Source organism: Manis javanica, chromosome 14 (assembly GCF_040802235.1).
Source record: "Manis javanica isolate MJ-LG chromosome 14, MJ_LKY, whole genome shotgun sequence".
Taxonomy (NCBI): domain Eukaryota; kingdom Metazoa; phylum Chordata; class Mammalia; order Pholidota; family Manidae; genus Manis; species Manis javanica.
In genome coordinates, this window is record NC_133169.1 from 12,117,494 (window position 1) to 12,186,873 (window position 69,380).

Consider the following 69,380-nt stretch of genomic DNA (forward strand, 5'->3'; position numbering starts at 1 on the left):
CCCCCACCTCACACTCTCACTGTGCTAGCTCCGACCCCCTCTCCAGCTGCACAGAGTCCCAGGACCATCCCTCCCTCACTTGCTCATCTGCAATGCTCACTGAGTTCCATGCTGGCACCTGGGGACCTGGGATTAAGTCAGCCATGGTTCCTGCCTCAGGGCCACCATCAGACTTGCTAAGGGGTCACAGTTCCCTACTGGCAGTGCAATGGCAGAAGTATCAGAGAGTTCTGTGGACCTAGAGCAGGAAGCCCCCATGTGCTTGAGGAAGGTGGGCAGTCAGGGACGTCTTCACAGAGGTGGTACCACAGGTTCTGGGCCTTCACAGGTCCTGAGGGCCTTACTAAGGTGCAGGTAAAGCATTCCTGGTGCAAAGGGTCGGAGGCCATAGAAAGCTTGGATGTCATTTAGGGAAAATGTTTTGAAGAAGTGGATGGGTGGCTGCAGGCTGGCAGGGGTCAGATTCATTCTGTGTCCCAGAGGGGTTCAGGCAGAGCTGAGCCAGGCACATGGCAAGGATTTTGGAAAGACCTGCTCGAGCCTAGGAGTGGGCTAAATGAACACTTTCCAAACATTTCCAAGGCACAAATCTCTTTCCTCAAATGGAAGCTTCTAGTATGTCACAGCTAAAGAAAGGCTGGTTTGACCGAACCAAGCAGGGAGGGGGTTTCAGGTTCCCACCGCCTTGCTGCCCCCTACCTGCCAGTCTGAGACTCCAGATGATACCCAGAAGCCTTCCATCGCTCCCACCCAATCCCTCTTCTCTCCACATCATCCCCTGGGAAAAGAGCATGGGCATGTGGGAGATTTTGGAACATCCGTACAGTCAGTATTTGTTGAGAATCTGCTATGTATCAGTCACTACTCTAGGCACCAGGACTAGAGCAGACAATAAGGCCGTGGACTTTGCTCTCACAGAGTTCCCAGTCTTTGGGGAGGCCGTCACAAAGATACTTAGGGCACATTGTGGTCAGCAGTGGTAATCAGATGGGTGGGACGATCCTACTTTCCCCGAAGCATCTAACCCTGGCAAGGCCTCTGATAGAACCCAGGCCTCTCCACTCTCAGGCTGGTGCTCTTTCGCCTATCAAGCTGCATCCAGAAGCGGTGGCCTTTCTCTGGACAAGAGGGTGGGGAAGAAGGGCTGCTAGGAGGTGAGTTTGCTCCGTTCTTGGGTCCTCAACTCAGATGGGGAAGGGACTGGGGGCTTCTAAACTCTGTCTCCCAAGCTCATGGCTTAGAGCTGTTCCTGGAAACACCCTCCTGCCCTCAAGTGGGATATAAGTTCCCTTAACTCCCTGAAACCACAGCAGAGGCCCCTGGGCCCTTAGAGCCGGGCCTGCGCCATTCTCTGCAGGCAGCCTGGGAGCCTGGCTGCAGGCCGCAGTGAGGGGAGAGCCGGACCCTGAGCGCCACTCCTTGCTCAGCACTGAGGAAGGAGCTGGGAGATCCAGTCTGTGGGGAAGATGGGATTCAAGGCCCTTTCCTCTCTGCAGTTTTTGGACCAACTCTACCACCGTATGACCTTGGACTAGTCCCTTCTCCCCTCTACGCCTCACTGTCTTCATTAGTAACTTGGAGTCCGATGACTCACTCTCTGCCCAGCTACCCCGAATCCTAATTCTGTTACAGTCTTACTCTGCTGGAAGGACAGGGCTGAGCAGACACCCCTAATTTGTGCTCTGGGTTCTTGAAGACCTCGTGATCCCCTGGGAAAGAGACTTTATGGTGATGCTCTCAGGCCAGAGGGCAGGAGGACGCGGCAGAGGAGTCACGGGGATGTCTCTGAAACGAGTGGTTGGGTCTGTGGGCTGCCTGAGGTGGGGAGAGTCGCAGGAGCCACACGGAAGCTGGGAGCCAGGCCCTGTGTGGGCTCTGCAGAGAGGGGCTAGTGCCTCCGCTGGCTTGAGCTCTCAGCTATTGGCAGGGATGCAGGGGCCTTGGGCTGAAAGGCACTCTGGCTCCAGAGTCCAACCTCCCCACGGAGGTGGTGGAGGCTCTCAGCTGCAGAGGCTGACCTGGAGCTCATTCTTCTGATGGGCAGGCCCCTGTCCTGTGGGGCCGGGTGAGCATGACGCCAGGCTGCCTGACTTTCTCCCCTGTGCCCACCTGCCCCAGTGTCCCTGGTGTGGAGGACAGGTCTATTGAGAGTCACCCCCTGCTCCTCTGGCTTCAGAGCTCCGTGTGCAGGTTAACACACCCAATCTGACCTGGTTTCCACTACCCAAACTCTAGGGTTCCTCCTCAGACACTGTCAAGGTGCACGTCTGCAAGACTTCTGGGGCAATAAGGTTCTGTCGGGAGAGAGACAGGTGTGTGGACAGCACTAGGGGAAGGGGCCTTGGGGCTGGTGTGGGGCATTGGGGGCGCTGGGGCTGGCACCCTGAGAGGCAAGGACACCCCCCTTTTGCTCCTGTGGTGGCAGGGCCAACTGAACTGCTGGGCAAGGAAGTCCTCGTTCGGGGCGGGGGACTGGGACCTCAGCAGTGGGGCCTGAGGTCAGAGGTGAGGACACAGTCAGGGAGGTGGGCTCAGGACAGACCCATGCCGTCAGAGCTCACCTCGTTGTTCTCAAATGAAGGGAGCTGTCTGAGTCCCAGTTCAGGGGCAGAGCTGTCTGATGCCAGCCAGACCCCAGGAGGCACAGGGTGGGACGCAGGTGCTGGAGGAAGCACACGGAGAACTGGCTAGCAGGAAGACTTTATTTTGCCCACACCCCCCAGCCCACAGCTAAAGCAGCATGGCACTATAGCCCTGTGGCCCTAGATGGGCAGGGGCGGCCTGGCCTCCTGATTAGTGGCTGTGGCCATGACCACTATGGCTGTGGCCATGACCTTGACCACTCTCGGGGGGACAGCCACCATCCCCGAAGCCTGGCCCGTGGTGGTGGCCGGGCTTGTCTGGATCAGGTGCCGTTTCATGCATCTTGTCATGGGAGGCTACTGTAAGCTTCGCCACCAGCATGGAGAACTCCTCGAAGCTCAGCTGCTTGTCTTGATTTGTGTCCAGATCCTCCATGATATGGTTTATGGCTCTGTCATTCTTCCTCTGCTTCTGTGGATGGGGGAGATGGGGTGCTCAGGGCGGGCTGTGGCCAGCGAGCACAGCAAACAACCCCATGGCCAAGGCACAGAGAAACCTGGCTCCTGCGCCTCAATTCAAAAATGAAAAATGACCATCATCCGAGTGCCTGCAGAATAGCCAGTGCTGAGCATGTGCTAGATTCTTGCCCATTTATTCTGCACTCATCCAAACACTGTGATACTCTCCATTTCACAGCAGAGGAACTGAAGTCAGAAGATTTCCCCGAGGTCACACAATTAGCTAGTATAGAAATGTCACCCCATTTGTCTCTTGTAGCAAGTTTAACAGGTTGACTTGATATCTTCCTGGAGGAAGACTTGAGGAAACTGTCTAAGAAAGGTAATTAGTTTTTGCAGAGCGGTGAAAGGCAGGCTCCTGTTGGACTCAGAGCCCAGGCCCGTCTGCTCCCCTTCCCCGTCTCTCCCTTCCGTCTTGTTACTAATTAGTGGCAGGCATTTCAGCCTGCATGGTGGCGAAGCAGCACAGGAGAACACAACGGGTCAGATCGGGGGTGGGGGCGAGCAGTGTGGGTGCTCCGCTGACCCCCCAGGTGTCCCACCCTTCTTAGTCTAGGCCTCTGCTTCCCCAAAGCCTCCAAGTTTGTAAAGAAAACAGAAAGACTTGGTGGGACAGATCCTTTGTTTTCCTGCAATTGCCTCATCACTTTCAGACCGGGGAAATGAATTCACGATGCCAAGTGCTTGGTAGGGCCACTTTGGGCTCCATGCTTCCCAGCGTGCCTTTCGTTGGTTCCCTACCTTAGACCCTTCGGATTAGAGAAGTCCTTCAGGTCTCATACAAGGCTTGGGATCTCCTAGGCTTCTGCCAAGTGTCGTCCTCAGTTGCTTCCCTTCCTAACCTTTCCGTGTCAGCCCAAGTGTCCCTCCTCAGAGGGGCCCTCTCATCCACCCAGCAGTCCCTCTACCCAGCCCTGCCCAGCCCACATCAGCCCCGTGCCCTCTCTTGTTGCCCCTGGATTTGTCTGTGCTCTTTACTGTGCTTCTTTACAGTGTGGCTCTCCTGCCCGGACAGTGGGTCCCCATTTGCCACTACTCCCCCATGCCCATGACAGGGACACACACTGCACACATTCCATTAGTCCAGCTCGGGGCACCTCGAGTGGCGGGGCACCCACTGCCTTTGGAGGCTGGGTTCAAGAAGCTAGAATTTTCTCCTTAACCACTGCAGACTGCACTCCACCCTCCGTCCTTAGCACCCATGGTTGCCAGGCTGGGTCAGGCCTGCTGGGAGCCCAGCCCTACCTTGAGAAAGTCGGGCAGCTCTTTTTTCACCAGCTGTTTGAATTCCTTCTGGCTCAGGGAGTCTCGGGGTTCCAGCCGCGCAGAATACTGGTGGAAGATGTTGATTACTGTCTCTAGGTCTCTTTCCATCTGCGACAACTGTTTCTCCATGGTCCTACTGCACTCTCTCTGCACGGTGGAGAAGCGAGGCCTGGGGGCTTAGAAGAAAAGGCTGTCACAACCTGACACCTCTTAACGGCTGCTGCAGGAATGAGGGGGTGACAGCATAAAAGGAAAGCCTGTCTGCAACTGAACTGAGAGAAGGCACCATCCCAGACATGGGAGAAGTGGATTTTAGAATATCCGGAGAATGCCAAAAAGCAAAGCATTTGGCATTATGCAAAACAGCAGAGGACAGGAGGCTGGAGCAGAACAGGATCTAAGACAGTGGAAAGGAGCTTTAAAGTGGGCGGGTCAATCAAAGAGGGCTTCCAGGAGGCGGGTTTGAAAAGAAGATGGGTTAGGGGGAGTAAAGACAGAGTGGTAGGCTGACTCCTGCCCAGGGAAGCTGGCAGCTGGCTTACCCAAAGCGAGAAGTCACACAGATGAGTTTGACAGCACAGTGCTGGCCCAGCATTTATAGGCGGCCCCTGAGCTGGGTACTGAGCTCTCTCGCGGGAAGATTGCTTCACAGGTGAGCAGTGTGGTAATGCGAGCTGGGCTTGTCACTGCCAGGAAGGGGGCTGGGGCGGGGCAAGCAGGAAGTGTTCACACAGCTCCTTTGCCTTTTTGTGAAATTCCCAGCCCTGGGCCTGGAGCTGCTTTGGAGGAAGCTGGTTGGCTAGTTCACTTCCCTTCCACCTCGACCCCCTGCCTTTCCTGAGCAGGGCAGAAAGCAGCCTCTCCTCTGGCACCCCTCACTCTCCCCGGGCCCCGTCAGCTGGGACAGCCGTGGCTGGGTGGTGGGCCGAGGGCCCCTGGGATGCCCGACTTGTTCTGCCGCTCCAGCTGAGCAGCCCAAGGACGTCTGGGTCTTCCAGCACCTGCCTGGCTTTGTGCTCAGTGCCCTTAGGAGGGTGGGAGGGGGGATGTCATGGGGTTCATAGGCTCAAAGGGGCGAGATAGGAATAGAAGGGCCACTGGAGGGGGTCAGCGCCCCTTGTATTGCAGGTGAAGAAGCTGACACCCAGAGAGGGACCTGAGCAAGGCCACAAAGCTGGTTGGTGACACAGCAGGAACTGGGCCCAGACACCCTGGTTCCTGGTTAAGGGCGGTTCTGATTACTGGAGTCCCTCTTGCAGTCTGAGTGAGAGAGCCTCAGGGTGAACTTGTTTCTAAAATACTCAGCCTTATTTTTCTCAACATTGCTCCCAATGTGGGAGCCATGCCCTCAAGGAACTTAGATGCTAGAAGACTATTACTATTTTGTGTAGCTTCCTGTGGGCAAGCTCCGTGCCTGCCGCACACATCCCCTGACTCCCTGTTGCCCCGGAGAAAGTTGCGCTGTTCAGCACAGCACGCCGGGCCCTCGGGAGCTGCCGGCACTGCCTGGCCAGCCTCCCCTCTGTCTCCGCCAGCACCCCCACCCCGGGGGGCACACAGGGCTCACCTGTCACGTGCACCTCCAGGCCTTTGGCCTTGGGCTGCCACCCAGGAGTGCCCTTCCCCCACTACTGGGTGCATTCCTATCCACCAGTCAGGCCTCAGTTCAAACACTGCCTCCTGGGAAGCCTGCTCTCTTCTCCCCAACTGGAAACAATTTCTTCTTCCTGGACAATTACTCCTACAACATTTCTGGCCCTAACAGCTCCTCCTGGAGTGAAATTATTGATATGTCTTGCTTTTGTCTGACGATTGTTTGTAGATCCTCAAGGAGAGTTCTTATTCATGTTCACGCCCTCCCAAGCACACTGCCCGGTGCTTGGCACGCGGGAGACCTCACACTGGCTGAAGGATCCTGTCCCTACTGGCAGCCCTGCCCCTCGACCCAGAATGAGTGCATGAAGGACCTACTGTGGGCGCCTTCCCCTGGCCTCTGGTTTCCCCCAGCCTCCCCCTTCCATCAGGGAAGCTGTTCTCTTCTATCTCTACCCGATCATCTGTGCAGGAACACTTCCCTCTCTGCCCGGCCCTCTGACTATTCTGCCCTCTGATGCAGTGGGCAGCCCCTGTGTGTTACCCGCAAGGCCTGCCATGCACAGCTGAGACAGCACACAGAACAGTGGTTAAGAGTTCAGATTGGCTGTGTTACCTTAGGCAATCTACTTAACCTCTCTGTGCCTTACTTTCTTTATCAGTAAAATAGGATAATAACAGAGAATTGAGACAGTACATGTAAAGCTGTAAGAGCTCAGTAGAGAAGACCTTTTCATTTATTCATGCAAGTATTGATTGAGCACCTACTATGTGCCAGACACAATGCTAGATGCTGGGGGACCTGGGTGAGTCCCAATACATAGGGGAGTCATAATCTTATATACTGAATTCCTAACTATGTTTTAAACTCTCGGGAGCTAAGGACAGGGTCTGGCACAGGTGCCAAGCATGCAGCATGTATTTAATAAATGCTTGCTGATGCATGCTTGAATGAGTAAGTCATCTGGGACTGAATGAACAGTGCAGATACAGCTCAGAATGCAGAAAAGGGGACTTCAGGTGCCTGTCCTGAAAAGGTCTGCCCTCTATTGTTTGAGCTAAAGGAGGGAGCACAGACAACAGCAGGCAGCCACTCTGGGCCTGGGGGCCCTGCGGGGGGAAATCTGTTGCTCGTCATCTCAGCAGGTGCTTCTCCTGTGCGCTCCCACAGCGCCCTCTGCTGCCTTAATGCACATTTCACTGTGGACCAAGGATTCCAGACACAAACTCGTACAAACAAGGCATGTGGAGTAAACTGGTGAAGCTGGTGGGGCCTGAGAACAATAGCACTGCCAGTAGGTTGACTTGTGGCAGCTGGCGTGGGGTCCTAGGGCTGGGGACACCAGGGACTGGTGGAGACAGGGGTGAATGGGAGTGTTCCTAACTTGAAGGGACAGCAGTACTCAGCCTCAGGTGAGGCGGCCAGGTGGGAAGGTGGACCAGGTGTTGCTGGACCTCCCAAAGGTCCAGGAAATCTGAATTCTTTTTTTTTTTATGAGAGGGCATCTCTCATATTTATTGATCAAATGGTTGTTAACAACAATAAAATTCTATATAGGGGACTCAATGCACAATCATTAATCAACCCCGAGCCTAATTCTCAACAGTCTTCAATCTTCTGAAGCATAACGAACAAGTTCTTACATGGTGAACAAGTTCTTACATAGTGAATAAGTTCTTACTTGGTGAACAGTGCAAGGGCAGTCATATCGCAGAGACTTTCGGTTTTGATCATGCATCATGAACTTTAAACAAACAAGTCAGATATGATTATTCATTTGATTTTTATACTTGATTTATATGTGAATCCCACATTTCTCCCTTATTTTTTTTAAATAAAATGCTGAAGTGGTAGGTAGATGCAAGATAAAGGTAGAAAACATAATTTAGTGCTGTAAGAGGGCAAATGTAGATGATCAGGTCTGTGCCTATAGACTAAGTATTAATCCAAGCTAGACAAGGGCAACAAAACATCCACGGATGCAGAAGATTTCTCTCAAAACAGGGGGGGTGAGGTTCTAAGCCTCACCTCTGTTGATCCCCAATTTCTCACCTGATGACCCCCCTGTGACTGTGCCTGTCTTAGGTTGTTCCTCCCTTGAGGAATCTTACCCATCTCTGGCTAACCAGCCGTCTCAGGAAATCTGAATTCTTATATGCAAAAGTCTGCTTATAAAATCTGTTAACTAATTTTAAGGAAAAACAAAGCTATTAACAACAAAGCATGGTGCATGTTGAGCAGAGCACGACTGCAGGCAGACGGCGCACTCTTGATGTTTGGGTCTGTCTCCTCTGCCCCACTGTGACTCCTCAAGGCAGGGCCGCTGCCCCACTCACCTCTGTGGTCCCAGGAGCAAGGGCCTGGCCTGGTAGGCATTGGGGGAACATTTGTTGAAGGAATAAATGCTGGGGTGCACGAATAAATGAAGAGATAAGTGAGTATGAAAGGAACACCAGTCTGTCGCCCTGTGACTTTCTGCAGAGCCATTGACTGTGATCCTATAGCGTCAATTAAGGATGAAGGGAAAAGGGAGCAGGGAGAAAAGGATTAGCAGTTGGTGGCTGGTGAGGCTTCAAGACATACAGGGGCCTAAACTTGGGGGAAGTTGGCGATGGGCTCCCTCGTGGTCAGAAGGCCCAAGCAGGCCCATGGTAGTAGGCCAGCCTGGACTCGGGTGAGGATGGGGCTGAGATGTAGAGGTCCTGACCTTGGCAATCAAGATCAGTCAGTGAGGAGGCCCTGCTCCCCCAGCTTCCTCACTGCTGCCCAAGCCCGAGGTTGCAATGAGAGCTGGTGGGATGTGGGGTGTTCTTCTAGGGGCAACACAGGACCTCCTGCCAGGGCACACATTGGGGCAATGTTCCTCGTTCTAGACAGTGACTCCTTTGGGAGAAAAAGGAATGGTTTCCTCAGCTGTGCTCAAAGCAAGGAAGCAGACAAGGAAACAGACAGGGCACCTGCCATTGTGATCCCATCACTGTGCCCCTTCCCCCGTGCCTGGGACTAAGAGCGGGCCTGGGTCTTTCCCCTTCCCCACAGCCAGCCTACTGTTATGCTGGCCTTTTGCTCCTTCCTAGCTGTTGATATTATACCAGGCATCATAATGGGGGTGTAACACTAGGCACCAGCCAGTGGGATGTCCCCCAGGCTCTGTGTCCTTTGGCCTTTGGGACCTGGTCAAAGCTGACAGAGGGCCTAGGGGCTGGGAACTGGGTTCTTGTCTTAGCTTTGACAGACATGCTGGGTGGGCTTTGGAAGTCATTTCCATGCCCAAGTCTCCATGTTCTTACCCACTAAGGGAGGATGTTGGATCAGGCGGCCTTTAGGTCATTTCTGGAGGCAATTCCAGGTAGGGATGGAATCTCGATGGGCTGTATGTATACTTTGAGCCCTGTGGCTCCAGAGCTCTGTCTGATTCCCCTATTTAACTGCTGTTACCCTGGCAGATGAAATCAGGTTCCCCCTGGGCACAAGGCAGCTGGAGCCTGGAGCCCAGCCCCTTCGAGGCCACATACAACAGGCTGCCTCTTCCTCTCACCCTCCCTTCCTCCTTGCTGCCTTCCTTGCCTCTGGGCCAGCCCACAACTCCCAGATGCCCTTCCATGGAGATTTCTGGTACTGGACTCCTGACCCTAGGCCTCCTGACACTCCTTGTCCCTCCACTGCTCATTCTATGTCTCTGGTGCATTAGGGTATCTGTGGGCAACATCAGATCACTGTCCTGCGCCTTTGGGCTCGGTCCACCCCGAGCCTTAGCCGCCCTCCTGCATCCCTGCAGCCTTCACTGATGGGCTGTCCTGAGGTCTCGGAGCAGCCCTGCCCCCTGCCCCTGCTGTGCTGCTCTGACATCTGCAGGGAGGCCCCTCCAGGAACCTGACCTCTTAGACTCTTTACCTGCACGTTCCCAAGGCTGAACACCTCCCCCAGCCCCACTTCGGCTGTCTTTGCTCACAGCCCTTGTGATTTCTGGGAAACTTCACCTTCTAAATTGAAAAATCTGGTGTGCTCTTTTCTGTTCCCTAGCTTCTGTTTTTCTGATCTTCCTCCTTTTCTGTCTCTTGCAGATCCTGGTTTTTGTGCTCATTGTGTCCCAAGGCTCCAGATCCTTCCCGAGATTCCTGGCGAATATGTCAGTATCTCACTTGGCTTCCTCTGCCTCTCTGGAATTCCTTTGAAGTATACAGCCCGGGACAGAGAGTAAAGGGCCCTCACATACATTACCATGTTGGTATTCCAATTGCTGGCCTTTGGGCCATCTCCTTCTCTAGATTATTAACTCCTTGAGAGAGGGAGTTCTCGTATTTACTCATGCCTGGATGATAAACTTGGCATTTGAGAGATAGGTGATACACGTTTGCAGAATAATATGAAACTTGGTTTTGATGGAACCTATGATTAGAAGATGACTTCCTGTAATTAAAGAGTTGTGCAGCACAGGAGAATGCAGAGAAAACAAAAAAAGAAGTGGGCCGTGTGATGGAAATAGGGAGGTGGGGGAAGAGTCCCGTGGGCGAAAGGCAGCTCTGGGATTATCCGAGGGCCTGCTGCCCCCTTGCGGCCTACCTGCATCAGGACAGCTTGTGACGGTTGCGCCCTGATTCTCCACCTTAATGTCCTCAAGACTCGGTTACATTGAAGTTACTGGGTATCTCAAAGAGATTTTGTATATATCTATTAATACTACAATACGTCTATTAATGGATCATGTTTATTAGTATTTAAATATTAGAAATTAAAAAATTTTAACTACTTTTTAATTCATTTAAAGTAGCATTAGCAAACCCATTATATAATAACACATTTTTAAAATGAAATTTATATTTTCCAGAAAGACTCCACCAAAAACTAGTGAGAAAAGTATCTTTCTTCCTTTCTTTCTTTCTTTCTTTCTTTCTTTCTTTCTTTCTTTCTTTCTTTCTTTCTTTCTTTCTTTCTTTCTTTCTTTCTTTCTTTCTTTCTTTCTTTTTTTTTCTCTCTCTCTCTCTCTCTCTCTCTCTCTCTCTCTCTCTCTCTCTCTCTCTCTCTCTCTCTTTCTCTCTTTCTCTCTTTCTCTCTTTCTTTCTCCGTTTTTATACCCCTCTTTAATGTAAGGCTGAAAAGAATACCATTGGATTCTCCTATCTACTTCTGCATTCATTGTGCCATAATACGTTGTTTTGATTGAAAATACGAGGAATATACAGCCTCACACAGATAAGTGGTTGGAAAGGGGAAGAATACATTAGGAGCCTTTAAAGTCACTGTGGATATTCTTTGATTATCAAAACTTAACAAGTGGAGGTTTCTTAAACGCTAATTACCATGTAGAATCTAAAACCACAGCGATGAGTCCTTTGTATGGTGACAGTAGACTCCATTGGTCTGGCATGAAATCTGAATGAATCTTTTGTCCAAGCGTGATTTTGTAACTTCATGTACTGGTCGTTTGGAAAATATTGATTCAATGAGCTAGGCGTGTCTACCAAATGCTGACACATTTCATAATATAATGTGGTACACTATAATAATCACATTTGTTAGTATCACCACTCATCTCATCAGAAAAATCTTGGAAGTATTGGGAAACTGTCAAACTCATAGTGGAAGACACAAGTATTTCCGAAATTGTCATTTTTGCTTGAAAGCTCCCATTTTATTGCTGCTAAAGTTGAACTGAAAGTTTCACTCCATTCATTTTTTGAGACAATGTCTACCATATATACCCTGGCACGAATATCCGTAGGTTGGCGGTTATTTGTTCTTTCAAGGAAAAATGGTGTTCCGTGAAAAAAGCGGTTAGTTCGTCACCACTCAGTCACATAAGTGCTTTTCCTTGAGGCAACCGTGGCGGAGATTTTAATAAAGTGAGTGATTTTCACCATTTCATAAAGAACATTTTCAAATGAAACTTCATTTTGAAAGGATGCATTGTGAGGATTGTAGTGACCGCTCACCGCCTTCTACTTGCTGTGGGATTCGTGTCATCAGTGTAAATAGCACGGGGAGGAACAGGAGCGTCCTGGGAACTCTTGTGGGAGGCGTCCTGGGTGGGTAACAGTTTGATGCTGAGGAAGGGGGGCGGGCGAAGGGCCAGCTGTGCGGACACGTGGTGCCTTGTCCCCTGGACTGTACCGTTCTGTTCCGCGCCCCCATCCTGCCCCTGCTGGTGACCCCGGTGGGTGGGTGACCTCCATCCACAGCCTCCACACTCCTAGAGCAGATTCGTCCCCACGGGCAGGGCAGAAGGTCCCCGGAGGTCGGCACCGGGTTGGCAGGGCTCCCGAGGGCTGGGTACAGGACAGGAGCTGGGGGAGCCTTGGGCAATCGCGCCCTTTCCCAGGGAGGCGGTCCCCGCGCTTATTCACAGGGCGGGGCCGCGCTCCTGGGCCCGAGTCTGGAGTCCCGGAGCTCCGCTGGGCGTGCGGACGGCCTGCCGGGAGCCTCGCAGCTCGGTGCTCCGGGTCCCCTGCACCTTGGGTGAGGGATCGCGGGCTGTCTCCTCTCCTCCGCCCCAAGCCAGGGCCCGCGCGCTGCGTCCCCGGGGAGGGCGCGCCCTCTAGCGCGGGCCGCCTGAAGGCCGAGGAGGAGCCGCGGGAGGAGGACGCAGGGGCCGGGGGCCAGGTCGGCGAGGGAGGCTGGCAGCCTGCGCTCGGGGCCTGGGCAGGCGCGGGACCCACCGGTATTCCGAGGGTGGGTGAGAGTGTTTCTTCTTGAGCAGCCATCGCCCACGGAAGGGACTGGACTCTCAGAGGGAGTGTTACCATCAGCAAATTTTCTCCGCCATGGAACTGACCTCTTGTACCATCTCCCTGCCCTAACAGGGAAGGAATCCTCTGCTCTAGACCCATCCATGTGGTTCGGATTTCTTGGGTGTACTATTCCTGGATCTTAGAGCTCTCTTCTAGAAGAATGGGGGTTAATAATCTTAACATTGCAGGGTTAGTGTGCAGATTAAATAAAATTACATGTGTGAATGTCTACTGAGGCCTTGCACTAAAATCAAGTTGCCCAGGGAAACAGGACAAGCACCTGATGTGTGTTGGGCATCCTGAGAGGCCGGGAGGCACTGGCCCTAAGGAGGCCCACAGCTTGGCGGGGAGGCGGAAGGGGGCACATACCCTGGGGTGGGTATTGCGTCTGTAGCGTGAGCTCGGTCAGGCTAACGGTTGGTGTCTCTCGCAGGGCCGAGGTCCACACCCTCCTGTCTGTGTCCTGGGACACACGCGGATGCTGCTGTGGCTGCTTGTCTTCCCCGCTCTGGGTCTTGGGGCCTGCGGTGAGTTTTTCTTTGCTGGATCAGAGTCACTGAGAAGACCATCCTAAAGTCTTCTAACAAGCATTCTTTACATGTTTGCTCTCCCACAGTGATGCATTTAGAGCACGGAACTTAAGAGTCTGTAGACCTGGTTTCAAACCCTTGCCAGGCCTCCAGTAATGACTTTAAACAAGGTTTTCAGCTCCTTTAAGCTTATTTTTCCCACCGAAAACTGAGATAAGGTTGTGATCTCCTAAACTCACTGTGAGGATCAAATGACCTAATGCACACAAAGGATTTTGCGCTTGAGCAACGGGCACAATGATTCTATTTGTGTTTTAATTACACCAGTTGGACGCAACCTGTGACTGGGTTCATGCTTCTCAAGAAGAGAAAGTTCCCCTGTGGGACTGACTTGATTAGTGCAGGTAATCGGAATGGGTTCGCCACATACTGGTCCTACTGCTTCCACTAGGTACAATTCACACAGGAGGGAACTTTGCGGTTTTGAAGTGCTTGGATACATTCCCAGGTGTTTCCCCCCCCACCTAATTGTGTGTGCAGATGCAGCTCATGAGAGCAGGATATTATTTCCAATTCCCTGCCCGTGGCTCCTTAACTATCCTCCTGGGGATCACCTGGAGTTGGTGTTGGAGAAAACCCCTCTGTGTGCTGTTTGGTCCTCTGGTCAGCCCACAGGGGTTTGCCGGAGCTTCTCAGGGATCTGGCCCAAGCCTGTGGCGCTGAGATGGGAGCCAGGCGCTCTGGGGTTCATGCAAAATGGAATATTCCTTTGCAGGTGATTCCACCTGGGATGAAACACAAGCCACACGCATGTCCGATGGGCTTCAGGACTTGCTTAGCAACAGCTCACGGCTCACTGAAACAGACACGCTGGGTCTCGATGGTGAGGCTTGAGGCTGGCTGGATTTCTCATGTGGGCAGAAGTGCTTCTGGATGTACACAGCCTCTTGTGACTGGATGGTTGTGGGGACACATCCGCAGGGGTGGCCACGGGCCTCGGGTGTGGGGCAGGGCCAGGAGGGGACAGAGCCAGGAAGGGGAGAGGCAGCTTCTGCACTCAGCGGCCCCCTAGCCTGAGGATGGAGAGAATGGGTGCAGAGGTGGGAAGTGGAGGGCCTCCTCCAGGGCTCTCCCGCTACCAGGAGGCAGATACTGCTGGGAATGGCACCGGTGGCCTGGGACTAATAGACAAGATGCACCCAGTGACATGCTCCCCACCCCGGGGCTCCCCATAGATGTCTTCACCATCGTCTCTCGCAAGGAGTGGGGAGCAGCAGCTGTTGGCTGCAGCGCCCAGCTGACCCTGCCAGTGGATTTCCTCATCATCCACCATGTCCCTGGGCTGGAGTGTCACAGCCAAACCACATGCAGTCAGAGGCTGCAGGAGCTGCAGGCCCACCACGTGCACAACAACAGCTGGTGCGATGTGGCCTACAAGTAAGGGTCTGGGCACGAGGCAGGCGGGCAAAGCTGCTCTCAGGGCATTTCTCCTGTGCCTTCTCATTTCCGTTTTCCTCTTTTTCTGGGTCAAGGGTGTATTTAGGTTTATCATGACTTAAATATTTTTTAAAGATCCTATAAAATTCCAAGTCCTTTGGACTTTTCTATGAGGTCCTCAATTCTGAGGTCTCTTAAAAGAAGCAAGGAAGGTTAAATAACAACTCTGCTTGCTATTGACCTCCAAAGCTGGTTCACATGGCAGTGCAGGTTATGATTGACTTCTGCGTCCACCAGCATGTTTGCTCCCTGGCAACGTGGGAGGCAGGTTGGGCGGGCATTTCATCTCCCTGCTGTGGGCCAGGGGACTAAGGCAGGGAGGTTGTATGATTTCCTCAGAGTTGTGGAACCCAAATGGGCTTAAAACTGTCCTTTTGCCCCTTGCATGTCCCATTACGCTGCACGCAGGGGGCGCTCACCTTGGTGGGACAATCATCCATTGCTTACCCTGATGGTCACTGCAGGAAACCCTGTCGGTGCCCAGGACCACATGCTCCCAGCCCACCTCTGACTCCAGCTGGCTGTGGACAGTCCCTTTGCAAGGTGCTGGCTTCCCTCTTTTCTGCTTCTCTGCTTCAGGCTTTCATCCAGGTGTCTGATGGTGAAGAGAAGTTAATGTCCTCCTCCTGTCGCTCAGGGCAGGAGTTGTGGATAACTTCCTCGGACCCCAATCCTTGTGAGGGACAATTCTAAGGTGCCTGTACCTGGTGCACATCATGTGTTGGGGTGGGGATTAGCTGAGCCCCAAGGGGCCACTGTGAAGCTTGCGTCCATGCCCTTGTCCAAGGTGCTACTTCCTGGGAAGCCTGCGTAGGATGTTAGCCCAGCAGGGAGAAGTCACACAAACCTGCTTGGAGGTTACACAGGCGGCGTGCATTTGGGGGAAGGAGGAGAGTCATGTTTGAGGAAATGCAGAGGCTGGGCAGAATCTTAACATGGTGTGGTTGGATCTGTGTTATTTACTGTGGTGCCTTCAGGACCTCTTCTCCTGAGTGTGCAGGATGGTTTATATAAAACCCAGGTGCCAGAACAAAGAAGGGAGGTCAGGAGCATGGGGTGGGTCCTTCTGAGTTCTGAGAACAGGTGTATGTGACTCAGTCTCTCCATCCTTTGGGACGAGTCCATGCAGTTCCTGTTAGTGAACATGGCTTGAGCTCTTCTCCCTTTGGAACCTCTTGGTAAGTGGTTCCTCTCTCAGGGATGTGCCCAGTGCCAGCCTCTAAGCCTGTGTTTCCCTGCCTTACAGCTTCCTGGTCGGGGATGATGGCGGGGTGTATGAAGGTGTCGGCTGGCACGTCCGGGGCACGCACACCCAGGGCTATAGCAACGTCTCCCTGGGCTTTGCCTTCTTTGGCACTGAGGAAGGTAATGGTCATCCCAGCTTCTCTTGTCCAAAGGGTCGTCTGCTTCTTTGTCTGGTCACTGTCTCCCGCCCTTCTCCTACTGTCCTGGTGACCCTCTTTCCTGGAATTCTCCTCTCCCTTCTTTTCCATGACTGGCGTTGATGGCCCTCCTCCTGCTTCTCTGGCTTCCTTCTCAGCCTGCGTAGCAGGTTCCTCTCCCTCTGCCATCTCAGGCGTGCTACCCAGCTTCCTCTCTGTAGCCTTGTTCCCCTCCCGCCCTCGCCTTGGAAGGATCTGGGCCTCCACTCTCACCTGTGTGTCGGTGACTGTGACATCTTCCTCTGTAGCTCTGACACTCGTGTAGCGCCAGCCTGTACTTCCGCATCTGCCAGGAGCTTCCTCCTTCCATCTCTCTTACACTGAGATTTTCGATACAATATTTAAAAAGCCCTTTGAGGCCTCCAATCCCAGCACCCCTTCCACTTTCTTTTAGTCTTATCCCTCTTGCATTCTAACATACACACTGGACATTCCACGGAATTTGCGCCCCCCTTACTGTGAACAAAGCTCTTACACCACACCTGCTTTCTCATGGTCCCTTCCCTGCACCCTTTGAGAAAGGCTAGATCCTTTTCATGATCACACTATACAAGGTGCAGCCTGAGTTTCAGAGAGGTGAGCGGCCCCAGGTGACAGACACAGCTGTAGGAGAGAGATCAGACACAAGCCCACACCTTCCACTTCCAGGTCCAGGGTGGTGTCCAGCACATCAGAGGACTTGGTGTTCTGCTTGGTTTCTTTTCGGGACTCTTCTTTGCCTGCTGGGTGTCACCTTGTTAGTAGTGGGATCTGAAGCCTCAAATTCCCCTTTGTGATAATGGGGTTAATAACAGCATCTACCTCAGAGGTGTGTGGTGAGGGTTAAAGACGTCAATGCAGGTAAAGAGGCTGGCACATGTCCAGAGGGGCCCCTACCAATGATGGGGAAACCCTGACCAGACTGGGGGGCATCCTGAGCACAGCATTGCCTCCCAGCTCTTCCAATGGAGAGAGAGGGAGCAGGTAGATGAATGAAGTGTTGGCCACTCGTTGGGAAAGGTCTTCATCCTGGCCCCCGAGAGCCCTGTCCAGGCGAATCCTTGACTTGCAGGCCTTCCGACCTGGGAGGATGAGCCTGCTCCCCTCCAACAGCTCTGCAGGGGCTGGAAAGGCGTCTCGTCCTTTCCCCACAGTCCCTGGAACTCACGTCAGACCTGGTTTCCCATAGACTGCTTTCTTCCAGGCCGCAGCCCCAGCCCTGTTGCCCTGTTAGCCATGGAGGGCCTGATCTCCAGCGCTGTCCAGAAGGGCCACTTGTCACCCATGTACGTTCAGCCACTTCTTGTGAAAGGCGAGAACTGCCTGGCCCCCCTGCAGAAGGCAAGTCCCAAGAAAGGTAAGACCTTCAACCCCACTGGCCCCCCTCCCAGACTCAGCCCCCCACTAACTTCCAAATGCCATTAGGAGTGACCTTTTCAGTAAGGCTCCTATTGGATCCCTTCTGGTAGGTAACTGGTCACCCACTCTCTGAAACTTTGGGGCTGGCAAACCTTGAGAGGGACCCTCCAGGTCACTTTATCCCTCCGAGGAAGAGCGAGGGACTCATGGCGTTATGTCTGGTGTGACACACCTGCACTCATTTCTCCAGTGATTCAACAGTTATTTGCTGACACCTGCTGGTCACTAGGCTACACCAAGGAACACAATACATAACAGCAGTGCCCTTATGCAGTTTTAATCCAGAAGGTAGAGAAAGACATTAGGCAAATAAGTAAAATATTTGGTCTGTTATATGGTGAAAACTGCTGGAGGGAAAAGTGGGAGGGAAAAAATAGCACAGGGAGGGAATGGGATCGAACACACGTACAACCACACACTTTTCTGAACGCAGAACTGAAACAACACTAATAGGCTGAAGGGCTAATGTCACCACCACTTATACTGACTTCAGAGGAAAAGTTTAATATAATTCAGGCAAAAAAGAGGGAGATAAAAGGTAGCTTTGGGGTTTAACAAGCAGCAACAGCAAAACCAGTCCAGTTAATAAGCCCTTTAAACCTCTTCTTGGCCTGGATACGATTTTAATGTAAATCAGCTCTGTTCTACTGAAGCTCTGAGTACATTTGATCTCTGCCTTCGGGTTGGGGCCACCTGTCAATTTTAATAACTGCTTACATTGACAGAGAGTTTCGTGGATGCCAAGTGACTTTCAAAGACATGATTTCTGATGAAAATTCAGCTACTGTTTCCAAAAGGGGCTAGACACACACATGTGTGCACACACCCACAGACACCCACCCACCCACACACACACACGATAACCATGCAGATTAATAAGTGTACTTTGCCCTTGGGATGCAGCATCCACATTCTCACTGTTCTTTGGATTATGAAGCCGTGGCTCTGTGGCTCCTGCCTCTTGAGTCCAACCCCTCCATACAAACACACCCTGATCCCAGGTGGGTCGTTCTGAGAGCTTCCAGGCTCTCCTGGGTCTCACAGCCACGTGAGGTCCGATGTCTGGTGGGGGGAATGTTCAATCGGGAGGTGGCTAACATGGGTGGGCACAATGGATCCTCATGTCTGCGGATTTTTTGCCCCACCACAGCTTGCCCCAGCATTGTCCCGCGGGCTGCTTGGGGGGCCAGGGAGACCCACTGCCCCAAGTTGAACCTCCCAGCTAAGTACACCATCATCATCCACACCGCTGGGAGAACCTGCAACAGGTCTGCCGAGTGCCACCTGCTGGTCCAAGATATCCAGTCCTTCCTCATGGAGAAATTGAACTCCTGCGACGTTGGGTATAAGTAAGTGTGCCTGAGGACACATGGGCTTCTTTTCCCTCTGGGGGAGCCTTTGAAAGAGAAGGGAGCAGAAACTAATATTAACGGAGAGGTGCTCCATGTGTGACCACACGATTTCTCACACAAGCCTGGGTGGGCTTTAAGGTGCAGCTAAGGAGGTGGTCATTCCCGTTGAGCATGATCTCAAGGTGCATAATTTTTAAAAGTCATATATTGACATGGTGGAGGCCACAACCCTGTTGAAACTAATAGGGGAGGTTATATGCACGCAAGATTGTGAGGCCTGTAGAAAGGAGAGTGCTTTTTAACAAAGTCGCCTCCACTACTCAGATGCCAAGGCTCTGCCCCTCAGTTCAGCCACAGCCTGAAGTTTGTTCTCCTTCCTGTTAGACTTCTCTGCCTCTGGAAACTGTCAACCCCTTGGGTTTGTGTGTGGGGGAGGATATCTTTCCTGTCTGACTGCAGGGGAGAGACTTTTGACTTCTCTCATGCCAAGGTCTGTAATTCTTTAATAAAGAACACACTGCCCTAACAGAAGAGTATAGAAACTTCTAGAAGGTTGCTTTCAGAGATTGCAGATAAGCTGTCTGGGTTAGACACCATCTAACATCCCATCAGAAACAGTCACGCAAAATTTTAAGTCTTAGGATGGGCCACCACTTGTCCAGGTGGCATATCTCTGCACATTAATCAAAGGATCCCCTTTTTCTGGGGGTGCTGATGGGGAACTGGATTTTACTCCCTGCTTGTCCCCAAGCCAGACACCTCTGTTCAGTGTGCAACTGGCACAGCTGTATGCAGTGGCCCTGCCTGAGATGGATTTGCTGTTACTTGGTATATGCTGCTTGGCTGAATGCCTCTTCTCTCTCCATCCCTGTTTTAGCAGCAGCTCTTTCAATATGGGGGGAAAACTTTTCCTCTGACACCTCTCCTCTATCAGCACCTATGAAATGCTTTGCTAGGTCTTGCTGTGCAAGATTATTTGCAATGTTGCTCTTTTTAATTAGAGTGAATGCCTGAAACTTGGAATTTGGAAATTCTAATCTGGAAAATGATATAGCTAAGGGAGGTCCTTCCCTTTTCCCATTCAGGTTTTAGAGGGCAATTTCTTGTCCCTTGGCTTTTGACCTTTTACTGTGTCCCCTGTAACATAATTTCATGACCATTCCGTTTGCCTACCTTGAGACAGGGGTAAACACTCACTAACTATAAATTAATCCATTGAGAAAATGATCGAGCGCCTACTCTGTGTGGGCACAGGCTGTGCTCTGGGGATGTCATCAGAGGGAGCACAGATGCTGTCTTGCCTTCATGGAACTAATACTGTGGTGAAGGAGACAGATAATTAAACAAACAAATCCTAAAAAAAGTAAGTGTTATGATAGAGGACACAGGGGTGTAAACAGAAGGCATTTTATTTTATGTACTTATTTTAAAATATTTTACTCTTTTCAATTTAGGTTTATTAAAACATTTTTTATTGAGGTGCATACAATAAAATGCAGAAATCTTAGTGCATAGATTGATGCATTTTGACATGTGTATCTACTCATGTAACCATCACCGAAATTCAGATATCAAACATTTTTGCTAATTTTTTTCTGCTTTCACCTATTTCAGCCATCTTCACATCCCCCTCTACCACGGAAACCACCAGAAGGTGGTTTAAACTCTTGTTAGGTTCGGGGAATGGGCGTGAAGGCAGCCCTGCCACAGGGAGTGACATATCAGCTGGGACAGCAGGGAGTGGAGCTCCTCAGAGGAGGGAGGAGGCCAGAGTTCCAGGCAGAGGGAGAGGACCTCAGTGGACGGGCCTGGATGCCAACCTGGGAATGGGGCCTTTGAGTTGCTGAGAGAAGTTCTTCATGATAAAAATAGGTGCTGGTGGGGCGGATGGTAGAGGTAGGGCTGGGCGGAAGTACAAGGGCCATGTCACGAAGGATCTTGTCACCTGTGCTGGGGAGTGTGGGTCCCGTACCAAGGCACTGGCAGCAGGTCTGATGGGCCTGTACTGGGAAGGCTGCTCACAGCCTCAGGCGCAGAGTGGACAGGGTGCTGTGGAGGCGGCCAGGTCTATCTAAGGACTGTGCATAAGTCCAGGTGGGATGGGGCAGTGATATGGCTGGGGGTTAGCAGCTGCTATGGACAGAAGTGGAGGAATCCAAGAGGCCAATAGAGGGAAGTGGTTCATGGGGAGGACACAGGGGTCCATTAGGGAGAGTAGCTGGGAGACGTGGTTGACAAGCGTCAGTTAATGAGGGGATGCAGAGGCTGGCCTGCTGCCCATACTCCTGGCTGGGGCCAGTGGGAGGAAGGGGGGTAGTGCCTTTCACCAAGGTGGGGGCGCAGAAAGGGGCACAGGTGGGGAAGGAGGTGGGTCCCAGTGTGGACACGTGGACTTGCCTGGATGGGAACTGAAGCTCAGTCGGTGGGTGGGTTAGTCCGGGGAGAGTGTGTTGAGCAGAAAGAGAGGGCTTAGCGCAGCTTCCTGGGGAACCCCTCGTGCACAGGAAAGGGCACAGGATGATGAGAGGAGTCTGAGGACCAGCCAGAGGGGACAGCTGGAAGAACATTTGAGAAGGTGGGAGGGGTCGGTAAGGCTGAATGCGGAGAGATCAGGTAAGGAAGGCTGGAGAAAGGTACTTTGCATTTAGTTATAAAGGGGTCGAAGGGCACCCTGGGGGAAACAGGTGAGGTGGGGAAAGGGCAGGTTGCAGGGCTTAAAAGCCATCCTAGACTCTGAGTTACATTGGGCAATAGTGGTGTGCAGGGGACAGATGGGCTCACGAGAGCAGATTGTTGGAGATTCAGGAATTTTGTAAGCCAGCTGTTAAATCACCGGTAGCTTGAGATCAGCCGCAGTGGGAGTTTTATACCCCAGAAATGAATAAAGACTACAAACCAGGGCTTTTGTAATTCCCCCCTCCTAACAGAGCTGGTTTACCAGCACACCCCTGGCAAGGACTCTCTGCCTTTTATATAACTCAGTGCTTAGAATTTACTAGCTAATCAACACCTCATGAGTAAAGGCACCAATGGATGAATGAAAGAACGAATGAAACCATTCCAGAGGGCTGCTCTTTCCTGCTGATCCATCTCCCCTCCCGATGCTCTAGCTTCCTCGTGGGCCAGGATGGGGCCGTTTATGAAGGAGTGGGCTGGACTGTCCAAGGCTCCCACACTCGTGGTTACAATGACATTGCCCTGGGCATCGCCTTCCTGGGCACCTTCTCAGGTAAGCGGGCGCTCTGGGCAGGAGCGGCCACTGTATGGGCTTTGAGGGAGAGTGTCTGACATGGGAGGCAATGGCTGAGTGTGACCGGTTCCCAGAATCTCATCCTTAATGTACCTCCTTTACCCTCAACCAGAAGTCCCGATGTCCCAGGCACATGTAAGACAAGGGGAAAAGATCTTCGTGCATATTTTTCAGTATCTTACTAGTCTGGGAACAAGGTGGGGACCCTCCCCTGATTTGCCACCACCATGGAGAAGCCTCTCTCTGCATCCAGAGTGCACACTGAGAATTGTCATTGCTCAGAGCTCTTGACTGGAGTTTGTTTAGACGTAGGGCCCTGTAGCTGAACCTCTGGGAAGAGGAGGCCATGTCACTGGGGCTCATTCAGGCTGATACTAAAATAGGCGTTGGGCAGTGACAAGGGGTGACTGGGAGCGTGAGGGGTGCAGGAAGCACACCTGCAGTGAGGCAAGGTTTCTCAACCTTGGCATTGACATTCTGGATCAGATAATTCTTTGCTGTGGGGCTGCCATGTGCATGTTAGCATCTAATTTCTGCCACTAGATGCCTTAAAATCCTTCCCTTAGTTGTGACAACCAAAAATATCTCCAGATATTGTAAAATGTCCCCAGAAGGCTTAATTGTCCCCAGTAGAGACCTAGCAAGGCTAAACTCTTGCAGTGGAGAAAGGCTTTGTACATCCCCAGAATAACCATATATTATCCCAGGCTCTGCTCTTTTGATTCAGGTCGAACTATGGTGCTGAAAAATTGGAAGTCTTCACTTGGTTTTCTGTCCATGGACAGAAACTTACTGTGGGCAACGGTGGAATATGCTAGCTTGGAGGTGGGTGGGTTAGAGGGTATCCAAGAGTGTGTTCTGCCCTGGGCAGGGCGCCCTGGAACCTATAACTGATGGGCTGGCTGTGTTCTGCAGGTGCCCCACCCAATGCTGCAGCGCTGGAAGCAGCCCAGACCCTGATCCAGTGTGCCATGGCCAAGGGGTATTTGAGTCCCAACTACCTGCTGGTGGCGCAGAGTGACGTTATCAAAACCCTGTCTCCTGGGAAGGCTTTGTACAACATCATTAGCAGCTGGCCTCATTTCAAACACTGAGGTGCCCCTGCTCCTCTGAAAGTGCTCCCCACACCCACCCAGCTGCAGGGCCTCCCCTGCCCTCCCCCTGCACCTTGACTCAACCCCTCGTGTCCTGTCCCTCCTTTCTCAGGTAGTATGATCCTCTCCTGCTGGTGTCCCCCAGCTGTCCCCAAACTCCCAGGCTCAGCCTCCCTCCCTCCTCACCTCCTCTCCCCTGGGCGCCACCTCCTCAGCCAGCTGAGACAACAGGCTGGTCCCTCTGTGACTTCTTGTCCCTCAGCACGTGCCCTTCTGCCCCTGTGCCCTCCTGTGTCTGCCCGGCAGCCCCCAGCCTCACAAATGACCCTGGCCAATGCCTGTCCCCTCCTCTTTGCTCACAAATGGACGTGGCCACGTTTGGACACAGCCCTTCTGTTGTGTATGGGCATGTCTGTCTCTCCACTGGCTTGTGAGGTGGTCCAGGGGGCCTGTCCTCAGCTCCTCTGCAAGGTCTGGAATCCAGTGGGCACGACAATGCTTACTGAATAAATGGACGACTAAATGAATGAGTGGGTCAGCGCCCGTGTCCTTCCAGTTTGCCCCATTGTGCCCTTGTTGGAGTAGGCTTCCTGGACAGCACCCATCACCAGTGTCTTTCTCCTGTTCCTCCCAGTCTGAAGCTCATGTCACTGGTCTGTAGTGGGTGCTGTGTCTCCAGGGTCCCAAACCCCCATCCTCCCCAAGCTCCCTGAGGGCTGGGCCCGTGTGCCCCTCCAGGACTGGGCCCGGGCTGTGTCTGCCCAGTTCCACCAGTGCCTGCTGCCTGCCCTTGCCTGGTTGGGCCCACTGGGTGTCTGGCTGAGTGAGGGCTCTGCAGCCCTCCCTGCCCGGCTCCTCCTGCCCAGAGGGAAGCCCAGGTTATCTGCAGGCAGCAGCACAGGAGCTGGCTCTCTTTCCTCCTGCTGGAAACAGGGAGGCAGAAGAAGGGGAGGGATAAACAGAAGGAGCTACAGGCCTCCCAGGAGAGGGTCTCCTTCCTTCGATCACAGCCCCCTTCCAGGCTCAGGGCCTCATTGGTCTCCCCAGGCCCCCTACTGCCCAGGCAGGCCTTGCGTGGGGGCTGTAGACACGCAGCAAAGCCACCTCCAATCATTGCATGGTCTGGATTGCCTTCTCAAAATTACTCACCGTCTTTGGTCTTAAATATACCTCCCAGTGTCACTGGGGCCCTCCGCTGGTGGGTGCTTCTCCAAGGAACACTCTGGGCAGCCTGTTCCATGCAGTTGCCTCTTCTGGGTCCTTTGTATGGAGAAATTCTCCCCAGCTCCCCTTACTTCAAGTGGGGAACCCGTCAGCGCCCACTCTATGCCCACCCTCTGGACCTCTCCAATCCACCAGGAGTTAAGACACTTACCAAGGCGAGCCCCTCCAGAAGGCTCCCTGCTTCTCCAGACCACAGATGGCATCTCTGCCCCCAGGTACCCATGGACTTTGCCCGGCCTCCTGCTGGCTCACCACTCGACCCTGACGTCTCCCTCCCTACCTGGGCTGCCCAGGTGTGTCTGGCTGGCTGCCTGTTGTGGCCCTGGGTATCATGGAATCAGTGCTCCCAAGTATTTCTTAGAGGGAGATCCCCGGCCCCCGCTAGTCCCCTCCTGGGCCAGGCAGTCCAGATACGTCTCGCTCTGCCTTCAGAAAAAGTATGAGCTTTTGTTTAGGTTAGGCCTTAGAATTAGGTAGATACTGTGACTACCGAAAGCCTAGTCCTGTGACCCTGCCTTTCATTTCACAACCCAGTTCCAGGTCCCTGGCTTCCCTGCACCATGGGTCCACGTACGTGCAGTCTGACCCATCAGAGGGCCTTGGGCAGCTATGGCCCTCCAGGCTTCTAAAGCTTGGTTTGGTCCCAGCTCTCTGCAGAGCCTCTTGTTTTCCTGTCCCTGGGTAATGAGCTTCACATAGAGTGAACCCCTGACTACTGTGTGCAGAACAATTGAATGAATAAGATGGCTTTAATTTGAAGGTGTGGTGTAGCCGGGAATACAGTAATGCTGTTAATATGTATAGAACACTTAAAAAGTTCTCCTCAAAAGATCTTCAAAATTACTTTTAGAGAATTCTGTCATTCTTTCCCTCTGAATCCTTCCAACTTGGCAGTAAATGATGGTGGGAAGTCTCTTGTGTTGCCCTTCATGTGTGTCATGTGGTTCAAGAAGTTAATAGCTACCTTTCAGTGTCAGTGAAACAATGGAATACATTGAAAAGAGATTTAACAAAAATTAACTTAAAGCCATCGTCTAATATATGACAGGAAAGTCAAATGAATGCCTTTAATAAAGATGTATTACAGAACTCAAGTATAAGAAAGATACCTTAAAATAAGCACTTGAAAACTCATTTGCTTTGTATTAGCTTGGCATAATGTATTTAGTAAGTATATTTGGAACTAAAACTTGGTGCTTATAATGCCCTTGAAAGCAGACAGTTTAAAGATATTATTTAAAGTAAAAAAAGACAAAATTGTTCATGAAAAATGTATGGGTGATGCTGAACACATCAGGCATCCCCTGACTATGACAGTAATTTCTTCAGCATAGAAAACAGAAGAAAGGCAGATGTGTCACTTCAATTGTGCCTCATACCAACCCAGCTAGGACTCAACTTGATAGTTCAAAAGTTTAAAAAATTGGGTAAAGACGGTATCATTTTTAGGTGAAAATTTTACAATACAGATAGAAGGTCATGGCCTTTTTCTTAGCATTTAGATTACCTACCAAGTTTGAAAAGTTATGATGAACATGCACTATTACAACTAGGTAAGGTTTTACAATTGAAATGGACTGTTGAACATAGGAAGAAAGGTGATATTGATTAGCGGGGGTGAAATCGCAATATTTCTGGAATCTCCCACCAGGCCTTAGCGCATCTCCATGTCCTTTCCAAGGGGTGGAGAGAAGTAGTCCATCTCCATATCAGTAGGTAATTAAAGGGCGAGCCAGGGCATATCTGGACTGGAGAGCTTGGGCACGGTCCCTTCTTCTGCAGCTGGGTGGCGAAAGACTAGGGAGAGCAGAAGTGGATGACTGCTTATAAGCAATAAACAGGTTTCCCTTCTTTATTTTTCCCCTTGACTGATTTCAGTTTCAAAGGTATTTTGCCCCAGATTTTCCCCACGGAGTTAGAGTTAGACATCCGTGTATGACAGAGTGGAGGCTTCAAGTACTTTTGTCAGTCTACTGTGAATCCTGTTGAAGTGTGTTTGCAGCAAAAACATGCTAGATACCTTTCTGAATACTTACATTGCTTTCAAGATGTACTGAACTTGGATAATATATCAGTCACTGGTGGAGAACAACACCTCTCAAATTAAAATGTATTTAAAATGGCCCAAGAAAGACTAGCTAGTCAACAGTTTTTTGAGAAAATGAGATACTGGATGAAGTCAATGTCAATTTTGTTTCCATGAAAGCAAGGCAAATACATAAGCAATTATTATATCTGAGTGACTTAGTTCTTATTTATGGTTAAAAAATTTTAATGCTATTTATGTTTAATAATTTGATTTACATGATTTATACAAAGAGACCACTTAACAATTTTTATTGAGAAATAAGTAACATAGTCACTTCAATTTTTAACTGTGGAAGGAATACTTTTACTGATTCTCATAAAAATACCATATGGACTACGAGTGGCTTTCTACCAGTTAATCCCTAGGTGTCCTTTGACCTCTAGCTGGGGCCGTGGTTCTCTATTTTCCTTTCCCTTTTTTGGGTTGCCGCCATTCTCTTTACCACCTGGATTTCTTCTTTTACAAGTCTGAATGCAGAGTAAGTGTCCTCAGCTCTCTGTAACTTGCTGTTCCAAAGACGAGCTCACAGACCATTCTCATTTTAAGGGTTTTCCTACTAATCACGAAGGGGAAACATCCAGAGTCATAAGTTAAAATTTCAGACATGAAGTACTGCCAAGGTTCAGGAAAACTCGTGGGCTGTTTCTGTCATTGCCACCGGCTGTAATTTCTGGTCCGTTTGCTAGACCCCTTTCTCCGAGCCTTCGTGGGAGCTCCCCCACCACTACGGAGGACGGGAGCTCAGCCGACGTGTCTCCTCCAGACACCAGCAGGTATCGGAGGCTCTGGGTCCCAAGAGGCCTCCGGCCAGCTCCTGTCCCTGGAGTGCGGTGCGGGCCATCAGTGCGGAGAGCACAGCGGCTGTTCACGCAGCCTTTCAAGCGGGCAGCATGCTTTTCAGGGCCTCTGGGCTGAGCGCTCCCATTTCAGGGCAGAGATGACCGGGAAGACTCAGTACGAACCCCCTCAGAGGAGGTGCAGCGATTCTGGGAGACCAGAGCTGAAGGCCAAGGCCACAGCGTGGGGGGTGGGGGGTGGGGGGAGCCTGGTTTGGAGAAAGCTTCTGAGGGTGTTTGTTTCAGACAGTTTCATGCTGATGAGGGGTGTCGGGCGAAGGGCCAGCTGTCCACAGAGTAAGTTCCAGTGAGGACACGTGGTGCCTTGTCCCCTGGACTATACCTTTCTGTTCCGCGCCCCCATCCTGCCCCTGCTGGTGCCCCCGGTGGGTGGGTGACCTCCATCCACAGCCTCCACACTCCTGGAGCAGATCCGTCCCCACGGGCAGGGCAGGAGGTCCCCGGAGGTCGGCACCGGGTTGGCAGGGCTCCCGAGGGCTGGGGACGGGGCAGGAGCTGGGGGAGCCTTGGGCAATCGCGCCCTTTCCCAGGGAGGCGGTCCCCGCGCTTATTCACAGGGCGGGGCCGCGCTCCTGGGCCCGAGTCTGGAGTCCCGGAGCTCCGCTGGGCGTGCGGACGGCCTGCCGGAAGCCTCGCAGCTCGGTGCTCCGGGTCCCCTGCACCTTGGGTGAGGGATCGCGGGCTGTCTCCTCTCCTCCGCCCCAAGCCAGGGCCCGCGCCCTGCGTCCCCGGGGAGGGCGCGCTCTCTAGCGCGGGCCGCCTGAAGGCCGAGGAGGCAGCCGCGGGCGGAGGACGCAGGGCCGGGGGCCAGGTCGGCGAGGGAGGCTGGCAGCCAGTGAGGGGTGAGCGGCCTGCAGCCTGAGCTGGGGGCTGGGCAGGCGCGGCACCCACCGGTATTCTGAGTGCGGCGGGAGTGCGCTTCTTCCTGAGAAGCCCACGGAAGGGACTGGACTCCATCAGATTGAAATGTTAACATGGTGGCCACAGTTCCCTTCATCTCCCCCCCCTGAAATCTTACGTCTTCCTCTCTTGGATCCTTTGTGCCTAGGCTGTGGGTCTTGGGGTTACCTCTCCAGTTTTTTCCCTTTGTGTCTAGGCCTGAATCCCTAGCTATTACTTCTCTTGTTACTTGTTTTAATAGTTTGCCTTTATTTTAAGTATACAGAATGCACAGCAATGTGAGCCAGGCTGGCTGACCGTTGTCCTGAGCCAGTACTGCCAGCTAAGTGTTTGTGATTCGAGGTGGGGATGGGAGACACCGCCAGTCCCTGCCCTGGCATGATCAGACCCAGGCTCAAGCCTTGCTATTTCAGCTGCATGATGTGACCATCTGGGACAAGCATTGGCCACATTAACTTTCACAGCTGGGGAAGCACCATGATCAAGTGACTGGGTCCAAAACTGTTGACTGAAACTGATTGGCGGCTTCTAGGTAGCAGGAGGCCAGCCTACAGGGCTTCCGACTTGGACTGGTTCATCCATGCCTCTTGTTTGGCGGATGAGGGAGGCTGAACACTTTCCCACATGTCCACTAGCTGCCTGCTTTAAACTGTGACGAGCTCATTTTTTTGTCTCAGTGCACAGTTTTCCAAATGAATGGAATCCTGGGTGTTATTTGCCAAGAGATTACCTGTCCAGATCCAGGAAGCTCCTATATACTCAAGGATTAAACTGCAGTTCTAGACATTTTCCATCTAGGGACTACTGATAACAATCTAAAGACTCCGGAGGGCAAGAATGTACCCCACTGGATCCCGAACCTCCCTCTGTAGTTTCTCAGTAGAAAAACTGGGAGGGGAGTTGATATTTTGGTGGACATCTCAGAGTGTTCATTTTGATTGAGCACAAGCAAGTGACTCTGCCTGAGAGAGCGGAGAGGTTTCCTGCAGTTGGCAATGAGCACAGAGATCCTGGACTTAAACTTCTTGGGCCTACGTGCAGAATCTACACCTTCAGAAACTCAAGCAGGTTGTGATGAGGGTCCAGGCAGGTGCTGGAGTCAGACAGACCTGAGTATGGATCCTCTCAGCCCCTACCGCTTGGGTAACTTTGGGAAGTGACGTAAACTCTCCAAAGCCCAGTTTCCTGATGATGTGGGGTAGCCATTGTGAGGATACCTATTGAAATATCTGTGGTGTCCTCAGCAAATATTTGGATCACAGGATGTGATCAGAGATTTGTAACTATTGTGGTTCTTCTTCTTCTCCTTCAAGAAGAAGTTAGCGGGGCATCGGTCAGGGATCTTTGGCTGGAGGACCAAACTTGATGACTCAACACACCTTTAACTCTCAGATAGTGCTGGGGATGAAGGCTAACCCCGCCCTCATTTGTACTTCATTCCTGCTGAGCCTCAGTGTTGTCACCTTTAAAAATAAGGTTAAGACTATCTTACAGGAATTTTGTAAGGATTAAATATAAAATGGCAGTATTTCATCTTATATGTGAACATATCTCTACAGGGTTTATTCATAGGAGCTACTCAAGGATTTTAGAATTGCTATTATCTCCCCTGGAAGGCTTAAGGTGATGCCCCGGGCTGCTTTGAGGGACTAGGAGCTCTTGAAGGGCAAAGGGAGGTTGGTGGGGGTGGTGACCAGGGAAGTGTTAGTGTCTTACCTTCTTGGGCACCTGCTGAGGGCTTGGGCCTTGTGCTGGAGGCCCTGAGAAGGCCGCAGGCACTGGCCCTCTGGAGGCCCACAGTTTGGAAGGGAGGCCGAAGGGGGCACCAGGCCCTGGTGGGGGAGTTGGTTCTGTAGCGTGAGCTCGGGTCAGACTGACTGTCGGTGTCTCTCGCAGGGCCGAGGTCCACGCCCTCCCTGTCTGTGTCCTGGGACCACGTGCGGATGCTGCCCTGGCTCCTTGTCTTCTCTGCTCTGGGTCTCGGGGCCTGGGGTGAGTTTCCTCTCCTGGGGTCAGAGTGCTTTTGGTGCCAGCCCCAGCCTGGTTTCACCTGTAAGTCTCCCTCTCCAGACTGTCACTCCTCCCAGCCAGTCCTTCCCCTTTGGAGCCCGCTTGGGAGCCCCCTCCCCTGCTGGGACTGGCTGCAGCCCTCAGGAGTCTCCCCAGCCTGCCTGGCACTCCCGGGCCTCAGCGCCACCGGCATGTATTTGTTCTTGATGATTTCTCAGAAGGACAGACTCTCACAAACTTGGTGGAGACCCTTAGTGACCTTGTCATACAAACAGGCCATGTGGTGGCACTGGCTTTTGCCCAAGGTCGTCTGACAACGCGGGGCAGGCTGCCAAGTGTGGTGGTTATGAACATGGCTCAGGACCTGGAATTCAAGTCCGTCGCTGGAAACCTGTATCATCTTAGACAAATAACCTCTCTCTGCCTCAGTTTCTCCTCTGTATTTGAGGACTAGTTACTTTGCTTTGCTTGTCTTGTAAATCGCAAATCTGCCAGTGACCTTGGACATGCTTTGAAACTACAGAGCTGGCCTGTGGAAGGCGATGTTGGGGACGTTGCTGGTTCTAGGGTTTAGTGCTCTCGTGACCTCCGGTACTGTACAGGCATAGGGGATGAGGCATGTTTGTGGTTGATGAATCATAATCTCAATTAATCCTGTCTAAAATGCCTAGTTTGTGAGGGCACTCACACAATCTACAAATTTCTATGTTTTAAGAAACTTGTCTGGATCAATATGTTTAATGCATGTGCATGTGTTAGCTCAAAATGATGATGACCATCTCGGTATGTGACACTCTGATCTAGTAACAGATATGCAGGGCACTGGGGAAGGTGGAGCTGCCCGGATGAGCGGCAGGAGAGACTGCACGGCCCCTGGAATGAAGGGAGGACTGGGGGAGGAATGGAGGGTGCACGCAGGCCTCCCTGGGGCAGATGGGAGAGGCAGAAGCGGGGTGAAGCCAGGAACATCTGTGGTTCTCCTCTGTGTTGTTTCCTAGAGGAAGTCACGGGACCTGGGGAGGCTGAGAGGCTGTGGCCTGTGTGTGTGTGTGTGTGTGTGTGTGTGTGTGAGATGTCGAGCCCGTGCCGAGTCAGTCCAGGTGTTCTCCAAGGACCAAGTGCAATGTTCCTTTGCAGGGGATTCCCCGTGGCTCTCCCAGAATGAAACCCAAGCCAGTGGACTGTCAGAGGGGCCTCAGGACCTGTTTGTGGGCATCTCTCAGCTCATTCACAAGGGTCACAATGGTGAGGCGGTGTGGGGATTGACAGGGGCCTCTTGGGTGGCCAGAAGTGTTTCTCAGGACTTCATTATGGCTGGGCTGGGTGGTGGGGTGGGCGGGACCCCAAGAGGGGCATCCGCCAGTGACCCCCCTGGATCATCCTGAGTCCTCAGGCAAACGTGGGTTCCAAGAAGTAGAAAACTCAGAACAAAGGCCTCCAGACCCCAGTTGTCAGTAAGAGGTTGGACACACCCTATCCCTCAGAGAATCCTGGGAGCTTCGAAGGTAGGATGGTAAGGGAGCCCTCAGGGACCCAGGGGCCTGTGTGGGGCTCTCAGCCCTGCCGGGGTGAGTTTTCATCTGATGGAGAATTTATGTGATGTATCCGATGTTCGTGGAACTTCCTGTGGGTTCTGGAACCAGGTAACTGCTGGTTTGAATAGCCGAGCACCTGAGAGCTTCAAGAGAAGGCAGCTGAGGACCGGGGGGCTGGGTGTGGGTGTCCCTGGGGCTGCTTCCTGGAGGCAGGGATTGTGAGCAGGCCAGAGAGGAATGGCAGATGGGATTTTCCTCTAAAGAAGCACAAGGAGGAAGTATTTGCAGAACATGGCAACTCACCTCCCCAGGTGGATGCAATCTGTATGGGGACGTTTTTAGCCTGAATAGTGTGGAGAGTCAAAGCAGAGGCTGTGGGTGTGAAGGCCTCCTCCATGGGGGGCCTCTTCCCCCACAGCTGGGCAGGCGGGGTCCAAGAGTGACAGGACTCTGGGCTGCGGGGATGGCCTGCCCGAGGACAGGGTAGGACTTGCTGCATGTCCCCCTATGGTTCCCCCTGCAGATGCTCCCCCCATTGTCTCCCGCAAGGAGTGGGGGGCGAGATCGCTGACCTGCAGGGCCCGGCTGATCCCTCCTGCGGCCTACATCATTGTGGACCAGCTCACGGGGATGGAGTGCCAGGAGCAGAAAGTTTGCAGCCAGATGCTGCGGAGCCTTCAGTCCTATTCTGTCTACACCAAAGGCTGGTGTGATGTGGCCTACAAGTAAGAGCCTGGCTGGGGCAAAGCTCACCTTCAAATGACCTCTGGGAGGTGGCTTCCCACTTCCCCTTCTGTTTTTTGCAATTTTCCCATTCTTTTTGCTGTTATTAAATAGTGAAAAGTGTTAAAACAAAGAAAGTCCAGAATCCTCTAGTGAACATTAGGAGGGACAGCTCTGAGCCATTTATTCAGATGTGGTCTTGAATGCTGGGAGCTCCAGGAAGGAAGGAAGGCATGTTGTGTAATAACCACAGCTGCAGCTCACAGAGCATTACGGTTCACAAAGGTCTTCATGTATGTTAGCCACGTGGGCCCTCCCGCCACTCTGGGGAACAAGTCGGAGAACTATTGTCAGCCCCATGTCCCAGGCGGAATGTGTGGTCTGGCGAAGTTAGCGAATTTGCTCCAAGTCCCACGGCCAGGGAGTGGGGGCCCAGGGCTGGTGCAAACTTGCCTACAGGCCCAGCATTTGCTCCACTCTGCACACAGACAGCGCTTTCCCCCGAGCAGTCCCCCTGCCACAGTGAGGCTGGGACCCCAGGGGAGGAGCGGCCCTGGGACGAGGGAGGAGAGCCCCGCATGGAAACAAGCCTGACGCATGGAGAGCCTTCTGTTGCTCAAGGACTCTCCACTCTGAGATTGTCAGGGGAGGCCTGGAACCTCTTCTTTTCCCCTCAAGAATGAATATATATATGTTCGTAGAAGGAGAGAGAGTAGGAGTAGGGCCTTCCCCCTGAGTTCTAAAGACGAATATAAATGATCTGAATTATCCATAATGGAAATGATAACTCATGTCTTCTATTTCTTTATTTTGAGATACAAGTAAGTTAGAGCAGCTGGAGGCCCTTATTGGAGCACCAGAGCCCCTGGGGGCCGGGTGGGGTCTTCCCGTCCACCCTCTCCGGATGCTGTGTTTATAGCTCAGATGCTGCCCTGGCCCTCCTCCCCGCCCCCACTTTGTCACTGTTGCTGGCTTCAGCCACAGTATTTCTAAGGGATTTCAGTCCCTGCAGCTCTAAGTCAGGTTCCCACAGTGATAAAATTTCACGAACTCCTTTGATCAATGCAGCGGCCCAACCAGAGGCAGTGGCAGGGTGACAGAGGAAGCTGCTGAAAGAAGTGGCAGTGAAGCCAGGGACATGGCGGACCTGCTGGGCTCCCACCCCATCTGCTGGCTGATGTCAGAGCAGGGCGGGAGGTCAGGCCACCTCGGTTCAGGCCAGTGAGTCGGGTGACGTCAGGGATGTGCTCATCCTGTGCTCAGTCTGCGGTGGCAACTCGTGGTCTATTAAAAGCCGAACAAATTGTGAAGACATCAGTTGTGAAGACTGACTGCAAAATAGAAGACTAGAAGGTTATAATGAGGCAGAAAGAGTAAAAAAAAGAATAGATACATTCATTTTTTAAAGTAACCTGAGAAAAGCAAGACTCTAATTTCTGTGATAAAGAAGAGCTTATGGGAATTCCTAAGGAGAAACTGAAGAGTGAAGGAATTCCTGGATTCTGGTGACTTGTTTTCAATGTTCAAGTGCTTGGTCCTGTATTTTGAAAACATGGTGAATGAATTTTCTTGCCCATGAAAAACGCTGAACATAATTAATGTTGGATATAATTAATGTCCTCAGGTCCTTAAGAGACACACATTTGAATTTCACTTTGAACCAAATGAGTATTTTTAAAGCGAGGTTCTGGGAAACAGTATAAGCTAAGTCACAACACAATTTAAAGTAATTCCTACATCTCTTGGAAGTCCAAAATGGGTTATTGCCCACACCCATTATGTCACTGAAGCGTAGTACTTATCTGTTAGCCACTGGAACACTTTCCCTCCTGAGGACAGGTGAGAGGTTTCCTGATACTGAGATTCACCGTTAAATCCACGTTTCCTTGCTGGCAGCTTCCTGGTCGGGGACGATGGCAGGGTGTACGAAGGTGTCGGCTGGAACGTCCAAGGCGTGCACACCCAGGGCTACAACAGCGCCTCTCTGGGCCTTGCCTTCTTTGGCAATAAGATAGGTAGTGGTCGCCCCCATGACCCTCAGCCCAAGAGCTGTCCACACTCCCTTCCTCCGCTCCCTCACCTCAGTGATCTTGTTTCTCAGCCCACATCATATTTATCCTCTCTGACCATCACCCCTCTTGATGTTCTCTGACCAACACTTCTCTTGATGTTCTCATCTCCCTTGCATTCTGCGGCTCAGCCTTCTGCGTGACCCCTTCCTCCTCCCTGGTCTGCGCCCCTGTGAGACCGCTAAAGCCGCTGACACTGCTTAAGCTCACAGCGATTGCCGTTGCTTCTGGAACCTGACATTGCGTGGTGCTGAGGCTGAGGCTGCAGAGGCAGAGAAGGGCATGGCTTCTCTCCTCCTCCGGCATCTCCCCTTGGTAGGACCCAAACAGCAGTGGGCAGGCAGGGAAGTCTGGGAAATGCAGAACAGAGGAGAGCACAGAGCAGGAATGGAGTTGAGAGCTGCTAGATACATAACTGGCCCCCGCCAGGATCGTGTGCTCACTGCGGAGAGAAATAGCATTTGTCTCAGGTTTTCTGTGAGAATTATACGAGTTGGTGGATGTAAAGAGCACTTGGTGCTAAGCTAATACTGTCACCTTTTGCTCCGTGCTACGGCATGCCTGACTTGGCTGGGTGGCCTCGCTTTGCCAGAAGCTTTGTCCGCCTCCCAGATCTTTCTCCTGGAGATGGAGCGGATACATAACGTCTTAGTTTGGCATTTGGGAGAGGTTGCCAACTTGGGCTTCTGGGAGCTCTATCCAAGTCGTTCCTTGCCTCTTAGGGCCCCGTCTTGGCTTCTGGACCGGTTTCCTCTCCTCCCCTCACCTCAGGGGGCCACTAACCTCCCTGCAGATGTAGGCCAGGTTGGGGTTTCTTGCTGACAGTCCTGTTCCATGTCATCCTCTTTCAGGGAGCAGTCCCAGTGCCACTGCCTTATGGGCTACAGAGAACCTGATCTCCTATGCCATCCAGGGGGGTCACTTGTCACCCAGGTATATTCAGCCACTTCTCTTGAAAGAAGAGATCTGCCTGGCGCCTCAGCAGCCACTGATGCCCAGGAAAGGTAAGACTCTCAATCCCGCCTCACCCTCCTTCCAGGGACCACTAAGCACGTTAGGGAATGCTTTTTCCTGTTGATGTTCCTGGCTTCTTGGACCCAGAACATCTCATTCTGGGATGTGGAGAATTCTGAGAGGGCACCTTCCTGGCCTTGCTTCCCACTAGAATGGTTAAGCCATGGACCCATTCTTAACATACACACACACATTTTCACTCCATCAACAAATCTTTGCTGAATACAAGGTATTCAGGTCACAGCTGTGAACAAAACAGACAAAATTACACATTTCAGTGAAGAAAGACAGAAAATGAAGAAACTATATAATGTCAGATGGCATGAAGGTTGTGAAGACAGGAAAGCATGGAAATGGGGTGGGGTAAACTTATATACATATTTGTGTATACTGCATGAGTACACATAGACACACACACACCCCTTTCTAAGTGCAAAAACCAGCCAACCTGAAACGTGACCACAGCACAGAGAAAAACCTGAGTTCACAGATCATCAGAATGCCAACCATTCCAAGAAGTTGGATAGTGAAGATCAGGCACTATTTTGGATGCCCAAGTGGCAACCTAAAACCAAAACAGCTTTCAGCAGTTTAGCCCTCTCTGCTCGAGTGGATCTTTTCTTGAACTCAAGGATATTCTTGTATTAGCTTTTTAACATTGTAAATCTCTAAAGGTTTTCTTGCTTTTGGACAGGCGTTATCTTCAATAATGCTAATTCCTTAACTGTATTGATTCTTTACAGATTTCAAATTATTTCCATGTATACACAATCAGTTTAGAGGTCAGCTGATGAGCTGCATACTGGCCCTGTTACATAAGTACACACATCTGCACATACTTGTAGTGCATAGTCAAGCGTGTAGGTGTCCTCGCCTTTTGAATCAAATGGCTGTGCCTTCTTCTGTACGATAAACAGTCCCTTCCCTTCTGCTCATGTCCTGGTTTCCGTAGTTGTTAGTAAAGCCTGGAGGGTTTTGCTCTGTTCCTTGGCTCCAGCCACCTGACCCAGGCAGCCCCTATTTGAACTTTCCTGGAATCCCACAGCCGGGCTCACATTAGGATGTGCTTTGGTGCCATAGGCTGGGGACATGAGGAGTAACCCAGCCTGCAGTTGTGAGATTCTCCACACATGGGCCCAGGTGGGGTTCCATGTCCTTGGTTTTTCGCCCCTGCACAGCTTGCCCTGACATCATCCCACGGTCAGTTTGGGAGGCCAGAGAAACACACTGCACTAAAATGAACCTTCCAGCCAAATATGTTGTCATCATCCACACTGCTGACCCAACTTGCAATGTATCCATGGACTGCCAGATTCGCATCCGAGACATACAGTCCTTCCACATGGACACACGGAACTTCTGTGACATTGGATATAAGTAAGTGTGATTGATGGAAACATGACCGTCCTTTTCTTCTGTAGGAAGGAAGGCAGGGGAAGGGGGTGGACTAATGTTTACTGAGCCCTTCCTTTGTGCCAGATGCTTTCCGTAGAACCTCATATTTCACTCGCGCAAGACTCTGGACTGCATATCACTGAGACCACAGTTAAGGGTTAGATTCTCCATGAGTAGATGGGAAGACTTGGAAAAGAAGACATTAGCAATAATGATAAAGCAAGACTATGGCAGGCCTTATAGACGGTCATTGAAGAATTGTACCTTTTGTAGGTTTAGTGCCAGTCCCTTCCAGCCACTCAGAGACATGGGCTCTGCTCACCCCCCTACCTCGGTCTTGCCCTCTTTGATGTCAGAGTCCTGCATTACCTCTGGTGTTATTTACTCTATTTGACAGACACAGGACCTTTTAACTGCTCAGGGCTTCTTTTGCCTGGTCTCTGCAGTAGGAACAACATTACCTTATCTATTTGAAGGAATAGAGTGAAATCAAAATGTTCTCTCTTGGCTCCTTTAATGCCAGGTCTATAACGAAGAATCTCATTAAGCTAGTGGAATAGCAGAAACTTCTTGGAGGATGCTACTTGGTGGAATTTTCATAGAAGGGATTTAGGGTTAGAATGTGAGAAATTTCAGTTATTCCTCTGTGACTTAATCACAACACACTTCACTAAGTCTCAGGTGGGTTAGCTTTGGCATCCGTGTTGTTCTCAGCTGACTGCCTCTCTCTTAACTCCCACTTTAAAAGCAGCCTTTGCAAACAGGAGACAGCTGTTGCTGTATTTTGCATGATTTCTGACAGCTTTGCATGGCTATTTAACAGAGACAATAGTGAGCTCTCTATAAATTTAGAAATTCCAAATGGAAAATGCCAGAGGGAATGTTAGTTTTCCTTTTTCATTTAGTCTGCAGGGACTCAGTCCCTGTTCCTTGGCTTTTGAAGTCTCTTATGGTGGCCCCTGCCACCCCAGCCTCAAGATGCGTCATCTCCACCTCCCATGTGGATTGTGGTCAGGACAAAGCACCCTCTCACCATTTTTTACCTTCTTAACGAATATTTATTGGGTATCTGCTAATGCCTGGTGCTCAGCAAGACACATACTGTTCCCTCCCTTGCAGAGTAGGGAGGGAAGATAGTAAACCAGTAATGACAACCTAGGGCACCAGGCCCTGTAAGAGATGAGGAGCAGGAGACCCACAGGATGATCTAACAGAACTCGGGGGCAGTGAGTGGTGTCAGGGGAGGGCTTCTGCAGGGGGGACGTACAAGCTGGGACATGGATAAGGAATGGGGACTCGTCAGGCAAAGTCGGGCCGGGAGTGTCCCAGGCAGGGGAGCGGCATACCCAAGGGCCAGGGGTCCAGACAGAGCACATGTCTTTGATGAACTGAGAGAAGCTTAATGAGTTCTTAGAAACAGATTTCAAGGAGGGCCGTGGGAGAGGTGAGGCTGGAAAGGCCGACACGCGGCTGGTCCTGATAGACTGAATACAGTCAACATCTGCTCCATGGACAAAAGAATGAATTAATGATTCAAGGAGTGCATGAAGACAATTTTCCTTCCCAGAGTGACTTCCTCTGTTTTCTTTTGCTCAATCCTAGCTTCCTGGTGGGTGAGGACGGTGGTGCTTATGAAGGGGTTGGCTGGGAGATCCAAGGTGCTCACACGTACGGATACAACGATATCGCCCTGGGAATTGCCTTCATAGGCAACTTTGTAGGTAAGGAGTGAGCGCATTGCAGATGGGTTCTGGGTGTTGAAGTATCATGTGGGATGTCTTGGAGGCCTGCGGGGAAAGGCACCATTGTGGTACCTAGCAGGGTCAGTGGAACATTTTGCTTAAAGTGGGTTCTCCATACAGGATGCAGGTTACCAGGTATTCCTCCCAGACTGAACATGTTCGCCAAACCCATTCATCCCAGTGGCCATCTCCATCTTTTTTTATGGCCATATGCAAGGAACGCATGAAGCAAGAGAGAACAAGATCTTTTGCAAACTTTGGTGATTTTACCGCACGGCCTGCAAATACTTCTTCCTTGTTGACTGTGGCAATGGCGTCAGGGAGGCCCACCACCTGTCGCAGTGCCGCACAGTGCCTGCTGAGAAGTGGGGTGCTGTGCTGCCCTTCTCTTCCAGAGCAGGGGTGAACTTTCTGCAAAGGGAGAAGCTTTGCAAGGAAGATCAGGGAACGCAATGACCTTGTTTTCTTTGTGCTTGGCTGCCACAATTCATGTGAATTTGTTGGCTGTGGTGGTGGCGGGGGAGGACAGAGGGAGACAGGAATCTGGGCGCATGTCCCCGCCTTAAGCGAGTAACCTGGTGACCTGGATGATGATGGGGTAAATGTGTTTTGCAGGTGCCCCACCCAACGCTGCAGCTCTGGAGGCAGCCCAGACCCTGATCCAGTGTGCCGTGGCCAAGGGGTATTTGAGTCCCAACTACCTGCTGGTGGGTCATAGTGATATCAGCAAAACCCTCTCTCCTGGGAAGGCTTTGTACAACATCATTAAGACTTGGCCCCATTTCAAACACTGAGACACCCACCCCTGCTCCTCTGAGAGTGTTCCCCACACCCACCAGGCCACCCCTGCTCTCACCCTGCACCTTGACTCAACCCCTCATGTCCTGTCCCTCCTTTCTCAGGTAGTATGACCCTCTCCTGTCGGTGTCCCCCAGCTGTCCCCAAACTCTCAGGCGCAGCCTCCCTCCCTCCTCACCTCCTTCCCCTGGGTGCCACCTCCTCAGCCAGACAAGGCTACAGGCTGGTCCCTCTGTGACTTCTTGTCCCTCACCACATGCCCTTCTGCCCCTGTGCCCTCCTGTGTCTGCCCGCAGCCCCCAGCCTCATGCATGACCCAGGCCAATGCCCGTCCCCTCCTCTCTGCTCACACACGGACATGGCCATGTTTGGACACAGCCCTTCTCTCAGGGCTTCATTGTTTACAGGCGTGTCTGTCTCTCCACTGGATTGTGAAGTGGTCCAGCGTCTGTCCTCAGCTCCTCCACAGGGTCTGGTATCCAGTGGGTGCAACAATGTTTGCTGAATAAATGGATGAATAAACAAATGAGTGGGTCAGCCCCTGTGCCCTTCCACTTTGCTCCATCATCCCCTGGTTGGGGTAGGCTCCCTGGACAGCACCCACCGCCGGAGTCTCTCTCCTGTTCCTCCCAGCCCAAATCTCAGGTCACTGGTCTGTAATGGGTGCTGTGTCTCCAGGGTCCCAAACCCCCATCCTCCCCAAGGTCCGTGAGGGCTGGGCTCGTGTGCCCCTCCAGGACCAGGCCTGTGCTATGTCCACACAGCCTTTCGAAGATTCTGATGTCACTGCATTCTCTCCATTTGTCATGTGCCTCTGGCTGCCTGGCATGCAGGCAGGGAAGGATGGTTTAGCTGGAGGGGCAAGGAGGCCCAGGGGACTCTGGGCCACTTCCTGACTTTCACAGCCAGGACCGTTCCAGGAGGAGACCCGCCTGGGGTGGGGTGTCGCTGTGTCAGGGGCTCTGGCCAGCCCTGTCCTTCTTTGGGTGCGGGGCTGGGCACAGATGTCCTAGAGGAACCACCCCAACCTCCTGCAGTGTGTCCCCTTCCCTGACAACGTGGAGGGTCCCCCCTGCAGGGAGCAGCCAGAGGGGTGGCGTGAGATGCTGAGAAGCGGGCTTGGGAAAAAATCTGTCCTTCAGGTTTCTTGGCCTCCCTGCAGGCCTCCCAGGAGAGGGTCTCCTTCCTTTGATCCCAACCCCCTTCCCAGGCTCAGGGGCTCATTGGCCTCCCCAGGCCCCCTACTGCCCAGGAAGGCCTTGGGGGGGACTGTAGACACCCCCATCTCCGTCAGCCCTCAGCAAGGTCTCCAGTCAACAACTTTGCATGGTCTAGATTATTGTCTTCTCAAAATTATTCACCATCTTTTGTCTTAAATATACCATCCAAGTGTCATCGGGGCTCTCCGCTGGCAGGGGCTTCTCCAAGGAACGCTCCGGGTGGCCCGTTCCATGCAGTTGCCTCTTCTGGGTCCTTTGTGTGGAGAAATTCTTCCCAGCTCCCCTTACTTCAAGTGGGGAACCCGTCAGCGCCCCCGGGGTTGTTGTGAGGATGAAGTGGAGTAAACGCGTTAGGGTCTTAGGCTCCGGCTGGCACATGCTCGCGGCCCCCCTGCAGGCCGCCGAGGAAGCGTCCTTGGGGCTATTGCTGAGATGGCAGCTGCCCATCGCTCCTGTTGACGATGGCCCGGAGGACGCGTCCTGGGGCACCAGGTGCCGCTGCCCCAAGGGAATTTGGTAAGAGCAGGTGAGCCCGAGCCTTGTGAGCAGCAGGGAGGAGCCAGATGAGCCCGTGGGCGGGGCTGCAGGAGCCCAGGTGAGGGAGGGACCTGTGTCCTTCAGGCCCCCTGACTGCTGGGGCGGGGCTCCAGAGCGCAGCTGGTCAGCTGCTCCACAACTGTACGCTGGGAAGGAGACACAAAGATGCCAAATGAAGTTTTCTTTGTCCCCAGAGTGGAATCAACCAGGCTAAGGCCTTGTATTTTACAGAAAACTGAGCCTAAAGCACGCAGATGACATGTTTACGTTCACCCTGGGAGTTTACTAAAGGAAGCAGCCCTCAGATTCTGAGCCCACAGCATTCCTACCGCCCTCTGGTTGGAGTCATTTTCTGGGCCCTCCGTTCTGGGACGGTGAAGTAAAGCATCGTAGCATGGCTTTCAGGACTGTCCACAATCTCCCCCAGCCCATCCTCCTCCACGGAATGGGCCCAGGTGGGCAATTCAGAGGCTCACCTTGTGAGCTCGCCCACCCTGGTCCACTGCCCACTCTATGCCCACCCTCTGGACCTCTCCAATCTGCCAGGAGTTAAGACACTTACCAAGGCTAGCTCCTCTGGAAGGCTCCCTGCTTCTCCAGACCACAGATGGCATCTCTGCCCCCAGGTGCCCATGGACTTTGCTCAGGCCTCCTGGTGGCTTGTCACTCGACCCTGGCGTCTCCCTCCCGACCTGGGCTCCCCAGACTTTACCTGCCCCTCCCTGTCTTAATATCTCCAGACCTGGTGCAGGGCCTGGCGCCCCGGGCACCCCATCCACAGGCATGGAGTGGCAGGGAGAGGGCCAGAGCCAGGCAGGGAGGGCGAGCAGAGGCAGCGATTCCAAGCTGGGAGGGCAGCTCCCGCCCCTCTCTGGGTCCCAGGGTGTCTGTCACAAAGTAGAGGTCCCAGGTCCTCAGGCTACCTCAAGCCACCCACCACTGCAGCAGATCGGATTTCTCACAGGCGAGCCCCATCTTACTCCAGGCAATAATTGTTCCCTCCTTTGGTGGCCTTCCCGTCAGTGTGAGGCTTGGGAAGAGTGTCCCCCGGCACCCTCGGAGGCTTCTGCGACTTTCTCATTACGGTGGCCACAGCCGGGGGGATACCAAGGCCTGCTGGCCCTGCTGCCCCCTGAGCATGGGAAAGGTGACCTCCCAGGTCTCTGCCCTCCCTCGGCCTGTGCTCCTGGGCTCTTCCTCTGTGTCTTTGGATTTTCTTTTGTCTTTTTTTTCCCTAGGTCTCTTTGTCTCTGTCTTCCTCCCACCCCATAGCCTGCTGTCTGTCATTCTTTCTCTCACGCTGACTCCCTGCTAGCTATCAGTGCTTTCCATTTCCTGTCTGCCCATGTGCTCCCATGTCTGTCCCTGTCTTTGCCCATTCTCTTTGCCCTCACCAGCATCTAGAATGTGGCCTTGTGGAGGACATGGTAGGAAAAGGCGGCCTGAGCCTCAGCACGCAGACTCCACCTGTTGGCCCCACTCTGCTCCGGAACCAAGCCCGCCCATCCTCAGGCCCCTGGCATGCCACGGAGTGGGAGGAGGGGGCAGAAGGCCAAGGGTGGGGTGGCTCTCGGGGAGGTATACGTCTTCTAGAGCGTACAGCCTCGCTGAAGCTGGACAGGTTTGTTCCTGGCCCTGCAAGTTCTGTGGGGCGGGGCTGAGGGCGGGCAGGGCCCTAATTAGAAGAGCTGGCTCTGAAAGCAGAGAAGGTGTTACTAGCTGGAGGGGTGGTGGGTGCAAGTGGGAGCTCCTGGGTTGGGTGCAGGAACCTCTGGGGGACTTTCCCTGGTGGGCTGGCGTAACAAGTGCCTCCCCGTAGCGTGCAGCTGGGAGTGCCGCCACAGGGCGGCCGAGAGCCCTTTGGTGCCCAGGAGTGATGCAGCTGCCCGTGTGAGAGGGGAGCTGGGAAGCTCTCATTCACCCTCCAGTGCTCAGCTCACATGTCCTCTCTTCTAAGGGTCTATCTCTTGAGGCCCCAATTAGGATTCTCCCATTGTGTTCTTTGGTACTCTGTTCATTTGTAAATAATTATGTGTTTCTCTGTGTGTGTGTGTGTGTCTAAGTACATGTTTTATTGTCTGACTTTCCCACTAGACTATAAACAGCATTGCAACAGGGACTGTTCACCCCATTTACGTCTGTACCTGCTCCTGGCGCATGATAGGTACTCAGCGAACCTTGTGGTCATGCATATTCCCCAGGTGTGGAGACCAGGCACTGACTGTCTACAGACTCGTCTTGGAGCAGGTGGCCCGTCCCTGCTGAGCTCCCAGCTGGTCCATCATGAGGTGTTGGGGAGGGGAAGGAGCCCGGGGTGTGAAGATGGAGGGATCAAGAGGGAACTGACCTGAGGTCCAACCAGATTATAGCAGATCCACAAGACTGCACCCACAGGGATGACGAAAAGCTGAGAGCCCAGTAACACTCGGAGGTCTTTTCTCTGTGCTGGCACATGATATATGTGGTTTCACGGCATCCTCAAGACAGCTCTGTAGGGCTGGACCTGTCATTCCTATTAGACAGCTGAGAAAACTGAGGCTTGGCTTGGAGAGATTAAGGCACCTTCTTGAGACCCCACAGCCAGGGCATGCCAGCCCTGAGCAGAGTTTCTGTCCCTTCTCCCAGGCTGCTCACATTCCTTTTACAATTGGTCACGCGAAGTGGACAATGTGCCCAGGGGTCCCTTGGCTCCAACAAAATTCACTGGAGCAATTGATTCCCTTGATCTAACCATATTCTTCAATTTATAAGGTGATCCATATAAAACTCGATGTACACGGTACAGTTCTGAACTCGTGTCGTAATAATAACACTGGCAATGCAGCCCACAATTGCTTCACCTCTTGGTCACCCTGGCAGCCTCACTGGCCCAGTGGGCATTTCTACCACAACCGCTCTTAACCCGCCTCTCATCTCACCACATCCTCACCGGGCCCGTTTTTCAGCTTGAGTGAGGGACTCTGGTCTGTCTTGATTTAGCTTCACATTAGTCATGTTTCCTCATAGCTAAAATCTGTTGAAATCTTTTGAATTTTGATTTCATCATCCTCTGTGAGCCATCGCTCACTTCCTTATCTTCAGCATTTTAATTCAAATTCTTCGTTGTCATCTCCCAAACATCCACAGGTATTGGGCAGGGACACCTGGCCCTTCTACTGCATTGCCCGTTTGACCCTCATGAGAACCGGCAAGGAGGACACTGTGATCCCTATTTCACAGATGAGAAACTGAGGAGATGTGCTCGAGAACCCAGATTGCGAGCCCCATTCCCTGCCACCATTGCCTGGTAGAGTTTTCCCTGAATCTCCCTCCAGGATGACAGGAGTGCATTAGCTACAAGCCTCTGCTGTTTGCTGCAGTGACAACCAATGTGCTGACGGGTACACCTGCCATTCAGTCCTGTAACCCTGGGGCAGATGGAGGGAGAAAAGAACTCCTGCTAGCAATTAGCCCATCTTCATCATCAAGCACCTACAGGCACCATTTCACTTACCACCAATATCCTTATGAATCCCAAGTCTGGAATTTTTATTCTTGTTTTCACTATATTCAACTCCATTCTTAATTACCCTCCCTCTGACAGTCTTTGTACACACAGCAGTGAGGTTCACATTTAAAGGAGGCATCTTCTGGCAGCATGGGCCCTGACCCGGCTAGGGCCCCTCAACCTAAGCTTCAAGTGTCACTGAACCAGGCACACACAGGATGTATTTATATCATAAACCACATACCACATGTGTAAAGACTTTCTGAGAGATGCATGGCTCGTGGGGGGTGGACAAAGGTCATGATCTGTAGACTTCTGGTGTCTAAGGAAGTTAAAGTGTGTGTTGCTGTTTAAAATCACAGAGATTCCTGCTTTAGATTCCAGTCCAACGAAGCCAAGGATACATGTCTGACCCTCTTGGTTTGTTATTCTGTCCAACGTAGGTAATAATGAAATTCTCTGGGTTGGTATTTAAAGGAAGAACTTGCAATGTAATAATTAAGTTGAAAAACACCCCCACATTCTCACACTGAGTAAAGGAAAAGCTGCCAGCATTACCTCCCCTTAGGGAGGTTTTCATCGGCCTGGGTGGGAGGGGATGAGGCTGGGGAGGAGACCCACCAGGGGGCCATGGGCACGGACTTCAGGGCTGTCTGTCCCTCCCACACCTCTCTCTTTTTTGCCTGGTCGGTTTCCATTCAACTTTCAGTTCCCAGTCCTAGTGTCATGGTTCTGGAGGGGAACCCTCCCCAGCCCCGCACCGGCAGCCATATACTCATTCAGAAACCTGCCCCTCTCCAACACGGCAGGACTTGGACTATATCTTTAATTCTAATGTTATTTATTTTAGATCTGTCTTCCTCTCTAGACATTAGTTTTATGCTGGTCTGAGAGGCTTTGCATCTAAGGATCCAAGGGGTGGCTCCGGGTCCCTCAGCCATTTGGAAGGTGGGTGAGGGAGCAGCCGCCCGAGGGACTGGAGTCCTGCCCGGGCTGGGCCAGTAGGTGGCGCAGGCGAGCCAGCTCCCTGGCCAGGGCTGGGGGCTGGGAAAGCCTGGGTGGGTGTAGGGAGAGAGTATATTCACCAGGGGCAACAGCTTGGACCTGCTGGGTGAGGAGGTGGGGCACCCAGCTGATGCAGGCCTAGGGAGGCAGAGAGAAGGGCTGGGGAAGCAAACCTGCCGGGGCATGTGCTGTGGGGGTGGCTCGGGTGTTGGCGTTCTGGTACTTCTGGCCACAAAACTGCCCGTGGCACAGTGGGATGCACAATGGCAAGGCAACCTGTCCAGGGACTTGGAGGTCAGAGTGGAACCCCGCCCTGCCAGAGCTGCTTTGGGACACATGTCCTACTTGCTCTTGGTCTCCCACTGCCCACAAACTTGCCCATGTGTCACTTCCGTCCCGGAGTTTCTGTCCTAACCCTCTTTGTCTCAATGGAGAGAACTGTGGCCCACTGAGCAGGACTTCTCCCGACTTCCCACGACCTTGCAAACATCTTTCTTGAACACGGAGTTCAAATTCTATGTGCTTATCTCTACCTGCGTATCTAGTAGGCATCTAAAATGTTAATATCCAAAGCTGTTCTCCTGGTATTCCCTTTAAAACTCCCACTACAGTCTTCCCAACTCAGTAAATGGCAATGCCAGAGAGAGACCTTGGGTCCATCACTGACTCCTTTCTCTCCTTCCCCCTGTCTGGCTGCCTCTGCTTTCAACATACAGTCAGAATTCAGCCACTCATCAGCACGTCCCTTGCTACCTGTCTGGTTCAAGTCTCCATCATCTATCACTTGAAAGGCTGCACCTGGCCTCTCTGGATTGGTCCCCTGGTTCTACTGTCCCCCAGCCCATGTGCCTTTTCTCGACACAGCAGCCAGAGAGATCCAGTTAAAATCCAAGTCAGATCTGTTTCTTCCTCTACTCAAAAACCTCTGATGGCTTCCCATGTCACTCAGAGGAGGAGCCACAGCCTTTGGTATGGCCTGAAAGACCCTACACAGTCAGGCTCCTTGCTTCGCCTTCAACTGCATCTCCAGCTATTTCTCCCCCTTCCCCTGGGCTCTAGCCTTGTTGGCCTACCCCAACCCTCCACAGCCACCTGGACACACACTCCCTTTAGTAAGATTGTTTCATACACTTCTAAAACCATTAGATTAAAAAATACATTTGGCATTCTGTCTTGGAATTCTTTCTACCTCCTAAATTATTTTTTCAAATTGCACATATTCAGGGTCATTCTTGGGGCTGTACAGGTCAATGGGTTTTGACACATGCATGTTTCACAATTGCAGTATATGAATAGTTTTGCTTCCCTAAAAAGTCCTCTGTAGTTCATTTAGTCAGCCCTCCCTCCAAACTCCAAATCCCTGGCAACCACTGATTCTTTCACTGTCTGTACTTTGTCTTTTTTAGAATATCATATAATTGGATTCATGCAGTTTGTAGCCCTTTTGGGGAAAACATACCAAATTAACCATCAAGGGCTCTGGTGGAGAAAGAATTGTTCATTCCCTTATCAATATGCACTTAAGGGACACCCATGTCTTTTTCTGGCTTGGCAGCTCATTTTTTTGAATTGCTAAGTAATATTCCATTGTATGGATGTACCATTGTCTGTTTATCAATTTACCTCTTAAAGGACATCTTGGTTGCTTCCAGTTTTGGGGGATTATGAATAAAGCTGCTATAAATATTTGCATGTAAGTTTCTGTGTGGATATGTTTTCAGATCAGTTGGATAGATGCCTAGAAACATGCTTGCCAGATAATATGACAAGACTATGTTTAATTTTTCAAGAAAGTACCAAATTGTCTTCCAAAAGAGCTATACCATCTTGCATTTCCTATGTACAGGAATGAATGAAAGTTCCTGTTGCTCCACATACTCATGTCTCATTTGTCAGAGCATTCTGAAGGGGTGGCTATGCAAGTGTGACCTATTTGGACTTTGAGACACATTTCGACAGTGTTCTACACCAGTGACTCAATGTGGCACTGGGGGAGACTTTTTTGTCATTTGCAGGGGTCTGTCCTAAGTACAGAAATAAAAGCTCTTATGTGAGGGGATGGGGGAAAAGTGGCATTTTGGAGAAAAAGCCCTAGGCTTGTGTAATTTCAGTGTGTTCATTGAAATTTTGTCTTGGGGGGAACAGAACCATCAAGGAGCTGACAGATCAGATGTGTTTTTTGTGTATTTGACTGATAGTTTGGGTTGTATTTTGAAATCCAGGTTTGCAGATTTTACTAAGCTTTCCTTGGTGGAGAAAACACAAAGAGGAACCACTGAGACGGGGGAGACGCGTTGTTCCCAGTTTCTTCCTGCCTCCTTGGCTACCTCTTAGCACTCTCCTCCACATGTTCTTTTCCTCTACTGGCTTGGAATATCGACAATCGCTAGAGCTCTGTCCTTGCTGCTTTTGTCTTTTCCCTCTACTGTTTCACAGATGATTTTGCTCAGTGTCATAGTGTTAACCTCCCGCCTATTGAGAATGCTTCATTCTACGGGTCCAGCCAAGACCTTTTCTGAGCTCCAGATCCACATGTGCAATGGGGCAGTGGTCACCCCAGCTCTTGTATGTCCAGCAGGAAATGTACCTCCTCTCCCCGAACCCCTTTTCCATGCTGGAAAACTCTACATCCTTCTTTCCTCCTCTTCCTCGTCCACATCCGTTGTGGGAGGCAGTACTGTTACTGGCTCAGGGCTTATATCTTGAGCTGGACAGATCTGGGGCCATGTCTAAGCCTCTGTTTCCAGATTCACAAAATGGGATATATAAACATCGAACTTAGAAGGCTATTGTGAAGACTGAATGGAATAATGCATATGAAGTGCCTAGTATCAACCAAGCCCATAATAGGCCTCCATAAATATTAACTTATTTATAAGCAATTAGCTGCAAGTCTTATGATTCTGAGCTCAGAAACGTCTCCTGACTCCAGTCCTCCTTCCTCGTCCATGCCATCACCTAAGTTAATGTTGTCATCGTTTCTCACCCAAGCACTTCATGAGTCACATTCCGGGCTCTTCATTTTTCATACTGCTGGTGGTGTAATCTTTCTTAACACAAAAGAAAACAGTCTGTCAAGCAAACAGAAAATACATCTGACCTGTCAGGCCCCTGCTGGTTTCTTGTCACCCGTAGGATAAAATCGAAACTTGGCACGCCAGCCCCTTCACTCTCTGGGCTCAGACCTAGTCTGTGCCCACTCCCTTCTCTGTCTTGGTCTCTTCTGACTCAGCCAACACACCTAGTCCCTGAACATACCAGCCCAGACCCATTCTCAGGTTTGCCTTTGAATGGGCTGTTCCTTCTCCTTGGAAGTCCTTTCCCTTGCTTCTCTGCTCAATAACCTAATAGTTCTTAAAAAAAAAAAAAAACCCCAGCACAAATGCCGCATCTTCTCTTTATCCCTTCTTAGCCCTCCGAGTCAGAGATCCCTAATTTGAGACCCTGGGACTTCCTGCTTTTCATGCTGAGTTGGGATTTTTCCTTTCCCACCTTTATGTCTTGTGAGGTTGTGAGGTTTGAGGAAGCTGACATTCCATCTTATTTTGAGATGCACCCCCAACACCTACAGGATTAACAAACATTGATGGTGTGGTTAGTGAGCTAATGGTATTGTTGGTTTATTTGTTTGTGTCTCCATGAGAACTTTGAGCTCCTGCAGGCCAGGACCTGTGTGCCATTCATCTTTGTGTCTTCAGTGTCTAGCCAGGTTCCTGAATGTGAGAGTTGCTCAATGGCTTGTGTGAGTGATCAAGAAAGTAAGAGATGAATTTCACCGTGGATAAGGGCAAATGGGTGCCCTCAGGTTATAACTATTTTCATGATCCTTTGAATGTGGGGGACTCAGGCTGAGTTAGACCCCTACAAGGGACCTGAAGTCTCTGCTGGGGGTTCATTGAAGCCGAATTGCCTTCTTCCATGTTTCTCTCCCAGCCCCCCAGCCCTGCTCCAACCCATTCCTCCTTCATCCTAATGGGCTTTTCCTTAGGTTTAAGTGATGATCACAGTTAAAATAAAAAAGAATAACAATAGAAATAAAAATAAACTTGGTGCCTTTGGATAATCTGTCTAAATCTGAATTTTTTCATCTGTACCTATCAGATGGTTGCTTTGGGAAATTCATTCTGTTTTCCACAATGATGGCAGATCTTTTAAAGTATACTTTTAAAGTAATAATCTTTTTAGTCATATAAAATGGTTTGTTTATTTCAGCTACAACATTTTATTTCTCTTAATATTTTGGTATTTTCTTAAAACTTTGTGGGGCTTCAGAAAGGTGACAACCAAGTGACTCTCAGAAAATGCCAGTTAGGGATCCAAGGTGGCCCAGCTGGCAAGGGCACAGAGTAGAGTCCGCGAATTCAAGCTTGTCTGTCTTCAAAGTCTGTGTACTTTCTTCTGGTCTAATGTCCCTAAGGGATACAGGGAAACTTTATGCCTCTTTTGTGGAAATTATGGTGGAACCCAGTGAGCTCTTGTTAGAAAATACCGGCCACCCACAAGGAAACCTGTACAGCAGGAGACTGAATGAGGCAAACGCTTGCTGGAGTAGGAAGGAAGTCTCAGACCTTTGGGGTGGGCGTGGATAAGGTGCAATGCTGCTGCTCATCAGCAGGGGGCAGGCGAGCCTGCCATGCTCACCATCTGTGGGTGCAGGTGGCATCTGTGCAGTCTGAATCAGGGACGGTCAAGTGAGTTGAGATCATAACGCAGCAACAGTGACTTTTTGTCATCTATACAGGGATTTATAGCTGTGTGCTCCACAGTGGCTGTGTGGCTGTGTGAGGTGGGCTTTATTGCCCCCATTTTACAGACGTTCAGATAGGTTAAGAGGTCTGTCCAAGGTCACACAGCCTTGCAGAAGCTGGGTCCCCAAATCCAGTGATTCTACTGTACATCTTGGGCTCTTTCTGGCACATCACACTGGCTTCTTGGTAGAACAATTTTACAAATTATATATATATATTGGGTTAAATTATATATTATATATATATTGGGTTAAATTTGTTCTCTTTGGTTCTTTTCCTGGCAGAAACAAAGAATTGAAAGGCAGAGATACAATAGGAAAGCAGAGTGAAAGTTTTATTTGAATACACTCCAAGGGAGGAGTGGGCCAGAGTCAAGGGAGACAAAGGCCTGATCCATTGGGTGGGAGGCTTTTATATTACATTCTGGCTAGGAAGCACCTCTTTGATTGACAAGGTGGGGGTCATTTGATTGACAGGTCCATTTATATAGCCATCCTCCTCAGTGCACATGTCCTTTTCCATGATGAGGTGTCCCTGCATTGTGATCTGGTTGGGACCGGTTTGGCTTGGTCCTGATAGGCAAGAAAATTATCTCCTTGCAAAGTCTTTGTTGTCTTCACGTGCGACCCCCTCTAAGCCTAATTATCTCCCAAAGACCCCATTTCCAAATACCATCATATCTGGGGTTAGAGCTTCAGCATATGAACTTGGGAAAGACATCATTCAGTCCATAGCAGTCCAAATGCTAGTTACATCCTGTGATATTATCATTTATAGGAAATAGATATTTAGTCTTTATCTCTGTTCTTGGCACAGTGCTCCTAAAACCCTTAGACTTTCCAGGGATGAGAGCTTGGTTGCCCGGAGAACCAGCCGTGTGATTAGGGTGCTAGAACTTTCAGTCCTTCCCTACCTTCCCACTTTATAAGAATGATTATCTGCCTATAAATGAAAAAGGAGCCTTAAGGAAACTGACACATGTTCAGAGTGCATTTTGCTGTGTCTCACTATCTTGGTCACCAGGTTATGGAACACTAGTGCAACTAACAGCCCTGCTGTGTAATGGTAAAATCATAGAACCAGTCATTGTCAGAGCTGGAGACACTCTGAGATAAATCTAACTGTGATTTTCAGAAAATGTACCTGGGGCCTACTGCAGCAAACATGCCTTGGGTAATCATTAAAATGCAAATTCCCATGTTCCATTTCAGGCCTACTATACCAGATTGTCTGAGTGGTGAAGCATGGGAATCTGCATTTAATAGTAACATTCCAGGAGATTTTCATGTGCACACAATGATTTGGAGGTACTAATCTAGTTCATCCTTTCTTTTTTACAATTAGGAAATTTAGTTTCAGAGATGACACCGACCAACTTGAATGAGGACACACAGCTTTCATTTGAGTTTGTGCTGGGATTTGAATTTCTCGGGTCACCCCACCCAGGGCTCTAGGTATGACTCCAGCCCTGAGGAGTTGTTGCTGGGCAGCTATGTCTGGGGAGGTCTCCCCCTGTGCACCAGGTAAAATCTCAACTGAATGTGGGAGGATTCTTGACTCAGGTGGAGAAAAAAATTCACAAATGGGTTGGACAAGTGTAGGTAAGAAAGGAATTCTTTAAAGCGAGAGTGGTAGCTAATGGCAGCAGCCATGCAGGCTGTAGAGAGCAAGGAGGCGCAGAGGCAGAAAAGAAAAGTTCATTGGATCCTTGCTCAGCCCAGGGCAGATCCCTTGCCAACTCCTGAAGCCAGAGTCATCTGGTGCCCAACGTCCACTTGAATCTGCACAGTGTGGGAACTAAGCCCCTACTACCCCAGAATTTGGGGTAGCCACAGAGCACTGGATGGAGTGAGATTATATTCTGAGAACTTCCCCAAAACAAAGAAAGGATATTTATGGTCAGGCTATTAAAGAGCACAATCATATAGCTGCAGTCATGTCCTGAAGGGAACTTGCAAGCCCAAATCAGAGGTCTTAGTAGCTCTTCCCTACTTGTCTGAAGTAGAACAAAGAGAGTGAAGACTTGTGCTTAAGCCTAGAAAATTGAAGTAGCCAAGTAACAAAGATGCTTACCACAGAAAAGGGGTCTCTTATTAATCTCTGAGAGACTTGGAAGAGCACAGAAACGAAATGCAATAAGTTGAGCAGCAAGAAGGTTTTATTTAAGGCAAAGTCCAAACTTGAAGAAAGGGGAGTATGGGCAGCCTCAGAGAGGAGGTATGCTTAAAGTTTAGGATTCATGTCTTTTAAGGATTTCTAGAATGGGGTAAAAGGCTAAGGGGGCATAGGCTTGACTTGTGGTCTCATGATGTCTATCTCTGGTGAGAGACAGTATGTCATCATCCACAGTAAGTCCTCTAGATATTCTGTAAAATAAGCTTAAGGAAAGGAATTTATTGATCCGGTTCTTCTCCAAGATAATGGTTCCCCTCGAGCAGCGGGATCATATCATTTAGGACTGCTTGCCCTGCCTTAAGATAGGGCTGGTAGTTGGTTAATGATCATAAAGTATGTTAGGAATTTTACCTCCTAACTCCCTAGTTTTTAAAATGGAATCTTAGCCTTAAAATGGAGTCCCTCCTGTTCTTACTATACTATTTATGTCTCAGCATTTTTCATCAAAGGCAGGAAAAATTATCATGATGCTTGTGCCATGTCTCTGCCCCACCTCAGTGTGACCTCAGATATATGACCTTAACCACTCTGGGTCTCAGTTTCTTCATTTGTAAAGTGGCAAAAATTTCCACTCTGCCTTCTTCACAGAGGTGAAGGTGAGATAGAGCAAGAAAATGGGACAATGGTTATGCCATTGTAAAACCTACTTAGCCTGAGAACTGAGGCCCAGCTTATTCTTTACCTTAATTTATATGCTGTTCTTCCTCTTCTTCCAGCCCCTTAATCAGTTAAGTGACTTTGTAACCAGGATGAGAGAGAGAGACCTCTGGAGTGTAAATGAACCTGCATGGGTAAAGAATGCTGAGATCTGGATGGACACAGTCATCGGAATAACCCTGTTCTTAAGACAACACTTTAAAGGAATTATTAATCACCAGTATGCATCATGCCTCATGCCTCCCCCTGCCCAAAAGGCCCTAGAAAACCCCAAACCCTAAACTCTTAAGTGCGCCTTCTTTCTGAACTGGTCCTCACTCCCTTCTGAAAGTGCACTGTCTTATCAAATAAACTTTCTTTGTGCGTAAGCCAATTGCTCTTGCTGCTGAATCCTTTATCATGATAAAGACAAGAGCTCGCTGACCTCCACCTCTGGTGGTACATGTCTTTGTTACTTTGCTGTTTCATTCAGCTTTCCAATCTTAACACAATCCTTTTCTCTCTCCCTGTTTTATTTCAGACCAGTAGGGAAGTGGCAGTTCCCAGAACATAATCTCACTCCATCCAGTGCTCGCAGCGCCCTCCAATCCTGCGGTGGTAGGGCTATAGTTCCTGCGCCATGAAGATCAAGCAGATACTGGATGCCAGGTGACTCTGGCTTTAGGAGTTGGCCAGGGATTTTCACAAAGCTGAGCAAGAATTCAATAAACTCCTCTTTTCTCCCTGTGTTTTTCCTTGCTCTCTACTGCCTGCATGGCTGCTGACATTCACTTGTACTTCTACTTTAATGAATTCCTTTCTTACTAGCACTGTTACACCTGCTCAAGAATTTTTTCCCATCAGAGTCAAGAGCCTTCCCCCATCTCGGTTGAGGTTTCATCTAGTGTCCAGGGAGAGACGTCCCCAGATGCAGCTGCTTGGCAACAAAGGGTCAAGTAGGATGCAGCTGGGAAGGTGCTTTGCCAAGTGTGTCATTTTGTTATTACACTGCTGTGTGTCTGAAATTGGAGCTCTGGACACAGTGCAAGAGACAAAGAGAAGAGAAACCAAAAGGAAGAGCATTCCAAATGGACAGACACAGATAAGAAGAGAAAATGATCAGAAAGGGCTGTAAACTTTGCTGTGTGAGTGTGTGTGTGTGTGTGTGTGTGTGTATGTTTGACCCCCCTTTTATCCATAGTCATTGAAATTAGATTATCCTTTCAGCAGAGAGTGGGGGCAAACATATGGAATCAGAGGCCAATGCTTCAGAAGAGAAGTTTGTGGGGTAGAATTAGCATAATTCAGAAAGAACATCTAATTTGGCTTCTTTCCTGAATCGAAAAGTTCCAGCAGCCATGGTGTTTAAGGACCACGATCTTCCAAAAATATCTTTAGCTCTAACTCCAATGGTCAAAGAAGTGAGAGAACTCAGATGTCTTTTGAAAGAGGAAACTAGCTGGTTCAAAAAAGGACATTGTTCTGAATAAATAATGGGAAGGTTGAGTTTCCAAGTGAGAAATGACATAGCATTGAAAGGCCAGAAGAATAAAATCTTCTGAATAATGACTTTACTGAACTCTTCCTCTCCAATAATCCTTATCATTCTCTCAAAATAAGCTGGATATCCACAGGACCCTCTGAGGTCCTGTGTCATTCAGTAGACAAACAGTAAGCAGTATCAACCATAGTCTCTATATATCAACTGTTCTCCAATAAAGATATTGAGAACAAGTGGCAGAATTAGATCTGGAACCCATCTCCTCCAACTGCAGATCTACTGTTCTTACCTTCTTTCTACTCATCCTGGTAGAAGTCATCTCATAATTTTTTTTGTTATTTTTAATTATTCAACCAGAGGAAATATGCTTAGTACTAAATACGCAGGCTCTGGGTTGAATTTAGGAAGGTCAGTCTTTTATGTCTCAGATTCCCTGTGACATGGCGATAATAACAGCATCTAATAGACTTCCATATCTGTCAGTATGTCAGATTATGTTCTAATTGAACTAACTAAAATGCTTGCTACAATTAAAAATTAAACATATTGAAATGTGTTACTGAACTGGCACAAAACCAAGAAACTCACAGAATATAAAAATTCAGGTGAAAGCAGGAACTGGGAGAAAGTTGAGCTCCAAGGCTGTCTGCTGCCCTAAGGGTTTCTGCTCAACCCTGGAGGCACTGAGCATCTGCTTTGACAATAGCGTAGATGTATTGGTCAGGGTTCTCCAGAGAAAGAGAACCAGTAGGAGAGAGAGAGGGAGGGACAAAGAGAAAGACAAAAAGAATATTTATTTTAAAGAAATGGCCCATATGACGGTCAGGGCTGGCAAGTATAAAATCCACAGGGCAGGCAGGCCGGGTGGCAACTCAGGCAAGAGGTGAAGTTGCAGGCTCAAGTCTGAAATCCGTAGGGCAGGCCAGCAGGCTGGAACCTCAGGTAGGATTCATGTCTAATAGTTTTGAGGCAGAAGTCTTTCTTCCCCAGGAATTCTTAGTTTGATCAACTGATTGGATGAGGCTGACCCACATTACTGAGGGTCACTGACCCACGTTATTGAGGGTCATGCCTGTATTTAAAGTCAGTTGACCACATCTACAAAATATTTTCACAGCAACACATAGACTAGCATATGATTAAATAATTGGGTGCAATAACCTGGCTGAGTAAACATACCAAATTAACCATCAAGGGCTACTCCCTCAGTGTAAGGGTGAATAAGAAATAAACCCATCCTGCAGAAGAGGACAAAATAAGAGTCTGTTTGTCAAAAATTGGTGGTAGGTGTCAGAAAAAAAATGCTTTCAGAATTTCTAAGTATCAGTTAGAACTCATGTGAATTGGTGATCCAAATGCATGTTACCATGTGATATGATAATTCTAAAATGATTGCTTGTTAGTAGTAGCCACAGGTGACTGAAGAACTAAGCATAAATTTTTTCTAGAGAAACTCAGCTTCAACCCAGGTGTCAAAGAATTCCCTCAGATTAAAACTACTAGTGAATTGAGCAAGACAATAAAAAAGACACAGAAGATACAAGATAAAATGCGTATGAGTCACAGAAACCAGACAGAAGAATTAGACCTGTAAAAACAAATTAAAATCGTCAGACATGGAATAAACATGACATTACTTATTTATGTTAAGATAAGCTCAAAAACTCCTACAACTCAATAGGAAAAAGACACAATTCAATAGAAGAATGGGCAAAAGATTAGAAAAGACATGTCATGTCTTGCCAGTGGTTTTCAGCCCCAGACAAAGTTACTACAGATTCAATTAGACCGAAAAAATGACAGTGGAACGTTTTTGGGGTAAAAGGGTTTATATCCAACTTTATTCCCAGAATGGCAGGTCGAATACTAGAATTCCATCCACTCAGAGCAAGTCTGCATGCAGCAAGCTGGTCTCTGCCTGTGGGCCTCTCTGCCCCTGCAGCTGTCTCAGTCTCTGTCCTCGGTGCGGTGCTGCCACCACTCCAGTCTCTGCTCTCCTGCAGCCTTGCAGCCCTGCAGCCCTGCAGCAGCCCAGAGCACAGGGTGGAGCTCTTTTATATAGAGTCAATAACAATGCATTGCCCACACGTGGGTAGTGAGAAAGTGGATCAGGCAGGGCCAGGTGAAAACCCTTCACTTTCTCCACATGTCACAAAAGAGAGTATCTAATAAATATATGAGAATATCTTAAACTTCATTTTTTATCAGAGAAATGTAAATTAAAAGTGTAAATTAAGAATGTAAATTAAAACTCAGGTAATTGTTATTACCTGAGGTGCCAAAAAAAGAAAAACCATAATATAATTGTTATGGCATTATGACTACCATGACCAGAATGACTAAAATGAAGAGAGAAAGAACCCAATTATTGTCAGAGATGTTGACAAAAATGTGGAGAAACTAAACATTTCATAAGTGTTGGTGAGAGTGTGACTGGTAGAACCACTTTGGAAAACTGAGGTATCTACTAAAGTTGTTATGCTAACATGCTGTTATGTGTTGAATTGCGTCTCTCCAAAAAGATATACTGAAGTCTTGGTCCCTGGGAATGTGACCTTATTTGGAAATACAGTCTTGCTGACACCTTGATTTTGGACTTGCGGCCTCCAGCACTGTGAGAAAATACATTTATGTTGTTTTCAGCCACCTTTGCTGGGGACACTTTGTTACAGCAGCCTTACGAAGCAAATACATATACATACCCTATCATGCAACAATTCTTCTGCTGGAGGCCAGTGATGAGGTGCTGCATATATATATGGACCTAGGCCTCTGCACATGATCTCCTCCTGGCAGCCCAGCAGCCCCTGGGCTGGCATACCAACGTCAGCCACTGAGAACGTCTGCTTTTGGGTGTTTATCGCTCCTTTCCATGGCCACCTGAATGAATCTATTCAGGGGCATGTCACTGGTGGCAGAGAGGCCAGAGAGAGTACCTGGTTTCCACAAAGTCACCAGCCTGCACCAGGGTCTCCTTAGATGAGTAGGGGCAGGTAAGCACAGAGGAACTACTCCAGGTTATTTTTGAAAGAGGCCTTGGAGACCCTCAGAAACCATTTGGTATTCTTGTATTCTTTCTGCCCTGGGATCCCTGCTGCCTCCTCCATGGTGCCCTACAGCCAAAGATATGAGGGGGAGGGTCCCAGGGCCAGGGGTGGGAACATCAGTGAAGTGGTAAAGCAACAAGGACCTGAAGGCTCATGGCAGCGGGTGAAGAGACATGGAGGCAAGGGAAGGGGTGGGAGAACAGGCCTGGGAGTCACCAAGACAGGTCCAGAATGAGGGCTCTGGGAGGAGGGAATGGGGGTTCGAGAGGGGGTAGCAATAAACAGCAATTTTAGGACCACTGGAAGAAGACAAAGATCAAGATAGGAAAGGGAAGATGCCTTTCAAATGAAGCTTTGTATCTGAGGGTATTGTGGGGGCCAGATGTGATGTCACCCTGGAAGTGACATCACCAGATCCAGGCACCAGAGAGTGATATCATCGGAAGTGATATCACTGGAAGTTAGATCACCAGAGACAGAAGTGACTACACCGGATAGGAGATCAGTGGATATGAGATCACCAGATATGAGATCAGTATGGAAGTGACATCATCATGAGCTTGTGTACATAAGTGGTGTTCAGAAAATAAACTGCATCACTTGCCTGCCATCAGCAGTGAACCTCCTGATTCCAGCTTTGGTTTCCGTGTTTTTCTTGTATTTTCTGTGTTTTCCTTAAGCTCCTCATCCACTCCACTCAGGTTCAGCTGGTTTGTGGAGCTGGTTTCCGCAGGGTATGGATATGGCGTTGGACTCAGGATTTTTTTCCTGCAAAAAGCTTGTTTCCATTTGGTCCATGCCTCAGGAGAGGGCTGCAAGTGGCTAAAAAGCAGCCTCGTGACTGCAGGGCAAGGCTCAGAAAGAAGCTGGACACCAGGGGAATGCCTGAGGGTACCCTGAAGGCTGCTGAGCTCCAGAGGCTCCCAGTGGTGGTTGAGGGTGAACCTTTCCTTGTGATCCTCTCCTAGCCTTGCCTGGAGGCAGACCCGGCCCTTGGAGTTTCGTTAGGTGGCTGCGCATCTTGATGAGTTTCACCACCTCATCTGGGAAGTGGCTCTGCAGGAAGTCACAGAGACAGGGGTCTGTGCGGGCTGAGCCCAGGGCAAGCAGATCCAAAAGGGCCTGGTTCAGGTCTTTCTCCATGACCATGGTGGCTTCCATGCACCCAGGGTTTTACCCCATGTGTCTTGGGGTGGCTTCTGCATGTCCTGAAAGAGGGAGAGGCCATCAAGAGATGCTGGCACACTCACACTTCTTTGCAACTCAGGCAAGAAGTCGCCTGCACACTCCAGTGCCACATCCTCACTGTGGAAAGAAAAGCCAAGAGAGAGGTAGGTGCAGGGACTGGCAGCTATAGGGGCTGGCAGATGCAGATTGACCAGGTGGCCCACAGTGGCCTCTAGCTTGTGGGAATTATCCCGACGCATCTGGGAACTCGTGGTTTCTCAACAGCAATAAGGACCTAAGCTCAAAAAATGATGTTGGCTGGTCCCAGCGGCAGAGGATGGCTGGTATGATGGTTTTTGAAGGTGGCCACTGGAAGAGGTTGGAGGGTGGTGGGAGGTGGAAGAAGGGGCATCCTGGGTCTGTTCTGTCACAGTTCTGCCACAGTTCTGCCTCAGTGTTTGTGGTGATGGAGAAGATGATTCTCTCCACTCCACCCACAGCGAATAAGAGACAAGACGTTGCCATAAGCAGCAAAAGAAGTTTAGTGTCAGGCAGATACGGGCTGCAGACAGACCAGCCGTCGCAGGAGGGCGAAACGGCGGCCAAGGACAGTCTCTTACTATTATCCTCCTGTAACGTGACGGGGACTGCTTTACTTCACCATTTTACTACTTTCTACTGTCCCACCCTCTTGGGACTAATTCCCCACTGCGCATATTCTTTCCCAGGATTCAGTGTGTTTTAATTAGATTCATGAACTATCATGCTTAAGCACGAGATGCTGATGAGCATATAATGAGACTTTGGGCAACCTGGGGTCGGATTTTCTTACAAGTGCGCGTGCTCGAGCTGGGGACGGTCCCTTACTGCGGCTTGTAGACCTTGTCTGGCAGCTTTCTGACCGCAAACTGCTGGATGACTATCTCTGAGTAGACTAACAAGAGAGCAACTGCCTTCTAACTGCTCAGAACTCAAGTCTCAGTGTTACTAGATGTACCCCTTGGCCGCTTCCAAAGAAAGCAGCAGCTCAGGAGACGACAGGACGGTGGAGTTTGCAGGCTTTGAAATGTTAACAATATACTAAGGAACTGATGGGAAAAATAGTCGAAATAGATAATCAGATGCAGGCTCTCAGTAGTAATATGGGCCCCTTTCAAAAGAAAGAACATTCTGCCAGCTAAAGTGCAGTATCTGATATGAAAAATTTATTGGATCAGCTTCACAGAAAACTGAACTCGGCAGAGGAATCAAGGAACTGGAAGAAAGGTTGAACAGAAATTACTTGTGCTGAAATAAGAGAGGAAAGTGGAAGGAACAAAGTAGATTGGAGTGTGTAAGGCTGGTGGGACAATATCATATTAGCTAACGAATATGTAGAGTCCCACCAAGAAAAGAAAAGAGCTGGGGGAGAAGGGAAAGAATAAATCTGGGAGGAGACAGTGTTAAAAATAAAAAACAATAAAGAAGTTCATGAAACACACCAAACCGCGGATAAATGCAGAGAATACAAGTCAGGACAAAGGCCAAGGAGACAATACCTCAGCCTGGTTTGGTCAAACTGCTGAAAACCAAAGATGAAGAGAAAAAGTTAAAAAATTTAAAAGTCAAAGGAAAGAGACACATTTCACTCACGGGAACACTCATAAGCAGAGATTCTCAGCCTAGATTTAAAAATGTGACCCTACTAATTATATCTACAAGGGATGCATTTTAAATATGAAGATGTAGAGCATTGAAAGTAATAATATGAGAAAAGATAGACCATGCAAAGAGTGAGTGTAAGGAAACTGGAGTGACTGTAGTATCATTACATAAAGTGGGCTTGAAGACAAGAAACTATGATAGACAAAGGGATACATTTCATAACATTTCATTCAGAAGATATAACAATTCTGAATGTTTTATGATAGACAAAGGGAAACATTTCATAACATTTCATTCTGAAGGTATAACAATTCTGAATGTATTTGCACCTAAAGCAGTCAGAGTTGGTGACTTATACATCCTTCTCTCAAACTGAACAACACTATTAACCAATAATCAGTTTGACTTCAACACCTAAGAACTATACATTCTTTTTAAATAATTTTTAAGAGCACATGAAACAATCTTCAAGATAGATCACATACTGGGCCAGCCATGAAATATCACTATACATTTTAAAGGACTGACATCACACAGAGTATGTTCTTTGACGACAATGGAATTAAATTAGAAATGAATGACATCAATATATTTAGAAAATCTCCAAGTATTTAGAAGCCAGGTAATGCCCTCCTACAAATCATGGGTTAAGGAAAAACATCACAGAAGATATTAAAAAAATATTTTGTAATGAGTGATAATGAAAACACAACATACTAAGATTTGATTTGTGGAAAGTTAATTATAGATCATTACCTCTGAGCATCTCAAGGCTGTCACAAAAGGAGAAAAAAACAAGTGTTGGTGGGACACCATCATCATCTTTAGGAATTCTGATGAAGCACTTTGGACAACTGACAGTGTCAGTCAAAGCTGAACACGTGCCAATCTTGTGATAGCAAAAAACTGGAAACCACCCGAATGTCAATCAACAGTGGAAAAGACAAACTATGACATATTCATATACTGTTAAACTATATGACAATGAAAAATAAAAAGCTGCTGCTCAGAGCAAACACACAAATTTCACAAACATGGCCCTGAGGAAAAGAGTCACATGCAAAAAATACTATAGGAATGTATTTATATAACCTTCAAAAGCAGGCAGAATTAACCTATCATAATAGAACTCAGAATAATGATGTCTTTAGGGGAGCTAATGACTGGGAGGGTGATAAGGAAGGCTCCTGAGGTTAGTTATTGGGATGAGTTCACATGGTAAAAATTAATTGATCTGTTATTTATATTTTGCGCACTTGTATATAGATTTTCTGCAACTTAAGATGGAGTTATGGTCTCAATAAACCCATTGTAAATTGAAAATACTGTAAGTTGAAAATGCATTTCATACATCTAAACTACCGAATATCATAGCTTAGCCTAGCCTATCTTAAACATGCTCAGAACACTTGTATTAGTCTACAGCTGGGCAAACTCATCTAAGGCAATGTCTATTTTACAATAAAGAGTAGACTATCTCAGGAAATTGATTGACTTCTGTACTGAAAGTGAAAAACAGAATGGTTGTATGGGGACAGAATGATTGTAAGTGTATCAGTTGTTTCCCATCTTGAACTTGTGGCTGACTGGACACGGCAGCTTGCTGCCACTACCCAGCATCTTGAGAGAGGATGGGATGGTACTGCATGTCACTAGCCTGGGAAAGATCGAAACTCAAAATCTGAAGTGCAGTTTCTGCTGAGTGCATATTGCTTTTGCATCAACATAAAGTTGAAAAATTCTAAATTGATCTGTTGTAAGTTGGGGATAGTGTATATGTATGCTAATTACAATAAAAAATAGCTTCGAGTTTTTTAAAGTTTAATTTATCTCTAGGGTTTTTGAGTGAACCTCTTTGAATAGTATTTTTTTTTAGTGGTTGCTGTAGATATTATGTATTCATAATATCATAGTCTATTGGTATTGATGTTTTACGTCGAGTGAAATGTAGACCTTATTTCCATTAAGTTCTTTAGTCTCCCCACTTATTAAACAATTGTCTCAAACATTTTCCTCTATATACATTGAGAACTACATCAATGTTATGGCTGTTGCTTCAACTTTCAAACATAATTTTAAAAAGCTCAGAAGAAAGACTCTGTCTTTTATGTACTCATAATTTTATACTTTACTCTTTATTCCTGATGTTCCAATTTGCCTTCTTTGATCATTTCCTTTAATTTGATCATTTCCTTCTATTAGCCATCTTTTAGGGTAGGTCTCCTGGCAACAAATTTTCTTAGTTTTTTTTCATCTGAGACTGTCTTTATTTCACTTTCATTTCTGAAGAATATTTTCACTGAATATAGGATTCTGGGTTGACAGTTCTGGGTTTTTTTCAGCACTTGAAAAATGTTGTGATGTTGTGCCACTTCTCCCTGGCTGTCACAGTTTCTGATGAGAAATCTGCTGTCATTTAATTTACAGTTTTCCTAGAGGTGATGTGTCATTTCTCTCTACCTGCTTTCAAAATTATTTTTGTCTTTAGTTTTTGGAAGCTTGATTATGATGTTTCTTGGTGTGGATTTTCTTTCTTTCTTTCTCTTACATGTACAAGTCTTGTAAACATCTTTATTATATTTTTTCCCCAGCTTTACTGAGATATAATTAACACATAACATTGTGTTTAAGGTATACAATGTGTTGATTTAATACATTTACAAATTACAAAATGATTACTACTGTAATATTAGCTACCATTTCCAACCTGTCACATAGTTACCACTTCTTTTTTCTGGTGAGAATATTTAAGATTTATTTTCTTAGCAACATTCAAGTATATGATACAATATTATTAGTTATAATCACCATGTTGTATATTAGAGCCCCAAACTTGTTCATCTTATGACTGGAAGTTGTACCCTTTGACCAATATACCCCCATTTCCCTTACCCTCCAACTCCAAGTCATCACCATTCTACTCTCTGATTCTCTGAGTTTGTCTTTTTTCGATTCTGTATCTATGTGATACCATAAAGTATTTGTCTTTGACTTACTTCTCTTACCATAATGCCCTCCAAGTCCATCCAAATTATTGCAAGTGGCAGGAATTGTCAGGGCTGAATCATATTCCATTGTGTGTGTGAGTGTGTGATTTGCATCTTTTATTTATTCATTGTTGATGGACAGGTATTGTAAGTACTGCGGCAGTGAACATGAGAGTGCAGATATCTCTGTGAGATCCTGTTCTCAGTTTTATGCCCAGAAGTGGGCTTGCTAGAGCATTTGGTAGTTCTATTTTGAATTTTTTGAGGAACTTCCGAACCGTTTTCCATAGTGGTTGTACCAATTTGCATTCCCACCAACAGGGCACCAGGGTTTCCTTTTCTCCACATCCTCACCAACACTTGCTATTTCTTGACTTTTTGATTATAGCCAATCTGACTTGTGTGAGGTGATATCTCACTGTGATTTTGATTTATATTTCCCTGCTGATTAGTTATGTGGAGCCTCTTTTCATATATCTGTTGGCCATCTGTACATCTTCTTTGGAAAATCTGTATGTTCAGTTCCTTTGCCCATTTTTTAAATTGGTTTAGTAGTTTTCTTACTACTGAGTTGTAAGTTTTTTTGTAAATTTTGGATATTAACTCCTTGTCAGTTATATGATTTGTAGATATTTTCTTCCATTCTATAGATTACCTCTTCATTTTGTTGATAGTTTCTTTTGCTGTGTAGAAGCTTGTTAGTTTGATATAGTCTCACTAATTTTTTTTTTCATTTGTTGCTTGTGCTTTTGTTGTTATATCCAGGATCTTGCTGTTGAGACCAAACTCAAGGAAATTTTCCCCTGTTTTCTTCTAGGAGTTTTACAGTTTCAGATCTTGAGTTTAAGTCTTTAATTCATTTTGAGTTCACTTATGTGAATGGTATGTTGATGTGGACCTCTTTGGGCCTATCCTGTTTGAGGTTGACTCATCTTCTTGACTCTGTAGGCTTATGCCTTTCACCAAACTTGGGTAATTTTGAACTATTATTTCTTCTAATATTTTCAGCCCCACATTCTTTTCTCTTTCTGGAATTCTGATCACATGAATGCTAGTTCTTTTGTTATCTCCCAGGTTCTTGAGGTTCTATTCTTTATTTTTTTCCAGTCTATTTTCTCTCTGTTGTTGAGAATGGACATTTATATTGATCTATTTTTGAGTTCAGTGATTCTTTACTCTATCATCTCCATTCTGCTATTGAGCCTACCAGTGAGTTTTATATTTTCAACTATATATAAAATTCAGCTCTACAATTGGTTATTATATTTTTTAGCTCTAAAATTTTCACTTGCTTCTTTTTATCTCCTATTTCTTTGCCAAGACTTTCAATTTTTTCATTTGTTTCAAGTGTGTTTGTAATTTCTTGTTGAAGCATTTTTATAATGTCTTTAAAAATCCCTGCCAGATAATCCCCAAATCTGTATCATTTCAGTGTTAGTGTCTATTAATTGTGTCTTTTCTCAGGTTGAGATTTTCCTAGTTCTTTGTAGGACGAGTAATTTTTGGTTATATGTTGGACATTTTTGACATTATGTTATCAGATTCTGGATCTTATTTAAATTTTATATTATAGCAGGCCTCTGCTAACAGCACATCAGTGAGGTGTGTGTGGGTGGTTATTGTCTCCTTACCACTGGTACGGGTGGAAGCCCAATGTTCCCATTCTTCCTGTGCAAGACAGTTGGTTAAAGTAGGGTGGATATTGTAAAAAAAAGTTCTGCCTTGCTAGGTCACCTCTTTCCTAGTCATCTGGATAAGAAAGCATATCTGCTTGGGGCTGTTTTTTTCTACACTTACGGCATTTCTTGATTGCAGACTCTCTAGTGCCCAATCTGGGATGTTTTAAGAGGCAAAAAGAAAACTTGGAATTTACCAGGGTGTTAGTCCTCAAATTCTGAGGACTCTTGATACTCCGCCTCTTCTTTCCACCTTTCAGATTCTTACGTTTGTTTTATTTTTAATTTTAGCCCCGGTATGTTAGTTATACTTAGTGGGAGCAATAGGATCGATGCATCTACTCCATCTGGTACAGAACCCAAAGTCCTACTTTCATTAAAGAAAAAAACAACAAAACCAAACCATTAAAAATTCTATAGTTGGATTACTGGATCTTTAAGATTACTACCTGTTTTGATCTCCATAAGTTACTTGTAAAATGAAGGTGGTGGTGACTCTGTAAATGAACGAGTTAGGGAGGGATAAGTTGTCTTTTTGTCTCCAGGAGTAAATGGGTAGGGAGAGTACCTTGGCTTTTTGACCCAGGTGTTCTGGGTTGAGTAAATCATAAAGTTAGCATTTTCCTAGAGCTGATAAAATTAGGATATGAAATGAGGCCTGGAGAGTTAATGACTAGCTGATGTTCTACGTGTCTTCTGAGGGCCATTTAATTAGCAGAGCAACTGTAGCTTCTTCCTTGTTGCTTCCTTCTTTTCCCCATTGACCTGATACTGGCTTTTAGCACTTATGCCCTATTTTCCTAAATTGGGCAAAGCTCTTTCAGGAAAGAGCAGAAAACAGTTCCTCTACTTCCTCCTGTCCCTAAGGGTGTCTAGTAAAGGGTGTTACACACTGTAGAGGGGCATAAATATCTGATATGGTCATTTCTTCTCCTCTGAGTCTGGGTAGTGCAGGCTAGTGACCTTAAGGTGCAGAGTACGCTCTGGACTATGAGAGCACATGTTTCCAGGGCAGCCCGTCTTTAAAAAGCGCCGAGCTGAACAAGGACACCCACAGTGGCTACCCACCGGCGGGCTGTTTTAGAAATCTCTTCCCAGGATCCTTATGTTTGGGAATCATCAAGCAATCTCAAGTCACAGCCAGGAGAGCCACATACTCGGTTATCGGTTGCCAGCCATTTCTCCTTCTCCTGCTGACTCGCAGCTGGCCACCCACTCTTCCGCCAATAGAATAAATGTATCTGTTGAATAAATGCACGTGTGGATGAGCGAATGGAGGAACAGAGAGGTGTGGAATGGAATGAATTATCTTGAAACAAAGACACCTGGAAACGCAGAAATCCTCATGAGCTGCAAATTTTATTGGCTGAAGAGGTCCTGGGGTTGGGTGGTGGTCACACAGAAACCAAGGAGAAAACCTGCAGAACAAGATGCAGCCCGAGAGCTCATGGCTTCTGGGTGGGTTAAGAACCGAATGGCTTGGACACCTCAGGGCGCTGTCAGGAGCGCGTTAAGCCCACCAGCGCCCACGGAGAACACCTCCAGCTCCTCCTCCGCAGCTTCCCGGAGGCCTTATTTGCTTGGCCAAGTAGGCGCCTGTTTCTGCTGGGTCTGTTGGCAGACCTTGCCACCCCCGGAAGCGCCGCCGGAGGAGCCGCCGCTGCTCCCGCCGCTGGGGAAGCAGCCTCCAGAGACCCCGGAGGAGCCGCCGCTGCTCCCGCCGCTGGGGAAGCAGCCTCCAGAGACCCCGGAGGAGCCGCCGCTGCTCCCGCCGCTGGGGAAGCAGCCTCCGGAGACCCCGGAGGAGCCGCCGCTGCCGCTGGGGAAGCAGCCTCCAGAGACCCCGGAGGAGCCGCCGCTGCTCCCGCCGCTGGGGAAGCAGCCTCCAGAGACCCCGGAGGAGCCGCCGCTGGGGAAGCAGTCGCCGCCGCCGCCGCCGCCGCCGCTGGGGAAGCAGCCGCCGCCGCCCCCGGCGGACCCTCCGCCGCCCCCACCGCTGGGGAAGCAGCCGCCGCCGCTGCCGCTGCCGGACCCCTGCTGGGGCACGTACACGGTCTGCTTGCTCTGCTGCGAGAAGTACCCGGAGCCGCCGCCGCCGGAGCCGCTGCCGCCGGTGTAGCCGCCGCCGCCACCACTGGTGTAGCCGCCGCCGCCGCCGCCACCGGTGTAGCTGACGCAGCCGGAGCCGCCGCTGCCGCCGCCGCCGGTGTAGCCGCCGCCGCCGCCACCGGTGTAGCTGACGCAGCCGGAGCCGCCGCCGCCGCCGCCGGTGTAGCTGCCGCCGCCTCCGGTGTAGCTGACGCAGCCGGAGCCGCCGCCGCCGCCGCCGGTGTAGCTGCCGCCGCCGGTGCCGCCGCCGCCGCCGGTGTAGCTGATGCAGCCGCCGCCGCCGCTAGAGCCTCCGCTAGAGCCTTCGCCGCCGGAGGTCTTCCCGCAAATCACTGGGGGGATGGGGGTGGGCTGCTTTTTCTGGTAAGACATCTTTTCCAAGGAGAAAGGGCACCCTGGAGAGAGGATCGAGAACATCACTGGACCAGCAGGCAGAGGATGCAGCGGGGCCTTTGCACCCATGGAAACGCCCATCCTCCTCGGGCGGCCCTGCCTGGGCGGCTGCTGAGGCTCCGGGCTCCGGGGCCAGAGGCCCAGGGCCCAGATCCCGCAGCGCTCTCCGCCCAGACTCTCAGGATTAGTGTTTTTAGAAAAGAGCTGCTTTCCGCTTAGAAAGGCTTAACCAAGCCTTTAAATAGCCCAGTTAGTGGTGCCTACTTCTCCCTCTCTCCCAGCCCTGCCTCTGGTCTCTGCTGTGATTTTGGGGCAAATGACTCACACTTCTATCCGCTTCCTCTTTTTCTGTAAAATGAAAGGATTTGAGCACTCATTTCTCAGGTCTCCGTTAATCTCAACACTGATTCTCTGAGTGCAAATCAAAAATTGCCACAAATCTCCACCTAGGTGGGGGTTTTACCCTCCCATGCATAAGATAGGGAGGTTTGTCCACATGTTGGAGGGCTGTTGCCCCTCTTTCTCTGCAAAAGCCTGTGGTTGAAATTCCTGGTCTGTCCCACTGAACTCTGGCCAGTTAGAAAAGGCAGGCTCCCGGGTGTTCCTTTCTGAAGCACCCTGGGGGCCTTTGTGCCATCATCTCTAACTAGAAGATACCTGCTCTGCTCATGTTCAAGCCTGGTTGAGAGAACCATAACTAGTAGGAAACTGCTTCCCAGCATCTCACTAGTCATTTCCCTCTCAGAGCATGTCTGTAAAACAGAGGTTGGGTTCCTGAGGCTTCTAAACTCCCCCACCCTCCACCCACCACCAGCCCCGTGGCAGCATTCTTTGAATCCCTCTCCCTACTCTGACAATAGGCTCAGCCTGTCCTCCTGACTGGTTTATGAAGTCCAAACCAGCACCTTTATGGTCCACTTGGGATGGTCTCTGCAGAATATCACTTTGTGCCCACCACAGGGCCTCCCCCTACAGAAGATAGTCATGTCTTATTGGAGTTGACATTATGGCCAAAAAGCCAGACATAGCATTTGCACAGCAGCAGCTCAGCCCCCATCTCTTCCCCGCCTGTATCTCCTCTAAACATGGATGCAGTTGGAAAGGCAGAGGCCCTGCATCTTCCGCAGGGGAGAGAGGCCTTGCCTGTCTGTCCTTGACCCACCTAGCCCATGCAGGCCCAGATAAGACCAGCTGGGAAAAGGGGAGCCGGTGGAACCACACTTACCTGAGGCACCAGGTGTGTGAGGAGAGGAGATGCTGGCCCTGTGAGGAGCTCTGGAGCTTTGGAGGTTTTTATACTGAAAACCCTGACTCATCTATTGATCTGGGTTTGGCCCCAGTTACGTGACCCATGGCTATAGCCCCACCTCCCTGTGATTGCAGGCGCAGGGTGGCCCATTCATGAAGATTTTGGCATTCTTGAGATGGGCAGCCTAGTGT

At 49.5% G+C, this 69,380-nt stretch overlaps 3 protein-coding genes across 20 annotated transcripts; 1 reads left to right on the plus strand and 2 right to left on the minus strand.

Moving 5' to 3' along the window:
• Nucleotides 1–2,688: 2,688 nt before the first annotated feature.
• Nucleotides 2,689–5,078, minus strand: S100A9 (S100 calcium binding protein A9). Its single transcript, XM_017644207.3, has 3 exons — nucleotides 4,910–5,078; nucleotides 4,347–4,543; nucleotides 2,689–3,054 (listed from the first exon to the last, which is right to left on the minus strand). Exons 2-3 carry the CDS (start codon nucleotides 4,494–4,496, stop codon nucleotides 2,794–2,796), a joined length of 411 nt encoding a protein of 136 aa, XP_017499696.2. The 5' UTR covers nucleotides 4,497–4,543; nucleotides 4,910–5,078; the 3' UTR covers nucleotides 2,689–2,793.
• LOC108386369 (peptidoglycan recognition protein 4) lies at nucleotides 4,906–54,159 on the plus strand. 17 transcript variants are annotated; one of them, XM_073222102.1, is made up of 18 exons: nucleotides 12,329–12,417; nucleotides 12,659–12,795; nucleotides 13,123–13,216; nucleotides 13,995–14,102; nucleotides 14,455–14,656; nucleotides 15,963–16,081; nucleotides 17,342–17,494; nucleotides 18,707–18,905; nucleotides 22,019–22,137; nucleotides 30,219–30,314; nucleotides 31,470–31,577; nucleotides 32,391–32,592; nucleotides 34,487–34,605; nucleotides 35,511–35,663; nucleotides 36,852–37,050; nucleotides 38,671–38,789; nucleotides 39,426–39,517; nucleotides 40,016–40,134. In XM_073222102.1, exons 3-18 carry the CDS (start codon nucleotides 13,168–13,170, stop codon nucleotides 40,115–40,117), a joined length of 2,139 nt encoding a protein of 712 aa, XP_073078203.1. In that variant the 5' UTR covers nucleotides 12,329–12,417; nucleotides 12,659–12,795; nucleotides 13,123–13,167; the 3' UTR covers nucleotides 40,118–40,134. The 17 variants fall into 17 exon arrangements, with proteins under 17 accessions (XP_073078204.1, XP_073078200.1, XP_073078208.1 ...); XM_073222095.1 differs by lacking the exon at nucleotides 12,659–12,795 and adding an exon at nucleotides 13,547–13,623 and having other exon boundaries at nucleotides 12,379–12,417; XM_073222096.1 differs by lacking the exons at nucleotides 12,329–12,417; nucleotides 12,659–12,795 and adding exons at nucleotides 12,609–12,630; nucleotides 13,547–13,623.
• Nucleotides 54,160–66,778: 12,619 nt separating this feature from the next.
• Nucleotides 66,779–69,321, minus strand: LORICRIN (loricrin cornified envelope precursor protein). 2 transcript variants are annotated; one of them, XM_037014322.2, is made up of 2 exons: nucleotides 69,166–69,321; nucleotides 66,779–67,942 (listed from the first exon to the last, which is right to left on the minus strand). In XM_037014322.2, the coding sequence occupies exons 1-2, from the start codon at nucleotides 69,254–69,256 to the stop codon at nucleotides 67,011–67,013; spliced, it is 1,023 nt and encodes a 340-aa protein (XP_036870217.2). In that variant the 5' UTR covers nucleotides 69,257–69,321; the 3' UTR covers nucleotides 66,779–67,010. The 2 variants fall into 2 exon arrangements, with proteins under 2 accessions (XP_036870217.2, XP_073077196.1); XM_073221095.1 differs by lacking the exon at nucleotides 69,166–69,321 and having other exon boundaries at nucleotides 66,779–67,751; nucleotides 67,788–67,942.
• Between the last annotated feature and the right edge of the window lie 59 nt (nucleotides 69,322–69,380).

Excerpts from the sequence above, each read along its gene's own strand:
- S100A9 (XM_017644207.3), bottom strand. The coding sequence starts at position 4,496 with ATGGAGAAACAGTTGTCGCAGATGGAAAGAGACCTAGAGACAGTAATC. Across the intron at positions 3,055-4,346 it reads AGCTGCCCGACTTTCTCAAG|AAGCAGAGGAAGAATGACAG; the intron begins GTAGGGCTGGGC and ends CCCCATCCACAG.
- LOC108386369 (XM_073222095.1), top strand. The coding sequence starts at position 13,572 with ATGCTTCTCAAGAAGAGAAAGTTCCCCTGTGGGACTGACTTGATTAGT. Across the intron at positions 14,103-14,454 it reads AGACACGCTGGGTCTCGATG|ATGTCTTCACCATCGTCTCT; the intron begins GTGAGGCTTGAG and ends GGCTCCCCATAG. Across the intron at positions 32,593-34,486 it reads TGGTGTGATGTGGCCTACAA|CTTCCTGGTCGGGGACGATG; the intron begins GTAAGAGCCTGG and ends CCTTGCTGGCAG.
- LORICRIN (XM_037014322.2), bottom strand. The coding sequence starts at position 69,256 with ATGAGTCAGGGTTTTCAGTATAAAAACCTCCAAAGCTCCAGAGCTCCT. Across the intron at positions 67,943-69,165 it reads TCACACACCTGGTGCCTCAG|GGTGCCCTTTCTCCTTGGAA; the intron begins GTAAGTGTGGTT and ends TCCTCTCTCCAG.